Here is a 72,089-nt window from a genome sequence, read left to right on the forward strand (position 1 = left end):
ACCTACCTCCCTGGCCGCATTAATGGGGAAGTGACCCCTGAACAGTAGGGTAGAAACTTCTAGTCAAGGTCCCAAAAGGCATCTAAAAAAGGGGTATTTAAGGGGGAGGAAGGCTAAAGAAGGGGGGATCTCTCTTGCTCTCTCTCGCTTACTCTCTCTCTCTAAAGAAAAAGAAAAGAAATTAAGGATTGTAACCTGTAAGAAAGAAAGAGAAATAATACAGAATTGGTCCTCGACTTACATCCGAGGAGGCCTATTTGCAATTAACAATTGTTATTCACAAGTGTTTGTAACTCTCAGGCTGTTGTCAAGTTCTCAGTACCTTTAACCTAGATTTCAAGCCCACACTCTACAAATTTTATTGTTTAAGGCTCATTGGGCCTGAGCCCATAATCTTCTTTGGGTCCAGGTGCAATTGTGCACTTACAACTCCTATACCTTGTTACATATAAAAAATATCTATTCCCGTTAGTATTAGAAGATAGGGATGTCAAAAATATACATAGAAGGAGCATGAATTGCCCATTAGTATTAGAAGATAGTGGTGTCAAAAAATTTCAGCTTGACGACTTTATCTCATGTGGGTTTTTCTCACTCTGATAAGTTAATGGGATGGACAATTGAGTTTTACATTCACCGCCTTCCCTGTACCAAGAGTCTCTCCCTCTCTTTATATATATATATATATATATGGACAAAGTTTAGCTCTAAAATAATTTTAAGTTATCTTATCTTACCCACGACATGACGATTTATAAAATTATATATATTATTTAAAAAAGTAATGTTATTCATTAAAAAATTCATGCAATTAAAACTATACATAGATGATATTATTAATTACTTCATAGTGACTTGGAGTAAGATGGCTCCAAATCAATTTAGAAATAAGCTTTTTCCTTTAAACTACACACCAGGAGTGTGCATGGGTTGGGTTTAGGAAAATTTTCGACCTAACTCAACCTATCATAAGGGTTCAACCCAACTCAAACCAACCCACATGGATCGAGTTGGGTCGGTTGAACCTATGGATTGAACAATTATTTTATTATTACTATTATTAGGAAATTGAGAAAAATATATATCTCACTTGCTAACTGAGTTGATAAAAAAAATATACATAAACTAGTATTCCAACTCAATTATAAACAAAATATATCGAACTAAGTTAATAAATAAAATATACATGAACTAGTATCCCAACTTAGTTATAAACAAATAAGAGTGGAGTGAGAGAATGAGAGTAGAGAGAGAAATAAAATTGCAATGGGTTTTATATAGGAAAAGTAGAATAGGGAAAAAATAAATAAAAAATTATTAATTATATAATATAGTTTTAAATATATGTATATAATTTTAAAAATAAATATATAGGTGGGTTGGGTTGGGTTGGGTTAGGCGGGTTGTGATTGTTATGACTCAAACCCAACCCACTATTAAAAAATTTTCATAACCCAATACACACACATTTTATCTACAATTGTTTTTATATATATTATATTGTCTTCATCCAAAACACTTGCTTAATATTTTTTAGAACCCTAAAACAAACCTCCCACTTTCACTTTCATCTATGCTTAAATTATTGCCTCATCTCACTAATAGGGGTGGCAAAATTGTACACGACCCACGAACTCAATGTAACACGACACGAAATTAGCAGGTTAGGGTTAAGGCCTGTTGATGACAACTTTTTCACACCACGTGACTTTATTTCATTGGCAACCAGTACCACATCAACATTATCATGGATTTTGGGTAAATCTCTTTCAAAGCCCAAAAGAACCCATATTTACACAAAAAGGCGTCAACGCCCATGGTCCAAAACTCATGGCAATATTATCTCATCAAAGCCCATGGTTCAAGCTCGTGGCATAACATCTCATTTTCAGCTCATGATCCAAGCTCATGAGTCTCATCAGGGAAATTTTGGAAGTCGTGGTTTGGAGGGCCAAGAAGTATGTTCAGTAAAGCTCTAGTGGTTCAAAGTTGATAAAGGAAAACATGTTACTTGACATGTCTTCCCCAATTCCCCGAACTCTGATGGGTCGGTGTGCAATAGGTAACATTTGGTAAGCCTCTCATATCACATAACACTTAAAATGATAAAACTTCTCATACTCTTTACATAAAAATTAATGTTCATCATAAAATATAAGTTTAAAAATGTAATTATATTATTTCATATAAATTATATCATTATTTTCATTTAAATCAATTCCAAGCACATGGCTAAATATATATTAGGGATAATTATAGATTGCTTACCTGTGGTTTAGCCCGAATTTAACTTACCCACCTGTGGTTTTATTTTGGACACTTTACCTACCCGTGATTCATTCCGTCCATGCTTCGTAACCCACCTCTAATTTTTCCGTTACTCTAGTACGTTTCATCAAAAAATCAAATAAGAAATCAGATCAAACACTCCCCTCCCACACACTCTCTACGCTTGCTCACCCACTTGGGATCTTAGAGTAACAGAAATAGGGGTGGGTTACGGAGCATAGACAGAATGAACCATCGGTGGGTAAAGTGTCAAAAATAAAACCACGGGTGGCTAAGTTAAATTCGGGCTAAACCACATGTGGATAATCTATAATTATCCCTATATATTGATATCTCATATCTAGCATTAAATGCTCTCCTTACTCTCCAAGATTTGGTTAAAATATAAAGAGACCATAATTACATCTCTAAAATTTCATCAAATATCAACCAACTAGTTTATTATTTACCAAAATTATATATGGGCTAAACATATAATTTTTCAAAAGAGAGAAACTTAGCCAATAATACCAACAATAGTTCTAGCAGAAGCTGCAACAGCTCCAGCAGCAAGTGCAGTAGCTCCAGTAGTAACTACAGCAGCTCCAACAGTAGCTTAGGCAACTGATACATGTCTAAAAGTAATATCATCAACCCATTAATGCCCAATCCTAGCAGCTTGCTACCATACCCAAAGAAGCAAGGGTCCTATAAAAGAAATCATACCATTTTAAGTCAAGATCCTTAGTGTTCAGCTGCAATACCAAAAATAGAAGGATCTCATAAAGGTTATATTACCATTTTTAGCCAAACCATGAATTTAATGCTAAATATTTTCTTCCAGCAGAAGATGTCATTTAGATGACATCATCCAGCAGCTACTACTATAGAGCTGATAGCTCTAATAGCAGTTTCAACAGCATTAAAGACTCAAACTTTCTTCTTTTGGCTAAAAAATAAAAACCCACTAATGAAATCACTTACTTTGTCCAAAACTTTTCCTTATTTGCTAAATTTTCTTTCAACTAATTCTAATCTAGTAACATGCTTGATTCTATATAAAGAGGACAAAGCCACACATTAACATCATTATCCATCCCTTTCTTATCCTCAATATTCTGAAACTTCATTCATTTTACTGTCATATCTCTAAACATCTCCATATCTTTCTTCATCTCTCTTACAAAATCTCTCTTCTTAAATAACACCTATTACACACACTATCCATCCCTTTATCATCCTCAATATTCTGAAATTTCATTCATTTTGTTGTCATATCTCTAAATATCTCCATATCTTTCTTCATCTCTCTTACAAAATCTCTCTTCTTAGATAACACCTATTACACACACTATCCATCCCTCTCTCATCCTCAATATTCTGACACTTCAATCATTTTGCTGCTATATCTCTAAACATATCCATATATTTCTTTATTTCTCATACAAAATCTTCATTCTTAGAAAGCAACATAACCCATGACATAACACAAAAAACTATTATAGTAGCAGTTATAATCTCATGTATTTACTGTATTTAACCTTCATATTATCTATCTTATACTTCTATATATTTTACAAACACATTCCTCACAAAATATTCATACATACTTCTCATATATCTTTAAACTCCATGTCTCACAAAGTAATTATATACAAGATCCATATTCAACAAAGTATCTACATATACTTCCTATACATATTATAAACACTATATCTCACAAAACATATATATTTTTTCACCATCTTTATACATCTCAAAAGATATCAAACACTCTTCCAATAATATGTTACAAAAGCCCTTTTCATAGAAGGCATAAAATCATAATGCTAAAAGTCATTTATATGAAAGACACAAAGTTATAGTTCTAAAAGCCCTTTTCATGGAAGGTAACATCACTCATATTTGACTAAAAACTAAAAGAGTATTGCATGGGGAAAATCATTTAAGTGCATGATAAATGGGATAAACTTAACCAACCAATGTACACAGCTGAACATATTTTCTCTCCTTCTAGTTGCACCCATTTTTCCCCTTCAATCAAGAAGTCGCCACAAAAGGACTCATAATATCATATTGTATCACTAGACTCATTTTATCATACTGCTGAAATGTTCTAAGTCCACTAATGTTATACGGCTATACTCACAAACTACGAAGATAAGTCATTATATCTTTTGCACCAAATTTACATTATTTAGTATATTTTATATTATCATTATTGTACCGCTGTACTCATATTAATATGTCGCTGGAATGTTATCAGCTCACTAACGCTATACGGCCGAAGACACAAATCATATAAAGAATGAAGTGCTACTATACAGCTGGAGTCAGAAACATAAAACATAAGTCAATGTTTTCTCCATTTTTGAAATGATATTATTGAGTATATGTTAACTTATTATCATTGTACTGCTGGATGCAAGTGACTTTAATATCATCTCACTATCTGGTAAAACATAGTCTCACTAATACTTCATTAATGAACATACATATTAATAAATTGATCTACTACCGTTGATATATAATATTCAGACATAAACCACCGATGAACATATATTATTTGGACATAAAACATTGCTGAACATACCTTATTTGGACATAGACCATTGCTGGATATACCTTATTATATTGAACATGAACCATGAACCATGAACCGCAACTGGATATTGACTATTTTGGACTCATCCCATTACTGGACATATGATGCTTAATTAATTACATTCTAATGGACATCACTTAACACACATAATAATAATGTTCAACTCACCATTTAATTAAAGCTATTATGCTAAACATATTATTTATTTATTTTAATCATTATCATGATTCTAAGACTTTGGGCTTTATCTATTTTGTATGTTTAAAAATGCATCGGAAGCCATTGGTCTATGCAGCCCAATGTCGAGTTTCGGATTGGACTCTCCAAAACAAATCCGGGTCTAGCAAAGTCACACCTCCAGCGGAAGACATGTGGCTATGCGCAAAAACCGCCACCGACAAGGCTTAATGAGTTCATGTCACATTCTGGTTGACACAACAGACCCGTTTGATAAACAGATTAGGTTAGTGTTTAACCTGTGAAACCCATTTGACTCGTCTGATTCGTTTGATTAAATGAAATTTTACCAATATACCCTTCAAACCTTTGGTATATAAACTTATTAATTGTTGTGGTTTATTTTCTTTGACATATCGTGATTGATTATTTATGATATTGAGATATATTTTAGTTTTGAATGATTATTTGTGATGCAGTAACTCATTAATTCTGAATTTTATATTTAAAATATTTATTTGTTTGTTTTTTCATTATTATTATTTTTTTCATTTTGATAAAATCTGATAAAGAGATTGACATGACTGATTTGTTTAATAAATGGATTGTGTTGGAGTTAAGGAATTTTGACATGTTTAATAAATACGTCGAGTTAATGTTGACCCATATAGCCAGATATGCATGAGTTGAGACGACACGAACCCAATACGTGAACACGAGTTGCCACCTCTACTAACTAAACATGGAAAAATATCTCCAATCCACCTTGACATTGATTTATCCTACTCATTAAAACTTTCCCCAACTGATGATGGGCATGTGAGAATGGGGGGACCTTGAAGTTCATGAGTCCAAAATAGGTCGTCCTAAACATGTTGCAAGCAGATCAATTTAATTGAGTTACAGGTCGAATTATGAGCTGAGCCATATTTTTTCACATGAAGAATAAATAAATTGATGATGCCAAAATCATCAGTGGGTCACTCGTTCAATTTGGAGTGTAAGATGATCTTGTAGGACTTATAAAATAATGGAGAGACTAATTAAAGAGACCATCGAATTGTGCCCGGTGGGGGAGCCCTCGACATTTAAGTTAGTATCAACTCATATCTTTCGTATATAAATAGTGTTTTATAGTAGTTTTTGACGTACCTTAGCTAGTGAGACAGATTGTCCTTTTTATAGGTGACTTAGGTAGATGTTGTACATAAATTATGATGATTATTACCTTGATTGTAATGTTCTTTGTCTTTATGAGATTTTAAGATCTTTGATGGTCATTATTGAATGTGCTGAGCGGTTATCTTTGATGGCCTACGAATGATGCAAGGTCGTCCGTATTAATGGATGACCTAATGATTTTTTTGGACTCATTAGTTGCCCCCCATTTTCAAGTCTAATTTTGCTTTATGCTGGTTAGGCTTAGGGAATATTCTTGACTTGTTTTGATTTAGGCTTCTTTATCTTTAACTACTTTTTTCTTCAGGAATGTTAGTATTTCTATGAGGACCTCTTAGTATCTGTCTTTTGAAGGTCTTTTTGGACGTTCAAGGGATCATAGCTTGAAAGTGAGCTGATTTCTTTGGACGACATGTGTGAGGTTTTAGTGTCCTCTTTGGATCCCTTCATCATTCTTTTGTAGCTTGGCCATGCCATTTGTTGTTTTGACGATGCGGCTTTAGGGAAGACTTGACGTTGTTGTTTGTCAAGTGATTGCATTTTGTGGAAGGAGAAAGTTAAAGCTCTGACCAAGAAGTTACTGACAGTGTAGAAGGATGAGAGGCTCTAGTTGGCCAATCAGAAGATCAAGATTGTGGCTGCCAAGGCGTCCAAGTGTTCCAGCTCACTGAAGAATACAGTACTATTTTGTTTAACTAGTACTACCAAGGCTTTGAACTACTGACGAGGTAATTGGTGAAGTTTGGTCTGAGGGTTGATTTGGAGAACCTGGACTTTGAGTCCATAAAGAATTGGAGGCTGACGAAGTTGGTCAAGCTATGATGACTATCTTCCATTAATTTTTACATGAACTTTTTTGTTTTTTGTTTGACCTTTGCCATATGGTCTACCTCTCTTAGCCTTGTCGAAGTGATTCATATCCTTTTAGGGGTCATGCCACTTAGCTTGTCTTTCAGATGATTTACATCCATTTAAGGAATTTATTACCTAGCTATTTTTAAGTGATGTACATCCATTTAAGGAATTTTATCACTTAGTTTTGTTAGTGATTTACATCCATTTAAGGAATTTTTTCACTCGGCTTCGTCGATGATTTACATCCATTTAAGGAACTTTATTACTTGGCTTTGTTAGTGATTTACATCAATTTAAGGAATTTTATTACTTAGCCATTTTTAGGTAATTTACATCCATTTAAAGAATTTTATCTCGCAACCATTTTGAGGTGATTTACATCCATTTAAGGAATTTTATTACTTGGCTTCGTCAGTGATTTACATCCATTTAAAGAATTTTATCACTTAGCCATTTTTAGATAATTTACATCCATTTAAGAAATTTTATCACTTGGCTTCATCAGTGATTTACATCTATTAAAGGAATTTTATCATTTAGCCATTTTTAGGTGATTTACATTCATTTAAGGAATTTTATCATTTGGCTTCGTCAGTGATTTACATCCATTTAAATAATTTTATCACTGACCTTATCATGTGGTTTACATCCCTTAGATTAGGGAATCTTATCACTGGCCTTCGTCATGTGATTTACATCCCTTAAGTTCAAGAATCTTATCACTGGCCTCAATAATATTTGCTGCATTTTGTTAGAAATAATAATATCCAAATAGGTAAATTGCATATTGTACTATAATAGATATCTTTTGATGAAGTGCATTCTATATGAATCATAGAGAAGTATTCTATGATATATTAAAATTAAAGCTATTTGAATATATACTTATTTAAACTAATCTTTGTTAGGTGCTTGCACCGTATATAGTTTTTAGAGCAATTTAAAAAAAATTTAGTGAGTTAGCGGAGATAGTGGAAATTTATTGAGGCTTAAACTCAAGTCTATACTATGAACATGATCATCTAGCATTTTAAGTCTAGGAGACTTAATAGAACTTCTTAGCTTCATGATGATGAAACATATGCTACTAATAACATAGTCATATTGGTTGTGATATTTGTAACAATTTTATTGCAGTATTTTCAACATGTTCCATATATGCATACTTGTAATAATCATGCAAGCTTGATATGCACTTAATTCTAAATAAGATAATATTTGGCATGGCTAATTAAAAAAAAAGAAAAGAAATAAATGATTTACCTTGACAAGAGGCCTTAAATCACGATACAATTGTGTACGTACTTTGATCTTTTTATTGTTGTAGTCCTCTTGACAAGTTTTATGATCTCTTTTGTTAAGCTTAACATACTATTTCATGTTTGAGGCTTAGATCTTTTTTGCTTCATTCTTTTGTAGGTGACTAGACCACATTATTGCCCTCGTTCAAACATGAAAGTGCAATTCTCATTGTTGGATGATGACCAAAAGAATGGACTGTCATGGTTTGTACCTATATTTTTGTTCCTTTGGGCTTAATCTTAGTCCCAAATGAAACCTTTATAAAATTTCACGTCTAATTCATTAGAACAAAATTTAGAAACTTATAGACCAATGCCTATGAATATGTAAAAATAGAGATAAGGTAGTATGTTCACGATAGAACATTATGCATAAACTTATAGAGTGGTCCCAAAAAGGCACTGCTACTCTTCAAAATAATTGAATAGAATGAAAGAAATAATTAGCTGGATAAATTATTTCATAGTACAGGGTGATAGCCATTCAATTTTGGAGAAATAAATTTGAAAAATCGCATCATCTTATGTGTGATATTTTCAAGATATGAAATTCCATAATCAATTAGATGTTTCTAAATTTCTTTCAAAAGAAAATCTGCCGATAATAAATAGGTATAGATTGACACTCAAGCCGAGGTGGCTACTAGTAAATGACATATAGGCCATTTACGAGAAACTTGTGTCTTGTTTTATCTTCGTCAATTATATAGCATACCATATACTTACAAGGATGGCAAGCTTATGAAATGATGAGAAGGTCATGATATGGCTGCATATAATTCATGGAAGTACATCAAAGTAGGGGTGTGCAGAAAACCCACCGACCCGCCAAACCCGACCCAACCCGGCGGGTTGGGTCGATTTTTAGGGCTTGGTGGGTTGGGTTGGGTTATAATTTTTTTGTAGCGGGTCGGGTTGGGTTTGGGTCATAAAATTACAAACCCGCCAAACTCGACCCGACCCACCAATATTTTAATATATATTTAAAATATATTATATATTTAATAAATATTTTTTTTAAGTTAAAACCTAACTGTAGAGCACTTCATCAATTCCTACAAACATATATAATATAAAATCCTATTATTTTCTTTAATATATATTTAAATATATTATATAATTAATAAAAAAAATATATGGGTTCAATTTAATAATAATAATAATAAATGTCTAACCCATGGGTTCAACCTGACCTAACTCGACCCGCGTGGGTTGGGTTGGACATATGTGATGGGTTGGGTTGAATTTTTTTTGACCCACCATGGTGGGTTGGGTCAAAAAATTCCCTTAACTTGACTCAACCCGAGCCATGCACACCCCTACATCAAAGCACACAAATAAGGGAATAAATTTTGGTACTCCAGCTTGAATGACATACACATTGGTTGGCAAGTCCTTTTTGTAGGAATAGCCTACCGATTCAGTTTACATGGAAAAATATATCCACTTAACCATATATAAAAATCTATCATCTCATTTGCTTTCTTTTTATGAAAAATGTTTCCTTCATTGGTTGACTAGGAAATCTGTCAACAAATGTTTAACCACATAGCATAATTGTCCAACTCTTGGTCCTTAACATAGAAATTATTTAAACAATAGCAATTATGGTGGGGCAATAATAAGCGTTGCATAATTGACCCTTAAATATGGTGCTAAAAGGAGGGTGAGATATCTAATATCTTTCCCCCATAGTGTGGTTTGAAATAATTTTAGATTTTGCTTTTTTCTAAGCAAGTAACGTTATAATATAAGTGAGAGGAGTAATGACCTGACCTAGCAAGAAAACCTCTGTGACATTCTTAATGGTTGTGGTGCCTACGCCATGATCTTTTTTTTCTGCTGGATGATTGTTTTTATATCGAGCTTTTTGTTGATCCGTTTTGTTAAGCTTTATTGGGCTCATTTCGCTCCAAAAAATACTAAAAAATTAATAATTTTGATTCTTCTCAAATGATGAGCTTAATAAAGAGTACATGTCATTCAGGTCAAAATATACATTTGGCCGACTGCTTTAAGGAGCATTCACATGGTCCTTAACTAATTTCCGTCTAATGGAATCACGGGGAAATAATTTGATACTATTTAGTATTTAGAGACAGTAAGCTCTGCTCGTATATCATATATGTAAGTAAGAATTTACTCTGATTATGTCACTAGTGCGAGCATAAAATAAAAACAGTGTACTTGTATAGCTACTTCTATTGAATCATACATGTAAATTATGAAACAGTGAGAGTCCCACAATTTTCCCTTTGAATGCTCGAAGGCATGGTTGTGTATAGATCGAATCATTTAAATTCTCTATTTTCAAAGTCAAAGCAACATATATTTATACATGGAAAAGTTTGGATAGTAGATTTTGTTCGTTCTATCATGGAGCATTCGAAGGTAAAAAATTTCATAATATTTTGAAAATAATTTTTGCTTAACTATTGCATTTTTTCCATAAGGACTGAAGTTTGTAATTCTTTGGGTCTTTCAACCCTAGTCCCACCTTGCATTCACTTTGAAAATTATTCTGTATGCAAATCCAAATAGGCCATTCATGCATTTTATTTCTTAAGCTTTCTTTTAAATCTTTTTGGATTTTTTTTTTTTTAGCAATGTATCACTAGTCAGTTGATGAACTAATAACTCATTCATAACTGAAGAGCTTATACTTTTTCTATTTCTATACTTTCATCTTTTACTGTTGTTATCAATAAATACAAATATAAATTTGGGGGATGGCCCTATGATACAACTTTGCTACCCGTGAATATCAAGTTATCATACAAGGTATTATCCTTCTGTTGTGTATCATTTATATTCCTTCTTTAGTGTAGCATTAATTTGACACATAAAAGGACACAAACAGATTGTTGTAGTTATAGTAGAAAATGTAATAAAACCCTTTTAATGGCCATAATTAAGATATTAAGGTCATAATATATGGCTTATATTTGGCTTTAATGACAATGATTTCAAAGAGATTGGTGTGACTTCTTAGCCATTGATCTTCTTCGAATAGTGTAGGCTGTAGCAATTAAGGTATTATTTCCTTTTTTTTTAATGCCTATATTTAAGATCATAATTTTGGTAAGGTAATAATTAGTTTTGGCTTCATTTTTCTTAAATGCCTAAAGTTATGATATATTATCTTGCGCAATAATATTTGACTTCCTTATTTCCAATCTTATCAAGATGCATTAGGAAATAAAAGTAGCAATATAGAAAGCCATAATTAGGATATCAAGGTCATAAAATTTGCCAGTAACTTGATCCCTTTAATTTAGTCAAAACTAAGCTTTTTGGCAATTGATTTTATTCGTCATTGTTTCAAAAATATTAGCAGTGTTATGCATTCATAAAGAGAGTGTAATATATGGACATAACAGTGGCCCTACTATGTCGTATAACTAGTAGATATTGAAACATGACAAGAAAGTGTAATGGACATACCTGCTATGCTTTGCTTCTTCTTTCTTTGTTGAGTAATAATTTCTTTGTAGCCTACATATTTTCTACTAAGTGTAAATTACACAGCTTTATCAGTGGTTTGTTGTTGAACTAGTCTTTCTTGTGGAAATAAAAGTCTGCGAAGCATCAACCGTAGGAAGCAATACGTGTGTTTTGGACCTTTACAAGAACTTTTGTTGATTGACCTCAAATGAAGAATTTAATGTGAATACCGTCTAAGGAACATTAACGAGAGGATGTTATCAGTATATCAATTGAAAATACAAACAGTCTGTTATATTATGAAATGTAGTAAAGCCTTTCTAATGGCCATAAATTGGATTCAAGATCATAATATTTTGCTAATTTTTTGCCACAAATTTGTTATTCCTCTTTCTTTTACTATTTGTAGTCTCTTGTGATTTCTGTGACTATTTGAAACAAGTAATATGAGATTTACACTATTCTTGTAAAATTAATCACTATTTTTGGTGGCCAAAGTGACTTGTAGTTGAATTGACACCTCCCCATGCACAAAGTGCTTGAGGGTCTAGGAGGGAAAGGGTTTGAGCTGCAGAGTTAGCAGCATATTGTAATTATTTCTAAAAAAAAATCACAATTTTTGGTGGAGTGACGATTATGGTAAGTTTCTAAAAGAATTTATGCATGTATCTATTATCTCTATAGTTGACCTCTTTAATAGGTGCTTTAGCTTAATTGGAACCATTCCATTTGAAGTGAATTTTCTAGAATACTAGCTTAAAATTAAGTTATGCAATACCAAATTGTAAATACACGATCTGATAGCTATAACGTAATTGTTTCCAAAAATTGTTTATGCGTTATTTGGAGTCATCTAAGAGGTAAAACTTTAATATCTTAGGCAAAACGTAATTCTACCAAATAGAAATATTAGTATAGGGAGAATTAAGTGGTCAAACGTACCTGATTATACTCAATGGATGGATTAGTGGGTTAGCCCATGGAATGCATCCATTTAACACCCCCTTATGAGAAGTTAAAAAAAAAAAAATTACATGCATCCTTCACCAGCAGAACGACGAAGGTGTTCTAGTAATGTATTAGCGATACAGATGGGAGGATTCCTTGATTGGAGTAATATTTTGGGTTATTTGGTACTGTACTTTAGCGTACATTACTCCAAATTGAAAAGAGTAACCCTTTGTTGCAGGAAGAGCTTAATGGCTTATCTTTCCCACAGATAGCGCCAAATTGATGATGCCAAAATCGTCAGTTGGGTCACTCGTCTAATCCGAAGCGTTAGATGATCTTGTAGGTCCTATAAAATAAAGGAGATACTAATCAAATAGACCACTAGATTGTGCCCGGTGGGGGAGTCTCTGATGCTTAAGTTAGTATCAACCTATATCTTTCGTAAATAGATAGTGTTTTATAATAATTTTTGATGTAGTTTAGCTAGTGAGACAGATTGTCCTTTTTATGGGTGACTTTGGTAGCTGTTGTATATAAATTACGGTGATTATTACCTTAATTGTAACATTCTTTGTCTTAATGAGATTTTAAGATCTTTGATGGTCGTTATTGAATGTGTTGAGTGGTTATCTTCAATGGCCTACTAATGATGCAAGGTCGTCCATAATAATGGACGAACCTAATGATTTTTCTGGACTCATCATAAATAAGTAAACAAAAAAATACTAAATGTAAAAAAAATAACAAAAAAAATACTGCATAATTTTTTTTTTTACAAGATAGAATTTTTACTCTATCCTAATCTAAGTGTATATGTGTGTGAAACTCCCTCCTGGAGACTTGAACCACGGTCTTTGCCCTTCACAACCCACAAACAATTATACTTATGGAATGATTATCGCACTAAGAACGTACGGTAGTGTATACTGCATAAATTCTTAAGTTTGCGTAGATTATGTGACTGGGAGAAAGAAGTGAGAGAAAACAAATGTTGAATGAAGTGCAAACAGTGAAGTGTTGTGTCGTAGTGTGTGTGATTGAGTGCGGTAGTGTGAGAGTGAGATCAACTGAGATGAGAAGTGAGATATCGATATGCAACCGTTTGGCTTAGCTTATGCTAAATATTTTAACTTTTAACTTGAAAACAAATAATAATAATAATAATAATAATAATAATAATAGTGTGGCATGATACCCATAGTATTACTATTAGGCAATTTTAGGTGCGTACATTGTGTTGTCAAAACCATGTCTGAATTATATACGTATAAAATGGGTCAAGCCACGATTCATAAGGGTTAATCTCACTTGATACAAGAAGAAATGGGTCGGCTATAGGTCAACAAGTCTTTACTCCGATTAAAAATTATCTTGTTCAGATTGGATTAATGGCTTTGGGTTCAAATTTGTCAGGTCTAAGCATTCTGATTCAATTCCATTATACTCGTGTAGTTTTAAGATCATAAGATCATAACTTTTTTTACCCGCATTTCTAATGTGCGATTGTTTATCACTTTTATATAAACCTACTATTTTTTCACAATTTACAACAACATATAGTTGTGTCAAATTGGCTTGTGATCCTAAATTTTCTCTATCATGCCCAGTTGCCATCGATGGGATCCATATAATGATTTATCTCAGATTCAGTTCGGCCCTGGGAAATACTACTTTAAATATAAAACAAACAGGCGAGACAGGCAGACAGACAACATGGGTATGAAGACAAATATGAGAAAACCAAGAGGCACTTGGAAAAACCCCAGGAAATGAAGACCTTTCTCTTCAAAATATTTTATGGGGAAGATGTCATTCCGTACAGATAGAACCATGACCCTGTCACTGTGTTTCCCTGCACAACAGTCATGATTGCCTCCCTTCCCTGCCGTGACTTATGAGCTACGTCTCATGAGCCATCCCCAATCAAAATGAATTATTATCTCGTCCAGATAACTTGATAATAGTGTGAAAGTATTTTTGTACAGATTTTAACGGAGTATTGATAAAAATACGTATTTAAATGTTATAAAAATATATATAAGAGGCGCTATTATTGTTTAAACATGGAAAGGTCAACTATGAACAGCCCATGATTAGGTTCTCATATAGCTTCTTCTTTTTATTTTTATTTTTATTTATTTATTTATTTTTGTGGAGAACTGATTAGTTTAGTTTGACCGAACTGGCTTTCAAGGTTGCCCCTAGTTAGCTTTTGGCAGTGGAATGGATCACATTTTTCCACAATTGTTGAGGTGACTAATACAATGACAATATTGGCGTTGTTAAACGTGCACAGGTCAATTATTGATATTATTTTCATTAAAAAAATATAAAAAATTATCAAAACAATTAATTCAGATTTGTTCTCATAAAAATTTATAAAAATACTTTCTAGCACGTACCGTCATATTACACACAATTTAAATAGTTTTGAACTAAGTCATAGTTTCAATACATAATTTTAGTTCAAAAATGGAATTATGCATAGAAAAAAATGTGGAACAAAATATGTATAAAAGTTAAAAGATATAAGCTTCTTTTTACCTTAACAAGTGTATTGCTTAAGTCTTGACGAAATTGTTATCGCGAGGATAACATACAGAATAAAGTGCCACTCAACTCACATAAGGCATTCATGAATTATTAAGAGACAATATCATAATTAATTAAAATAAATAAATAATCTAGAAGTTTCTTCAGGTGAAAAAGTCATAAAGATAAACGTAGGAAGCAGTGGAGAGGGTTGGTGAAGAGTATTTTGATGGGTTTAAATTATGTTTATTTTGTTAAAATTGAAAAATTAATGCTAAAAATACTGTATATAAAAATAAAAATTGGTTAAAATAATACAACAAAACTTATAAATAGTGTCAAAAAATTAGTAAGTCGGTAAATAATAACAAAAATAATCTAAATAATAAAATAATTTTAATTTTTAATACGCACAGAAAAAAAAGAAGAAGAAAAAAGAAGTTGCAGTTGGATACGATTGATGAAGAACACGTACGCATGGTGGCAGGGTGAATTCGATTACTCTCTGCCTTTTGCTTTTGCTTTAACCGAGTGAAGTGAAGATGATGACCCAGCAACAGTTACCGGACCTGGGCAAGCAGGTCCGCAATTTGCTGATGCATGTTTTACGAATCTCATTCGTTGGTACTCCTTTTTTTTTTATTATAAATATATTTTGGGGACTTCGACCTTTCAATCTAGAACAGGAGTAGTAGCTAGGATGATCCTTTCTTTCCTTCTTTCTTTCTTTATTTTTTCTTTCTTTTTGGTTGTTTCGTGAGCATAGGATGATAGACAGGAATAATAAATAACATCCTACGGGCCCGTGAGAGAAAATGTAGCCCTCGGAGATCTTTAATAGATTTTTGTCTAGAGTGTCGAATTTTCGAAAGCATCTTTACTAGTTTTTTATTGCAAATAATATTTTTACGAGATATAATTCTATTATAACTTAAACTAAGTATATATATATATATATATATATATATATGTGTAAAACATTATTTTGAAAATTTAAATTTTGACCTTTATTCTTCACACTTCACAAATATTTATATTTGTGAAGTGCTTGTGGAGTGTGAAATGACCATCTTACCAAGAATATATGGTAATAATTGCAATTCTTGATAATTGCAAATGATTCTAGTAGGTAATAAGAATAGTAAGTAGTGTAACATGTTTTGTTTTTCATGATTTAAATATTTAACAAAGTTAGGTTTAACCTTTTTTACGAAACATATTTAATGTATGAGAAAATGTTAATGAATATTTTAAAAACATTAGTTTAGAAATATTTTTAAAATATTTTATAAAATAATGATAAAATTATTAATTTTGTTGATCATTTTTATATTTCTTATGAAAAGTGATTTTAAAACTTTCCCATTATAATTTATTAACAATTGTCCTAAAAGCTGTTAACATGACTCTAACCCTAACGTATAAAAGTAACTAATTTATTTTTATGTAAATATTATGCACATAATTTGGCAAAGTTTTTGTTTTTTTGAAAATAAGTTAAATTTCATCTTTTTGTCACACATGTTACTTTTAGGGTCTGTTTGGATATCGTTTATTGTTGAAAACGTTGTAGCAAAATAATTTTTAAATGTGTAAATAATACTATAGGACCCAATTTTAAAATTATTTTTTTAAAAAAAAATACTTGCAAGTCTTGTGAACAGTGCCGTAAGACCCACCAATTTTCAGCAAAACGTAGAAATGCACGTTCAACGTCCATTCCAAATGCACACTTAGAATAAAAAATTGCAAAAAATTATGACCCTGTTTGGTACATCATTTCAAAAAAAAAAAACATGTTTTTAAATAACATTACACGTATTTTTACACATTTTTTCATTCAACATATTTTCACACATATTTTTAAATAACAAAATATATTTTTTCAAACGCATGTACCAAAACACCCTTATATATTTAACAAATAAGTTATCCGAAAATTACGGATACCAAACAATGCACTGTGCTACTATCTTAAATCCTTAATGTCGACTAGACAACTAAGCTTGTACTTTTCAACTATTTTTTAAAATTTTTTCTATAAATGCTTGTCCTCTTCAATTGGTACTTCTTGTCATAGGTGATTAGTTTATATGACTTTATTTATTGCAATTTGCAACCCTTTCTTTAAAGAGATAATAAAAAACACCCACGTTATTTAATAAGGGCCATAAGGCAATGGAAGAAAGCTTTTTAAGTGTTTTGATGTTTTCATGAAAATAGACCTTATCTATAATTCAAATACCTTGCTATAATAGTTCATAAAAAAAAAAAAAACCCTTCTATAATAGGAAAAGATCTACTTATGTTGTAAATATTTGAAAAAGTTAGTAAAGCCCCTAAAATTGTCTAAATATCACTCGTGCCCTTCTCTGTCATCATTTCTATTTTCTATAACAATTCCTTCTTAACCTTTTACAGCAAGAAAGAGGTGAGTAAGAGCAAAGACATTGCTGCACCAGAAAAAGGTGCTTTCGTTTTCACAATTTTGAATACATTCTCTCTCTCTCTCCAACTCTCATTGGTGACTTTTCAGAGCTCAGTAGAAGTCTTCCAGACGGAATAACTGCACCATTACCGAAACCAACCCCAAAACAGGTAAGTCTAAGCAATAATTTCATCAAAACCAATCTCCTCTCTCCACCTCTTTCATGTTCCTGTAATTGGTGGAAATTTTTAGCGCTCTTCTTCTGGATCCGAAATGGGTTTCTCTCTCTTTTCATCAAACTAGGGTTAGCGCTCAGATTCTTGACTAAATTCGGCAACTTGCTGCCAGTTTAACTTTGCTTTTGCCTCACACAAGCGCTCCATATATAGCAACTACCTTGCCTTTTGTGGTGGGTTTTGTTGATTATATTCTGGTTTATTCCGTGTCTTTGAAAGTGTGAAACTAAAAAGAAGGAGATTCTTACACTAATAAGTCTTTTTTTTTTCTTGTTTCCTTTTTGGTATATATAGTAAAGCTTTCTTCTAGGTAAAAGTTGGAGGAGAAGAAGAAGAATGGCGAGAGAGAAGATTCAGATCAAGAAGATTGACAACGCCACAGCTAGGCAAGTCACTTTCTCGAAGAGGCGAAGAGGGCTTTTTAAGAAAGCTGAGGAGCTATCTGTGCTTTGTGATGCTGATGTTGCTCTCATTATCTTTTCTTCTACTGGAAAGCTCTTTGAGTACTCCAGCTCAAGGTCTCTCTCTCTCTCTCTGTACACATGATAAAATACAGAAACTTTGACACTTCGATGGCAATAGTTTTAGTCCTCTTTGGTTTAACAGTTTGTGTATTAATTGATTCATACCAAAATTCCTGGAAGAATGGGAGGTCAGAACTAAGAACCCCCACGTCAATGGAAGTAATAAAGCTGTACTTTTTATTTAGTTGTTAAGAAAGAGAGAAAGGTATTAAACTATTGGGGTAGTGAAGGGTCTGCAACTTAAATGCTTTTGTCTTGAACAAGGACGATACAGTAATCTCTGGTAGAATGAGTTAAAGAACTTGAGAAGACCACGTCAATGAGAATAATAAAACTGTAGTTTTTTATTTAAACAAAAAATGAATTATTAACAGGGACTGTAACTTGGATGTTGTTCTTGTTGGGACTCTAAACTGGGGTCTGATTGACTTGATAAGATAGTTGGTATTGAATATATAAGAGTGCAGTTGAATAGATTTGTCGATTGAAGTAATATTGCTAAAGAAAATGTTGGTTGTAGTAGGAGTTTTATGGTCAATATACTCAAGCGGCGTTCATTTTAGCTTTTGTAGAAGCTATGTAGGAATCTTTATTTAAATTCTTTAGTCTGAAAATGTTAAAAAAGGATTTGTGTTGCCATCTTTTTCCCTCTCCCGTTTCCTTTACACTTTGATTTGATGTGGTCCAAAAAGGACCAAAGTGTGGGCAAGAGGAAATTATAGAACTAATTGCAGTTAGTGCATTCCCTTGTGCCTCTCCATGTTTGAGCAGGTGGACCAGTGAGACTGGAATAATCGGTTACTACATAGTTTACTAGAAGAACAACGCTTTAATAAGAGAACTTGTTATCAATGACCATGTTGTTATGTCAGGACATTTGTATCTTGAAATGCTTGGTTTACCAGAATTAAACATTTGTTTGGATAGAGGGAATATAGGGGAGAGTAGATGAGAAGAGAAAGAGAAGATGACTAATGCGCTAAAGTTGAGTTATTCTAGCCATCTTGTACTCTACTATACTTTCGTCTCCCTTTATTTCAAACATACCCTAATGGTTTATTTGAACCTTTAACAAGCACAAAAAATATAGACTTGTAAAACCGCAATGTGATTTAGCTAGAATTATGCATGATATAAATCTTTCTTTGGGGCACCGGTACTTTGTGAAGGCCGCAAGTATCCCCTAATGGTGATGAGACCGTTCAAGGTTAATTCTTAAATGAGGGAAAGATTGTCTTTGTTTAGATAATGGTTTAGCATGAAGAGAAGTGTGGTATGTGATTAATTAGGTTTGCTATTTTTAGGTAAAATAACTGGTGATGCTTGCTATCTATTACATTGTGCAAATATAAGCAATGATGCTTGTATTAAACGTTTTACCTTGTTTATTGGTTTTCTCGTTCTCTGAGTATCAGAGTCTTCGGTGGTTTTTAGTTCCTTTCGATTGTGAAAACGGTCCCCTTTAATGATAATCATTAATTCCCATCATTAAAAATTAAATTTTTGACCAGATTGACATTTTTTTTATTTTAAATTTGTATTATTAGTTCGGCTGTTTCAATAAATTAAGCAAAACTCATATTGCTATTGATGCAAGAAAATATTTACTTCAATATAGCTTGATTTAATTTTGGAGGTAATTGTATTTTTATTATAGATCATAGTAGTACATTCGATTCATTATAATTCTAGAGTGAAGTCATTTAGTGGGTTTTAGTTAACTCAACTGGTAAAGTTTTTTATAAGAGAAATTATTAAGTTCACTGGAAGAATTGCTGATGTTGTCCCCCTAGTCCTTCCAACCAATAAAATATTGCTATTTATGCAAATATGACATCACTTGGTGATTTTTTTTATTTTTAATTCTTGTGCTACTTAGGAATCTGACTCACATTTGCATAAATAACATTATTTAATTGGTTGGGAGGACCACATTAGCAATTCTCCTAGTGGATTTAATAATTTCTTATCTAATGGTTGAATAAGAGATCTGGGTTTCAATCTTCACCTTCATAAAAAATTGATTGGTATCTTGATTTGATAATAAAGAACTCATTTTCTTAGTAGCAAAGTAATTTGCTATTTATTATTATTTTTTAAAGTAAGCACAATAAAGTACTCTTATGGAGAAATCATTTTGATGATGAATTTTGGTTTTGTCCTACATCAGTTGGTTTTTGTATCATGATTCGAGCTTCAAAGATACTTCTTGCTGGTTTGAACGAGTTTTAATTCAAATGACATTCTTAATGTAAAATTTTTCTTCCTTCTTGCTCATTAGCAACCTGGGTGGAGCAGTAAGGAATTTTTCCCAGATTCCAAACCTAAACTTTCAGCCAAGGCTATATTTTAATAAAGGCTTAAACATGCTTTTGGTCCTCAATTTTTGGGGTGGTATGAGAATGAAAATAAAACCACCCCTAATGGTCAAGTACCAAAAGCATTTTTAAATCTTTAATTAATTATTGTAATTTCTATTAACGCATTCAACACTCAACAAATGCAAAAGCATTTATACTTTTTTGTTTGGGACTCGACTGCATTCACACAAGTGACTTTGTATATTTTTGAAGCATGAAGGAAATACTAGAGAGACATAATTTGCACTCAAAGAACCTTGAGAAACTGGATCAACCATCTCTTGAGTTGCAGGTCAGTTGTTTTAGTGTTTATATATCTATCTTTATGGTATAGCATTTGAAGTACAGAATGTGTTATTAAATGACTTTGACCCTGATTATTAAAGCCTCTATTTATGGACTTTGTCGAAAAGATTGTGAATCAAGAAATTCATTTATTGTACATGTGCATAATATCTCTGGATGATACCTCTTTTTGAGTGAACAACCCTCCTCCTCAGTTCCTTTTAAAGCTACCCCACCCCTCTATTTCGGAGGATTGAATCAACTTCCATCTTATAATAGTTAAATGATTAAGTTTATTATTTTTAATCGCCTAAACTTTTGTTTTAGTTATGATATCAGAATAGGTGGTCATGAGTTTGAATTGTGCCTCTACTTCACCTCCCATTAAAAAGGATTTAGATCCTCTAGAGTTCTTAAGGTACTCTACCAGTAGAGTTCATTAAATCCTAACCACTCTTTAATGATTTAATGGTTTAGATTCTGCCATATCAGCATTTCATTAATAATATTCTTGAAATAATAAAATAATGTTGTAAACAAAACAATTAAGATGATTGTTAATGAAATGCTGACATGGCAAAATCTAGACCATTAAATCATTAAAGAGTGGTTAGGATTTAATGAACTCTACTTGGTAGAGTACCCTAGGAACTCTAGAGGATCTGAATCCCATTAAAAAACCTATGTGCTCTATGCGTGAGTTTAAGATTTTGGGATAAATGAAATTTTATCAAATATAATTCCCCAAGTACTGTCAGTTACTAATTGCTTTCATAATTATTTTATGGTCTTTAAATATTTAGAAGATGAATACTTATTTTGTTTTTGAAAGCTACAATACAACTCTATATACTTGAAAAAAACATTTAACTTACATTTCTGACCATTGTATCATTATTTTTCGCTTACGTACTAAATGTATAATCAAATGTTTACTGTAGCTAGTAGAGAACAGCAACTACTCCAGATTGAGCAAGGAAATTGCAGAGAAAAGCCATCAGCTGAGGTATAAGTCTTTAAAAACAAAATCTGGAAATAGTGATGTTATACATTCATATATATGGAGACGTTATATTCTGTATAAAAATAGGCAGATGAGAGGAGAGGAGCTTCAAGGATTAAATGTAGAAGAACTGCAACAGCTAGAGAGGTCACTGGAATTTGGATTGACCCGTGTGATAGAAAGAAAGGTCTATGCTTATTTTATTTAAAAGTCTTCTTGGTATAATCATGGGCTTGACTCTAGCTTGTCTCTTGGTATCTTATTGAACTCTATGCATTCCAGGGTGAGAAGATTATGAAAGAGATAAATGATCTTCAAAGAAAGGTTAGTAACTAAACTTTTTCAATATTGTTAGACAAGTGTAGGAGTTCTGGTTCACCATAAATAAAGGAAAATGAATTATCTTTCTTGTTGCACTGTAAAAACCCTTCAAAAGTTCTCCATTGTAAAAAGAAAACTAAGAAAGGAATAAAAAGAAGAAGAAAAGAAATGGAAAAACAGTTCATGCATGCAAAGTGGTGTACCATGCGTATTATGTATAACTCAACTACAAAGAAAGTGTTAATAAGATCTTCGTCCTTTGTTTAATTTGTAACTTTTCTATCACATTTTCTCTAGGTAGAGCAATTTAGGCATAAACATTAAATTAATGCACATCTCGTTTGTATGTTAAATAGTTTTCTACGTTTTGTTGAGCTGATTAGTTCCTGCAGCTGAATCTTTTTCTTACAGTGAACTATTCTAAAGACATCATAGCATCTGGGAGGTACTTTGAGCTTGAAATATAATTAAGTTCCAGATTCTTGTACTTATAGTTTGACATGGGCATGCACATAAACAAAGAGCAATTCTGATAGAACATACATGTAATTGTTAGGATATTCCATGATTATCTAGATTGCTAAATTTTGTACTTACATGCCTGATATCTTCTTGCCATATTTTTATTTGAATTCATGAATCATGCAGGGGATGCAATTGATGGAAGAGAATGAGCGATTAAGACGGCAAGTATGGAATCTCTCTCTCCCTCCTCCTTTTTCTACTTCTTTGATTGCTAATTGAAAGTGATATGTTTGACTAAGGTGGTAGATATATCTAATGGCCGAAGACACATTGGCACTGAGTCAGAGAATTTGATTGCTGAGGAAGGCCAGTCATCAGAGTCTGTCACTAATGTCTGCAACTCCACTGGTGCCCCTCATGACTATGACAGCTCAGATACATCCCTCAAGTTAGGGTGAGTTCAGCACACTTACTGGCAACCAATCAATTTTTGCACTAACAACCCAAATTAAATCAAGTTCAAGTCTGACTACACTTCCTAAATGGAAATTTTGATTAGTTTCCATTGTTTTTAATCCTAATAGGCCAAAACTTTCACCATACATTCTTATCTAGGTTAAGATATAGGCAAATGATAGAGCCACAATTTTGTTGTGTATTTGGCTACTCAATGAATGTACTTTTGAGTGAAAAAAACCTTATGCAGCAGTTATGTCTGCATGCATAAGCTTCAGGATTACAAAACTTATTATTTCTATTTTGTATTGTGCCTTGAGCTTTGTCATATGATGAGCAACTGGGCGTAAGTTTTAGGCAAGATTTACTTAGAGAAAAGGCAGTGTTCAATTTTCTTAGAGATGGTCAAGAAAATAATTGTACCAATATTTCCAAACATAGCTTGCCCGTTGAAGCTTATTTACTAAACTAGCCATTCTAGACTTTTTTTTTTTTTTTTTTTTTCCCTTGAAAATACTTCAGCATATGCCTTATATGTTATCTTCCTTCCCTACGTGTGTGCTACTTTAATGACTTTCTTGCATCTAATTGTTGCAGGCTACCCTACTCTGGGTGAACGCTTGGAGGAGCTTACGAAGCAAAACAAATATCTGATCAATACGAATGCAGGGTTTGTTTCACTTGTATCAAAGGAATTATGAATATCCAACCCGTGCTGTGTTAATGGTACTTGAATGATAAGTACCATTTTTGTTAAAGAACGATGAGAACCTAGATGTTCATTGTACAAATATTTTCATACTGAAGCTATGAATTAACTAAGAGGCTCTCCCCTCACTGCAGTACGGACTGCTTTGTTGCTACAAGCATGGTATAGTATCACAGCCTAGTCCTTAAAGTTTGGGATGGTAGAATAACTCCTAAACCTAAAAAATGACCAAAATATCTCCCAAAATCTAAAAATGACCGAAATAACCCCTAAATCTAAAAATTGATTGAAATACTCTTGAAACTTAAAAATTAATCAAAATACCCTTTAGACTTAAAAAATGGCCAAAATACTCCTGAGAAAACTACTAAAAATTACTAAAATACCCTCTTAAAACCTAAAAATGACTAAAATAACCCCTAAATTTAAAAATTGATTGAAATATTCCTAAAATCTAAAAAATGGCTAAAATACTCTTGAAATTTAAAAATGGACCAAAATATTTTCCAAACCTAAAAATTGATCAAAATACCCTTCGAAAAAATACCCCCTACACTTGTAAATTATTGAAATACCCTTGAAAAATTTGGGGCTAAAAATTATTGGTCATTTTTTAGGTTTAGGGAGAATTTTGGTAAATTTTTAGGTTTTAAGGTTATTTTGGTTATTTTTATTTTTCGCGGTATTTCGTTCATTTTTAGGTTTATGTGATATTTCGATTAATTTTTGGGTTTCGGTGGTATTTTGGTCATTTTTTTAAGTTTAAAGGTATTTTGGTAATTTTATGATTTTGAGGGTATTTTGGTTAATTTTTGGATTTCGGGGATAAGTCGGTCATTTTAAAGTTTAGGGGGGCTATTTTGGTCTTTTTTTAGATTTAGGGGATATTTTGGTCATTTTCTTAGTTTTTAATGGTATTTTTGGTAATTTTTAGGTTTTAGGGAGTATTTCTACCATATTTAGGATTATGGAGGGTATTTTGGTCAATTTTAAGGGTTAGAGGGTATTTTAGTTACCTTTTAGTTTTAGGGGATATTTTGGTAATTTTCAGTGATTTTTGGGTATTTTTAGAGTTGGGTGATTTGTAGAAATAATACTTGGATCATAATTGTGTATCCAGTTAAAGCCCAATACCCATTAACATTAATTGGGTTAATAACCATTTAAGTGGGTGTGTTTGGGTTGTCAAATTGGTTTGGGTTGATTTTGCCACCCAAAGAAAAAACCGACTCATATCTTCTGAATCACACTTCCTCAATATCTCCAATATGTCGGCATGAATTGGTCCATGTTTAAAATCATAAAATATAATATAATACACGAATTAGGTTCATAATGAGGTTGAGCTCAATTGAGTTGGGCTTGTAGAGAATGTATCATTAAAATGGGTATCAACACACACTTACCCCCTAAGTAAAGACATGATTTGATAAGAGGTTGTATTTTCTAATATTTCCAATTGAAACATCTCATGTTCAAATCTTCCAATTATGAAATTATAAAAAATAAAAATAAAAATAAAAAGATTTATTTAACAAATATAAGAAAATTTATAATACTTAAATTAAAAATTTTATCTTAAAAATTTGGATTTATATATTTCCTTTCTATGCATTACTCCCTTTTATTTTTAAAGGTGTTGCCTTGTTAAGGCTTATCTTTTTCCCCATTGCTATAAATTTCTATTATGTTGGAACAATATAACAAGGTGATTAAAAAAAGGATTTAAATCTTTGAAGCCCTATGAATTTTCATTTCAAGTGAATTTTACAAGGATGAAACAGGATCCCATTGTCAATCCTTAGGTAATACTGTGAGGAAATGAGGTTGGCGGTATAGTGTATTTTTTTTGTTTTTTGGGTACATTGATAAATGGCTGGAGTCGAGGGTTTTTTTTTTTGTTGTTTGTTGCTGTAGCGATATATAGAATTCTACTTTAACCCAATTAATCAATCAATCTATAATCATATACTATATAATAAAAATTGAGCCTAAAAGTTGTGGTTGTGCCTAGTGGCTTCATCAAATTGCAAAAGTTTTTAAATTTTTTTTAAAAATAGATATAATTTTTTTTAATCTTCTTCTCCTATAATTTCTAAGTTAATAAAAATCTTAATTTAATTATAATCTAAATTCTTATAATTGAGAAGTTAATAAAAAATCTTAATTGATAAAAAAAAATCTTAGTACTTATCAATATGCCATAGGTACTACTTTTTTGAGATAGAAGATAGGTATTGTATTGAGTAAAAGAGCCAGAAGTTCTAATGCCAAAAGGAAAAGAAAGACCACTAGTAGCAATGCGCTGCAAGCCTAGATATAATGCATTAACAGTTAAGTCTTCTTATCTTTTTTGATAAAAAATTTTCTTATCAATTAATTCACTTCTTTATCTATCCACTTATGTTTATTATATACACTGTAAGGACGCGATTTTCGCCTAAAACCCAAATGGAGGGTCAATGGTCTAAAGAGCCTAAAACAATGAATTTGTTAGAAAATGGGTTTAAAAATGAACTTTTAATGAGTTCAATAGACAGTCGTCACAGTAGGTTAGTTATTGCTAGGAAGAATAAAACAAACAGTTTTGATCAAGAAAATTTCTCCTCGGACTTGGCCGAGGATGGTTTGTTCTTATATATTTCTCTTAAACTTATACAAAATTATAGTTTTTAAGTCTACAGTGATTTTTCCTTAGATTTTCTAATCATCCCCCTGTAATGAAGGTTTTCCCCTTTATATTCCCCTTCCTCCTTTCATTTCAGCCCTCCACGTGTAGATTAGATTGCTGACTTTGATACTTGTTCCATCAGCACTTTCCTAAAGTCTTTGTGGGTATCTGTAAGACTGAATGTTACTGTTCAGGTATCACCTCCACAGTAATGCGGCTAGGGGGTTAGCTGCAGAGCATTCAATGCGGTGGTATCAGTTTTCTTCTTAGGTATTTCCCAACTCTCTTTTGCTTTATCCCTATCTGATGTTTATCCTTACTAGCATGGTTACCTGTTGCCTGGTTCTTGATGAGGGGTCGAACCTTTGACCCCTACTCTATTTGGCCGAGGAGGTAATTCTCCTCAGATAATGTTTCCAGCTTCTTACTACCAGATTTCTTCCATGGCCCATTAACTTGTATACCTTCGTTAGTAACTACCCGTCCTCGGGCTATCTGATGTCCTCAAGCACGGCCTACGGCCCAATACCTATATTTGGGCCCTCCATCCTTACAATAGCCCTTCGATTTTTTGGCAATCACCCTTCCCATTCTTATGTCACTTCTTTCTGTGCAGGTGTCTTTTCAACTACAAAGAGGCATGCTCCTGATGCTTTGGCATCTGGGACGCTTCAGCATTTATTTCATAAGGCACCCTGTCCCTTATGTTCTACGGTATGATGAAGATCCTACGGTGGAGAAATTTTATGGGAATTTGGGCGGGAACTCTCCTGCTTACTTTTCCCACTCCTACATGTATGGTTTGAAGACTTTAGCTGTTCCACTTCTTGCATCTTCAACTCTCAAGAACCAGTCCGAGGAGCCTTTCCATACTTTCGTAAGTTACCTTCAGTGTTTCTTCTTAATTTTAGGACATTTTCTTCCTCGGCCTTTCATTTTACACCTTACCTTTTCAATTTCCCCACACTTACACCTTTAATGGGTAGATTCGCTAAGTTAATAGACACCATAGTGGGCATAGAGAACTTTAAGACCTGTTACCACATTCTAGCTGATGTTTCGATCCGGTATTGTCGTCAAGGGGAATGACATGCTTTGAAATCAGAAAGGGAGGTAGTAATCCCTATGATTGCTTTTATAGAGGGAGGGATGAGAGTTCCCATGGGTAGAGTAACTAAGGATTACCTAATTGTCCACAAGCTCTGTACGAACCAATGCGCTCCTAATGTGTTTAGGATACTAGGTAGCGTAAACGCCCTTAACCAGAAGATGAGTGTGAACCTCACCCATCATGACGTTAACTGGGTTTACAACTGTAAGAAACTAAAAGGTCAGGGATACTACCTGAAACCTAGAGTACTTGAAGTTAGGCTAATATTGTGCCTCCCCGATACTAATAAAGGCATGGACAAAGACTTCTTAATTGTTTCGGGGGAATGGCATAATGGACTTCATTGCCCAACACGAGACGGGACACCAGGTGGGATGCTTAGGTTTAGGCAACTATTTTAACACTACCCATTTCCTCACTGACAATCTCCCTTATTCTTTCCTAATTTGTAACTTGTTTTTCTTTATTTAACAATGTCCCATTTTTAACCTTATCTTTGTTCATGGTGAATTTGCAGATAAATACTGTACACCTCTAAACTTCAATCTAAAACTTTTGTCCATACCGACGGACAACTACGAGTGACTCACTTCATCCTTGGCTACATCCCTATATCCACCATCTTCCAAGCCCCCAAGTATGTGATCAAGGCGAAGGATCCTCGACTGCACCAAATCAATATTGACGTGCCCGGTTTTCTATCTGGTCCTTCTCCTGAAGGTACTCATCTAGTAGAATTACCTTCCTAGCGCAGCGTTGAACAAGAGGCAACCTCCTCCTATCTGGTTCTTGAAGAAGAAGCCAGAGTAGTGGAGGTTTCAAATTTCGAGGAGGATTCCAAGTTTTTGACCAGCCCCACTCTCCAAAGCCTTCAAGCGCTACCTTCAACCAACTTCCCCCCGTGCAAGTTAGTAGAGTCCAGGAAACTCCTAACATATGCAATGGTGCTACAGAGGAAGTCAAAGCCAAATCTGCTCGCCCTCCTTGAAACTCATGTAGGAGGTTCGATCCCTAATGTGGCCATCCAAACTTGGCCCCTTACCCCTCTTCTTACCCATACTTCCCATCCTGAAAATGTAGACAAGAAAAGAAAATAGGATTGGAAAGGCAAGAACGTGGTGGAGGAAGAGAAGGTCATCCCTTCCAAGGAGCTTGAGCCCCAGAAATGGGCCAAAATAGCTAAGGGGGCACAGATGAGGTCCTCAAGTAAGGGAGCCTTATAGAGAGAGGACGTGACCATCGTCCCAAGGTCCAGACCTAAGATCCCCCCTTGGTATTGAATGAGGCCTCCCTTCCTTTAGACTCCTTCATAAGGGACTTCTAGAAGGGGAAGGCAGACTATATGGCCAATGCCTTGGAACAGCCACTACTGCTACCTCAGGACATGGCCAACCTGAGGACATTTAAGAAACATGAGCTGTTTCTAACCCTGAAAAGGCGTTTAGCCCTGGTAAGTTTTTCTTCATCTCTTTATCTCCCTTTTTTTACATAATACTTATACTGTTCCTTCCTTTGAAGACTTTAACTTACCTTCTTTATCTCTTTTTTCGAAGGCAATCTAGGTGGCGCATCTCGCCGAGGAGTGCGTAGATGATGCCCACAAGCAGATGAAGGAGGATGAGGCTCAACGCATAACTGTTGTTGATGCATTTAACCTGGAAGAGTAAAGAATTAAAGACCTCAACGTCAAGGTGACTGAGGCCAACCGTGATAGGAAGAGTGCTGAGGCGGCTCAGGAGGGGGCTAAGAGGCAAGCAGAGAGCCAGCGCCAACAGCTGTGCTAGACTGAGGATCAACTTGCCATAGCCAAAGAATAGGTAGGGGCTCTAAAGAAGAAGCTGGAGGAGGCTGAGGAAGCTGCTGCTAGGGCCTAGTAGGAAGGGTATGACATTGGGGTAATAGAAATTGAGGAGACCTTTAGGGCCCAGGTCACTAGGGTTTGTAGAGGTTACTACCTCCAAGCATGGAACGAAGCGCTAAACTAAGCTGGGATAGACACTTCTTCCCCACTAAGGAGGACAAAAAATGCCTACTACCCCCTAGCACTTCGTGTGGCAGGCCCTTCCAGTTCCCAAGCTAAAGCTGCTCCTCAAGCACTTGAACCTAGTCAAGTTGCCACTGCTGCTGCTCTTCTAGCCCCTCCTGTCCCTTCCAAGGAGGCCGACCAAGCCAAAGTTGTGGGCAAAGGCAAAGAAACAGCCACAGACAAAGCTCTTGACAAAGAGCTAGCTAAAGAACTAGCTAAGGACTCTTCCAAGGAAAATAGGGCATCCCAGGGCCAGGTACTGGTATCGGCCACGCTCCCTTTCACTACCAAGGAAAACCCTAAGAGCAATGGCGTCCGAGGCTACCTCCTAGACTGCGGCAAAGGCCAATCCTTCTCCAAAGTCCACTTAGGATCTTAGGCTATGTAATAAATTTTTTTAAGTGTTCTTTTTACATGTATTCATTATTTTCTGCTTTCAAGCATGTACTTTCTTCGCCCTTTCAAGGCTTTATCTAATGAAGGGTTATTTAGTTCCTTTATCCCTTGTCCTGTTTACATGAAACAAAACATTACTTTATCCCTGATCACTGCTTAATTTATGCAGGCATAACTTGTAACCTCTTTTGATTAAAATATAACTTGCCCTTAGTTGATGTAATTGGTAATGTAATGAATTAACCCTCTAGGCAATTAACACTTAACCCTTTGCAATTTAACTTAAAAACACGCCTTGTGTACCTGAGATGTATAGCTCAAAAGATTATGCGTGGTTCAAAACTCCATCAATGATTTCTAGTAGATGTGAAGCATTGATTTATCCAAGGCATCTGATCCAAGGAGTACGATCTCACGAAATCAAGTTTATTACCCAAGAACATCTCATGGATATACTTGCAAATGCTTTAAGTGATGCTCATGGGCATTTCTTCAGTTAAGTTATTATGACAAGAGTCTTGGTTATCCATTGCAAATAGATCAAGTACTAATTTACCCAAGATATGCGGTTTGAGAAATTAGGCATGATCGAGGTTCTATTTAGTACATAAAGGAATAAGAAGTATTAATTTACCCAAGGTATGTGGTTCGAGGAACCCGACATGACCAAGGTTTTGTTTAACACTTAGATGAATAAGAAGTATTAATTTACCCAAGGTATGTGATCCGAGGAACTAGGCATGACCAACGTTCTGTTTAACACTTAGATGAATAAGAAGTATTAATTTATACAAGGTATGTGGTCCAAGGAATCAGGCATGACTAGGGTTTTGTTTAACACTTAGATGAATAAGAAGTATTAATTTACCCAAGGTATGTGGTTCGAGAAACTAGACATGACCAAGATTCAGAAATGGGAGGAAAGGCTATGGAAGTGTTCTCAGACTCAAGGTTGGTAGTAGGCCAAGTGAAGGGAGAGTTGGAAGCTAGGGATTTGAGAATGCAAGGATATTTGAATAAAGCTAGGCGCTTGCAATTAAGTTTTGAGTTTTTCACTTTGCAACAAATCTCGAGGAGCAGAAACTCATGTTGGCTCTTTGGCTACTTTGGCAACCTCTTCTGGAGAAGGCTTACCTTGTGTTACACTTGTTGAAGATTTGCATAAGCCTACCAAGGAGAAGAAGGAGAAGGTCCAAGTTCACCAGATCATGGTTGGTCCTAGCTAGATGGATCATTTGGTCTTGTTTCTCAAGGAAGGTACTTTGCTTGATGATAAAGGAGAGGTAGGTAAGGTACGGAGGAAAGCTCCTCATTTCTGGTTGTTCGAGGAGCCAAAGTTGTACAGACGTTCCTTTTCTGGACCATACTTGCTTTGTGTCCATCCCGAAGCAGTGGAGCCATTGCTGGAGGAGTTGCATGAGGGGATCTGTGGAAGTCATACAGGGGGCAGGTCACTATCCCATAGGGCCCTCACCCAAGGGTATTGGTGGCCAAGTATGCAGAAAGAAGCACAGGAGTATGTAAAGAAGTGTGATCAGCTAGGGGGAGTCCTCAATCCTCTATCTAGTCCATGGTCGTTTGCTCAGTGGGGCTTGGATGTTGTAGGACCATTTCCTAAAGCTGTAGGAAATTGAAGATGGCTTCTGGTCGGAACTGATTATTTCGCAAAGTGGGTGGAGGCAAAACCATTGTCTGAACCATGGCCATTCCTACCAACAAAGTTTTATACTCGGCTTCGTTGTTCGTAGACGAGAAACCCAACCTTAAAGATTTCTTAATGGTGATCTTGTCTAGGGATACCACAACTAGCCCCAGCCCAGATCCTCTCTGATTAGCTATACCATCAACATACAATTTCCAAGATGAGGGTCCCTATAGAGAAATCACATCAACTGGTTTTCCTCCTAAGTTTTGCTCCTCGTCCTCCATTTCTACTAGAGATTTAGTAAATTTTGCCACCAAATTTGCAATAACTTGGCCCTTAATAGAGGTTCGAGGCATATACTTAATGTCAAAGGCCCCTAAAATTGTTCCCCACTTGCAATTCCCCCTGTATAATCAACCTTTCGTAGTAATGACTGAAGAGGAAGTTGGGTTAAAACCACAACTGTGTGAGCTTGGAAATAATGAAGGAGTTTCCGTGTACCATGTACTACAGCTAAAATAGCCTTCTCTAGAGGCAAATAATGGACCTTTACTTCATGCAGTGACTTGCTCACATAATAGACTGGTCGTTGTACTACATTGTCCACTCTTACCAGTACTAGACTAACTACATGGAAAGCCATAGCAATATAGGTGAAAAGAACCTCTTCCTCCTCAGGCTTGGACATAATGGGTGGCCGAGAAAGATAATTCGTCAACTGCTGAAAAGCTAAAGCACATTTTTCTGTCCACTCAACTCCTTTCCATTTGTGCAATAATTGGAAGAAAGGCCTACATCTGTTTGCGGATCGAGAGATGAATTGGTTCAGGGCTGCAGTCATTCCTGTCAACTTTTGGACTTCCTTGGGATTCTAAGGAGGCTGTAAATTATTAATTGTCTCAATTTGATCTAGATTAACTTCAATTCTGTGATGAGTGACCATATACCCCAAAAATTTGCCTGAACTGACGCCAAAAGAACACTTAGAAGCATTAAGGCGTAATTTGTGCTTTCTTAGCACTTCAAAAATACTTCCAAGGTCATTCATGTGCTCGGACTCTACCTTACTTTTCACCACTATATCATCTATGTAGACTTCAATATTCTTGCCAAGTTGAGGTTCAAAGATCCTAATCATCATCCTCTGATAAGTGGATCATGCATTTTTTAGTCCAAAAAGCATCACTTTGTAATGGTAATTCCCAGTGGACGTAACAAAATCAATATTCTCTTGATCACCCAGAGCCAATGGTATTTGATGGTACCCCTAAAAGGCATCCAAAAAGCTCATGTGAGGATGACCAACTGTTGCATCCACCAATTGGTTAATTTGAGGTATCGGGAAGGGATCTTTGGGGCAAGCTTTGTTTAGATCTATGAAGTCCACGTATACTCGCCATTTCCCATTCTTCTTCTTTACCACCACCATGTTGGCCAACCATTCAGGGTAAAACACCTCTTTTATTGCTTCTGTCCGCTTAAGTTTGATTACCTCCTTTTTAATAGCATTAGAATGCTCCTTGGAAGTGCGCCGAGGTGGTTGCTTCTTAGGAGTGATAGATGGATTAACGTTTAGATGATGACAGATGAAATTTGGATTCACCCCAGGAGCTTCATAAGCGCTCCACACGAACACATCAACGTTATTCTTGAGGAAAAAAACCAGCTCTTTCTTCTCCTAAGAGCCAACTGAACTCTCACTTGGAAAAAATTTTTCCTCATCATTATCAATGATGATTTTTTCTAATTTTTCACACTTGGCCCCTTCTACCAAAACATCCGAGGACAGGACTCTTTTCCTTGATTGCTATAAATCCCTCTCTGTAGAGGCCGAGGATTCTCCTCTAGACTGATGTTTAATTGCAGCCACCAAACATTGTCTGGCCATATATTGACTTCCTATAAACTCCTCAACTTGGTCCCTTGAAGGATACTTCACTTTTAAGTGCAAGGTGGAAGAAATTGCCACCATGGCATGAAGCCAAGGTCTTGCCATAATGGCAGTGTAGGGGGAATATGCCTCTACCATAATAAAGTCTACCTCCACAACCTTCGACTCTGCCTGAACAGGTAATCTGATCTGGCCCCTTAGGATGACCGTCTTCCTATCAAACACCAAAGGAGAATCATAGCAGGTTAGGTCCTCAGGCTTCAGCTTGAGCCCTTTGTATAGGCCAAGGTACATGATCTCCGCGTTGTTGCCTTGATCTACCAAAACCCTCTTCACATCTTACCCTCCAATCTTGAGGGTAACCATCAGGGCATCATAATGTGGCTATAGGGTTCCCACCTTATCCTCATCAAAAAAGCTTAGAGCTATTTGGACTTCCATTCTACCCCTTTTGGAATCAGGAGTCAAATCCTTATGTGGTCGGGCTATAGACATCACCTTGGATGGATAGGTACTTGGGGCAGCAAGAATAACACTGATCGTCCCCATGGGTGGTCTTGAAGAAGCATCCTTCTGATGTGCCAAACCTGCCTAGCTCCCATGTCCACTGGGCTGATATAAGAATTGCCTCAGTTTCCCAATTTGACCAGTTGCTTCAGGTGATCCCATAAAGTCCTACACTTTTTTGTAGTATGTCCTAGGTCCTGGTGGTATTGGCAATGAAGACTTTGATTGCGCTTCATAAGGTCTCCTCCCATCTTATTTGGCCTCTTGAAGTATGGCTCATTCTTTATTTTCTCCAAGATTTGGTGCACAAGCTCCCTAAAGACAGTATTAACTTCCTGGGCAGTAACAGGTCAGTATGCCTAGCAAAATCTCTCCTGGGCCAATTGTTGTTGTACCTCTCCTATTTGAAATCCCTTCGGTCTTGGGGAACTAATTTAGCCTTCCCCTTCCCTTGTTGTTGACCTCCTCGATTCGTTTATACTCATCAACTCGATCCATGAGCTGACGTACACTTCTGGCAAGCTTTCTTGTCAAAGACTTCTTTAAATCATGCTTGGCAAGCAAGCTGACCTTGAAAGTCCTTGTTGCTACGTCATCAAAATTTTCATTTATTTCATTAAACATCTTCCAGTACCTGTCTGAATACATCTTCAGGGTCTCTCCCTCTCACATGGCCATAGACAGTAGGGAATCCAAGGGACGAGGTACCCTACTACAAATAACAAAACAGGCTCTAAAAGCCCTGGTAAGTTCTCGAAAGGAATTGATTGATCCTTCCTCCAATCCATCAAACCATCTCATCGCTACTGGTCCCAAGCTAGATAGGAACACCTTGAACATTAAGGCTTCATTCTTTAAGTGAACAACCATTCTTTGATTGAAGTGGTTAACATGTTCCACATGATCCGTCCTACCATTATACATGGTGAATGTTAGCTAAGTAAACCGCTGAGGAAGTTTTCCTCCCTCAATCCTCCGTGTAAACGGTGATTTAGAAATTTGGTGCAAGGCTTTGCTCATAGAATCATTGCCCAGGCCTTTACGAGATGGGATTCTGCTTCTCCACCTATAATAGCTATCCTCATCACAAGAGAAAGATTCACTATGAGGAGTCCTTGATCTGGGCCTGTAACTATCATCATCACCATTAGAAGGAGACTCTGAGCTTGAAGGAGTACCTCTCCGTTACTTATGGCATAACTTCCTTTGTAAATGGTCTATCTCAAACTGCATGTTTCTGTTGCTCTCTCCATAGGACACATGATTCTCTAGAATAACTCCTACTTGTATAAGTGGTGTGTATGCTAACCTCACAGTCTCTCCTTCGTTTAAGATTAAGAAATTGATCTTAACGTTAGGATCCCATAGATTCTTCACGGTTTGGCCCTGAGCCCACTGGATGAACTCAAGAATGTTCAAATTCCCAACAGACGGCGCCAATTGAAGAACACGATTTGCTACTAAAGCCCAAATGGAGGGTCAATGGCCCAAAGAGCCCAAAACAATGAATTTGTTAGAGAGTGAGCTTAAAAATGAACTTTCAATGAGTTCAATAGACAGTCGTCACAGTAGGTTAGTTATTGCTATGAGAAATAAAACAAACAGTTTTGATCAAGAAAAGTTCTCCTCGGCCAAGTCTGAGGATGGTTTGTTCTTATATATTTATCTTAAACTTATACAAAATTACAGTTTTTGAGTCTACAATGATTTTTCCTTAGATTTTTTGATCATCCCCTTGTAATGGGGGTTTTCCCCTTTATATTCCCCTTCCTTCCTTTATATCAGCCCTCCACGTCTAGATCAGATTGCTGGCTTTGATAATTGTCACATCAACACATTCTTGAAGTCTTTGTGGGTATCTATAAGACTGAATGTTACAGTTCAGGTATCACCTCCACATTAATACGGCCAGGGGGTTAGCTGCAGAGCATTCAATGCAGTGGTAGCAGCTTTCTTCTCAGATATTTCCCAACTCTCTTTTGTCTTATCCCTATTTGATGTTTATCTTTACCAGCATGGTTGCTTGTTGCCTGGTTCTTGATGAAGGGTCGGACCTTTGACCCCTACTCTATTTGGCCGAGGAGGTAATTCTCCTTGGACAACGTTTCCAGCTCCTTACGACCAGAGTTTTTCCACGGCCCATTAACTTATATGCCTTCATTAGTATTTACCTTTCCTCGAGCTATTTGATATCCTTCGGCATGGCCCAATACCTATAAATGGGCCCTCTATCCCTACATACACTGTTTTTCATTTATTTATTACAAATAATTTTTTTTTTCTAATTAGTACATTGTACAAACCTATGTTTTTATAGTATTAGTATTTTACTAGCCTGAGGTTTCTCTTCACTTCCAAATTCTTTATTTACATACCTTCTTTTTATGTTATTATTTTTAACTTAATTAAAAATCTTAATCCTGTTATAATTTATAATTCTATATTAGTTAGACCTCTTTTAAGTTGATATATCATCTATTCTTTCAGGGATGAGAAACTCACACCAATATACAAATCCCTGAACCCTTGAGACATAGACGCTATGAATTTCTCTTCACTCAAGCTTCTTGCGATTTTTAATTATAAAATTCAAACCGATTGAAAACATGGTTGATTGAAGTTTTTTTTTTTTTTTTTTTGCTTACTATTATGTTTTGATTTGGATGTTTTTCACAATTACATCCTATTTTCGTGGTTTGTTTAAAAGCTTTTTGTTGCTTGCTTTTGTAAATATTGTATTCTAATCAAAGTTCGTGCTAAATATGCAGTTCCAAGTTGGATGAAATATTCATTCTCAAATAAAAAAAAGTTGGATGAAATATTATATTTTATTAATGCTACAGGTATGTCTTATCAATAGAAACAGATTAATTTATTGCAGTATATTCTTAACAATGAATTTCTTGATTGGTGATTATTCCTAAATACTTTGTTAAATGATTGTTACAACATCACACGATTATTTTGATACTTTGTTAAATGATTGTTGTTGTCGACCTCACATGAAAAACTATAGAATTATTTGGATTAAACTCTTCATGATTTACATATTTATTGCTAATATATCTGTACATCTTACTTTTAGTTAAAAATTATATGTTCCACCATTCTATTTCTATTGTATGAGAAAATTTTACTTTTTAAAATTTTCAGTATGCATCAAGTCATTAGGTCTTTTTTTGTGTATATTATTTTTTGTGTTTATAAGGACTGTCCCATTATATTTTGAGTCTTAAATTTTAATGTCTTGCAAATTTAGTATATGTTAGCTATGATATATGTTGATTCATATTGGTTGGTACGGATACCCTAATGTATGGTTTATACTCCATAGCTTTTTCTTTGCAGGTTGGAGACTCAACCACACACACACACACACACACACACACACACACACACACATATATATATATATATATATGGGCGTGCAGGACCTTGCCAAAAGGTATCACTTCTTAATTTTCTTCATATCTAAATGCTAAATAGTTATTTTCGATTTGGCATCTCCTTTTATATTAGTTACATAATTATCTATCATCTTCCCTTCAATTAATTTTGAACTTATATATTATCTTTTTAATAGAAAAACTTTACTTTAGTTTTATTAACTATTTTAATTTAATTTTTATTAAATAAATAAAATATTTTCTTTAGTATAAATATGATTCTTGATTAAATCATGCATCGAACGGGCATAATACTAGTATATTATAAAAGTTGGATCCCTAAAATTGGTTGATGCATAAAATGATGACACATGTTCTTTAAAAAATGCTTAAAACAATGACACATCATCTTTTGTAACTTTATTCATCTATATGGAAAAATTATTCCACATGTCAGATAATCATTTGTACATGTCCATCTTTTTGCTATGTGTCAATAATAGACAATTTTAAAAAATTAATTAAATGTGGAAATCTCATGTTGGAGAGCATGAAGTTGTGTGTAGCGCATTTCATGAAATTTTCTTTATTTAGGCTTTTATTTCAATAACGTTTGCATTTATATCAAAGTATTAGTTTATTGAATTAGCTGATAGAGTATATGGATGTATTAATTACCTATAATTGTGCATTAATTATTTATATTAAATAAATTTATTTGATTATTATTATAAACTCTATATAAGAAATAATTTTAAGTTAGAATAATAATAATAAATTTAGAATATGACATTCTTCCTCATGTTTATTTTCTTTGACAACAATTTATACAAAGCCATAAAAATTAAATATTTATAAATTCACTAAAATTAATCTTAATCTTTTAACTTTCCTAACCCCATTCAATTATTTATTCTATGTAATTAGAAAGATTACTAATAGATTAAATATGTTTATTTTGTTATATTAATTATTTTAAGCATAATGAAATTTTAATATTATTTTTCTAAGATTTATATGAGAAAAAAAATTCTTTCTTTTTAATGTGAGAAATAATTTATTTGAAATATAGTATTCTTACTCAAATTTAGTTGTTTTTACAACAATTGAAACAATGTCCAAAAAAAAGGAAAAATAAAAATAAATTTAGTAACACATAATCAAGAATGTATCAACAATAATAATAATTAAAGGATATTTACATGTTTTTTTATTAGGCATGAAACATGCCTATCACCCCCATATATAAATATATATATATATATATATATATATATATATATATATATATATATATATATATTGTATGATCAAAATACTACACTACTCTTAGTGTTTTTCTATTTTGTGTATAAAATAACCAAATAGTGTAATTTTTTCCTACGAAAATTATTGAAATGTTTTTTTTTTTTTTTACATTGATAGTTAGGGGTGGGGATTTAAACCTTGATGTCTCTGATGGAAATATAATGAGCTGATAACTAGTTAAGCTACAAGATTTTTGGCAAAAATTATTGAAATATTGAAGAAAACTAATAATATATTGTACCGCACAACGTGCAGGATTTTAGATGGTTAATCTAACTAAGTGTATATGTGTGTGAAACTCCTTTTTAGAGACTTGAACCCCGACTTTTGTCCCACACCTCACGAACACTTATACTTGTGAAATAACCATCACACAAAAGGTGAACAATTATGAGTTAAGGTAGAACTACAAGACTTTTAGCATGTTGAAAAGTTGAATCGTTAACACCAGTTATTGGTACCTAAGTTGTTATATTATCCTGGAGGCATATTATTGACATATTGTTGTGACCAAAATGAAGATAGTTTTTATTGCATCTGATTATGTTATTATTTCAACTCGTAAGAAATGAAGGAAAGTTTTGTAATACTTCAATGTTACATCCAAAAATAGCCATACAAAATCACCAAGACTCTTGCTTATAAACATGTTTAGCAATAACATGGTGAACACTATGTTATATAGGCTTATGGTTACTGGATTTGTTTCTAAAAAAGATTAGCCAAAGACAAATTTATGCTGAGATTTACATTACTCATGGAACCCAAGTTAGAAAATCATCAATCTGATAACTAGACTCTGAATCAACACAAGGCAATTTTCTTCTTGTCTTTAATTTGAGAACACTAAACCGAAAATTGTTCCAGCAAAAAACAGCATTTTTATAAATAGAATTCCATTTCACACCCACAAGGACATTAAAAGAATTTTATGCCATTCTACTCCTTCTTGGACTTTGAGAGAGCTTTCTTCCTCTGCCCAAGCATATACCCATACATGTGAGGACTGCCTGCAATATATAATGTCATTTCATCAGTTAAGAAGTCTGCAAACAAATGAAATTAGCCAACTAGATAATGAGTTATTATCTTCCAAAGAAGAATCTGAGTTCATGCCTGGGACATAGATTCCGAGTGCAAGAATTGCAGCATAGAAGAAATCAAAAGAGAAGTTCCATTTGTTTGGCATCCTGATACAATACTTTTCAGATTCCTGCAAGCACCTCAATTTGTTCAGTGAACACATTTTTAACAAATAGTTTCATTGAAATTGCAAGCTAATTGTTGAAATGGAAATGCCTTTCAAAGCATTGTAAGCAGAGAGCAAAAGATAATCATTAAAAAGTCACCAAACTTAGTTTTCCCAGCCCCACTCCAATCTTTTTTTCTCATGTTGACCATTCTTTGTGTGTCCTATTTTAAAAATGAATGACAGAAATTATGAAATCAGCACATTTAAAACCAGGTCAATGCTTGTCAAGAGATTGTCAAACAATCCATAAAATTGTGCTATATAATCCAAATGGGACTTGGAATGCATATCTAACAGGCTAGGAGATTGCTTCTTCTCTTTTTTTTTTTTTGGAGGGATCTGCATTTGATCGAAACTCTGATACTCTCATAAGTCATAAAATTCCTGAATATGGGGCCAGAAAGAGACCGTGAAATATGTAAGAAGTTCTACAGACACAATCAACCATTGCCGCATTTTCACCATTAAGAGATACTTTTTAACTTCACAAAATAGATGATGCAAGGAGCTAATTGATTTCACTGAAGTTGTTTCCCACACTCCAAAACCACTGTTACTGCACTTTGCAGCGTTTAATCAATACACAATTAAATAACACTTCACTAGGACAACTTCATTTTGATATATACATGAAGTAGTAATTTAAAGTTGTTGTAGATATCAGATAATTCAGTTTAATAGGTATATAGTTCTACCGAAACATATTAGCAAATGAAATCTTGCTTTTCTGCACCATTAAAATTGTTACCTTGATGAATGGCAGGGCAACATATATTAGACCGACTTCACTAGTGATACCTGTTGGATACAACAACAAAAAGGTGCTATACCTGCATGTCATATATAAAATTTTAATGAAATAAAGCAATCACTCCCTTTCCGTCCAATGGGCACAAATTACACAGTCTATACCTGAGCCACAAGAGCCATGAAGGTGCAAAACCAAGCGCCTCCTTCAGCCCAAAGAAAGAATACCGAATAATCTGCAGGAACCAAAGATAAAAAGGTTTCTAATATCATTTCTAATACCATATGCTCCAATAAAGAAAAAAGAACACCAGGCTTATACTATACATTCAATATCAGACTGCAGCATCAACCAACAAAAGTTGAGATTTGATTCAACATAAAAACCCTGTCATGCTAAAATTTTACAAAAGATTGGAATTTTCCTCATTCTAAATCACTGCAGTTTTTTCTCCTAATTTTAAAGTGCTAAACAAAACCCAGATATTCAAACTCAGCAATACATATTTATAGGACTCAATGCTCAGTAATTTTTTCATGTAGGTGGGGTTTTATTTGTACCACGCCACCACTAATGGTACAGTAATTTTTTCATAGAGGTGGTGTTTAGAAATTTGTACCACTTTACCACTAATCCTTTTATTGGTAACAGTTTGACACATGCGTAAAAACAGAACAAAACAGGAACCCAAGAATGCAGTTGGAATAAAACTGAAAATCATGTAACACTTGCCTCCGTGATGGACCAGCTGATGACTAGGGAGGTCACAAGTATGTGAGTCTGAGTCTGGCAAAATCATAAACTACACATCACATATAGTCTAAAATAATAAAAACGATATTTTGACAGTTGAGTATTACAAAAGAAATGCATTCATTGATTCAAACCTGAGGGAAACTCCACAAGATGAACCAAGTCAAATACAACCTTGAAGCTATTTGTGGCAATGTTGCTGATACTGGAGATCTCACCAGACCTGTTTTTTTAAAAATTTATTAACAACAAAAACAAAAAGTATTCGTTTAACATAAAAACATGATCTTTAGGGAACATTATTGATGAACAGAACAGAACAGAACAGAACAAAACAAAACAAAACTCACCTACTAGACTATGAAAAATCTGTTTCATCGGGGAATCCGAAACAACAACAACAACCACCCAAAGAAGTTAAGAAACTTAAACATGTGCAAACCAGAAGTGAGTTAATCTGAGACTATTTGAATTGGGAAAGTAATTATTAAAAAAAAGTAGAACAGAACCTCCAAGATGGCGGCGGTTTGAGCAAGCTGAAGGGGTCTTTCAACGGCAGAGTAGACGTGTTGATGCCCTGACTCTCTCACTGTCTTCACAGCAAGGTACAATACTTGAAACCTGCACAATTTCCAAATTTAGATATAAAAGAGAAACAGATAGAAGGAAATGGGTGTGAGAGATCTGGGGAAATTTTTGGGAAATACCATCCAACGAAGACGGTCCAATTGTAGACAGAGAGGTAAATGCGCCGGAGGAGAGACAAAAAACCCGCCATTAGAGAGATAGAGAGAAGAGAGAGATGGGTTGTTTGAAGTCTGAAAATTTAAGGAAATTGAAGAAGTGGTATTTATGATTGGTAGCGTTAGAAAGAGAGAGAAGAGAAGGGACAGGGAATTGAAGAAGTTTGTTTTTTTTTTAAAAAAAAACAAGAATTGAAGAGGTTTTTAAAAAATCTTAGAATTAAAGAGGTATGGGTGAGTAGCTCAACTACTTCGATTGAATCTCATCTATAAACTGAAAATTATATCTTCTTGGGTTGTTTTGTGTGTTTTTGAATTGCATTTGTGCTGTGTTGTTGCAAGTCGCAACTTCCAACTCCCAACAGTCCAACAGCCAACGGATTTAACAGGGTGAGGGCCCAGCTCGGACTCCACTCTTTCTCCGCCCCAATTTATTATCTTCTTCGCTTCTGTAATTATAAGGGGCAGACGTTTTATTATTAGGGTTGTGTTTATTTTTTTGTCAATTTATTTTATTATTTAATTTATTTTTGTTACTATTTATGAATTTTATTATATTTTTTGTTACTATTCATGAGTCTTAATGTACTATTTCAGCTAATTTTTACCTTTATTTACAATATTTTTCAGCAAAATAAGCAGATCACAAACAGACCTAAGGCTTATGTTTTGAAGTAAAATATATTTTTTAAATGATTTATTTCAAGTGTTCATTTACATGTAAAATGTAGTCAAATTTGTAAAATATTATTCGTTAATGGTAAAATCCTTTATAAAAGGTTGTAAAACATTTTATTTTTAAAATTTTGGGAAAACATTTTACAAAAACATCTATTGGAGGGGCTAGGCGATCTACAGAAGATGTGGGATGAAAAAGGCATTGGTAGGGGACCATTTTACCTAAAAGGGAAGCACCCACGAGAGCAGTAATGGATTTTTGAAGTCATGTGTGAATTGCAATTGTAGTACTAAACCAAATACGGCAAGTAGTGGGGTCCTGAGCTAAGCATGGGCTAAACCTTGGAAATCTTAATTCCATAATGCTTTTCAAATCCTCCTAGCCATTATCCTACTACAATAATTCTTGCTAAAAAGAATGCCCATGTTGTGGCAATTCCGCCTAAAACCCCATTTGGTAGTTAGGTCATTGAGGTAGCCGGTGCCATCGCTCCAACAATTGGTGCTAGAGGTCTAATAACCAAAGTTGTTGTTTTGGCCATCAGTACTGTAGTTTGGTCACTAGAGACACTACTTTTACCACTATTGCCAAAGACACTATTTTGGCTACCAGTTCTTGCTATTCCTGAAGGTTTGATAATCAAAGCTGCTGTTCTGGCCATTAGTGCACCGAAGACGGTTGCTAGAGCCATCGTTTTGGAGGCCAGTCACTAATGACCAATGTCAAAGGTCTAATAATCAAAACTACCATTCTAACCACCGGTATTAGTAGTCTGATCACTGAACTATCGCACCAGCGGCTCTGTAGCTAAACCACTGATTTTGGTTGATTACTTGGAATAATTTTTCTTGTTATACCAAATATTTGAAAATATTTTTCTTCAAAACAAATGGAGCGTGAGAGTTAAGATGATAATTTATTGCCGCCACAAGCATTGTATGTAAAGAACTTCTCTTTAATAACAATAGATGTGAGAGATAAGCTATCCATCTGTTGTGCTTTCATTTGATTATAATTTTGATGGAATTTGGCATATTGAATTCTGCAACCCTTTATATGATGTATTCAGACAATTATTTTTGCTTTAAGATGGAGCAGATTATTCCAATTAATTATGTAACGGTTTTTTTTTAAGTGCATGTGGCGGTTCATAAGACAATTTTTATGTATTAAATTGTTTGATTCATTGTATTATTTAAGCGAGGTTTACTTTATCTTGAGTAAGGAGATTTATGATTAAGAGTGTTAAATTCTAATTTTTAATTGGACAAAGTTTGGCTACACAATTGGTTCCTGCTAAAAAAATTAATGTCTATATATTTTTTGAAAATCTAATTGTTGGATTGCATGTTTTTTATCTTCTTAACGCATGTCAAATTTCATGTCAATTGGATATTTACCATTCGATTCATAAAATTATTTTTTATTCATAATTTTAGATCACAAAAACTTGAAAGTAAATTATTTGATTGATAACATAGTTATTATTTTTTTTATTTTCTAAAATTTTTGTGAGTATAGAAGATATAAAAAGAAAATGTGATCCAATAGTGGATTTTTTGAAAAATGTTAAGAACCTTGAGAATTTAACAAGGTTGATGAATTATGGTAGATCTCTTTGAGGGGATTTGGTCCTCCTTAAGAAGAAGATAGGGATAAGAACAGAGAATGAGAGAGGGAGAGAGTAATTCAATCTTAGTAAGCTTGTTCCTTTACAATTACAGCTTGCCCTCTTTATACAATCCAGATCAGTACACTAAGAGCAACCACATCAGTTTGACCAAATTTTTCCGTCTATTTTACATTAACAACCTACTTTTTCTATTTTACAAGACCATTTTTACAAAACACCCATATCAGAATATCTATTATACACTTTTAACTTATTTAAATAATATTTTTTAATATTATTTTATTAATAAATATCTCTTCATTAATATATATATTTTTTCACCCCACAAGTCCCAACCGTGGCTCTCTCTCCCAATTGTCCTCTACCTCTACTTCTTTAGTTCTCCCTAAACTCTCTTCCTTACTAAAATCTCAAACCCAGATCAGTGGCAGTCGGCAGCAACCTCGCAATGGCAGATCGGCAGCAACCTGGCAAAGGCAGATCGATAGCAACCTGGAGGAGTAGGTCGGCGGCAGATCGGGGCAGATCCAACAAGTTTTCCGATGAGTTTTTCATGTGGGTTTCTGTTGGATTTTTCATATGGGTTTTTTGTTGGGTTGGATTTAGTTTTAATTGATTTTGGTTTGGGTTTGGGATGAGTTTTTCTTCAGGTTTGGGTTGATTATGGTTGTCGGTGCTGGGTTGCAGTGGTGGTGTTTGGCGATGTTGAGTTTTGGTGATGTTGGTGGTGGGTCTGTGTGGTTGGCGCTGTGAGCTTGTCACTGTGTGGCTGGCGCTGGTGTTGAATTGTGGTGATTGAGTTGAAGGGAGAGAAAGTCAGGGGAAGAGAGAAATAGTATTAAAATAATATATAGAAGATCTACAGTAACCATGTATATATGCACGGTTACTGTAGCTCTTGTAAATTTATGCACAATTTAACACCCACTGATGTGGGTGTAAAAAGAGTTGCTTTTTGTATTTTGCAAGATTATCCATGGACTGAGATTGTTTGGTGTGTGGTTATGTGAGAGCTTAAATGACTAATGTTTATTGTCTACTACTTAGGAGATTGGTTTACAAAAATTTAAAGTTTTACATTGTTAGGGGAAATTGATCAATAATGTAAGTCCATGAATTTACAATTAATTAGATTTGGTTTCCTCCTTAGCGTTGGGAAAATATTAAATAGCCCACTTATTATCATAAAATTTTGGGGCAATTAGGGACTTTAGGCTAGGGCATAAATGGCCTAAGCCTAGGGCCGGCCTAAAGAACTATATTTGCATAGAGGCAAACATTGCAAATGATGAGGCACTATAGGTAAGAAATGTTAAAGATTAATTATTTTAACTACAAAATACTTAGAGCACTATCCAGGGATGCCAAAAAACAAAAAAAAAAAATTTTGCATCCTTAAATACTACTTTATTTATTTTACCAACTTATTTTACAACTTACCCTACACTCCATATTTTATTTTTACATACAACCCAATAAAATAATATAAACTACCTAATAAAATAATAAAAAGTATTATTCTCTCTCTTTTTCCTCCTACTCTCTTTTTCTCTTTATACACAATTACAAAAATAATGTCTTTTTCTTTACAACCTATGAACTACCTAATGGGTCATAGGTTTCAGTTTTTTCTTTTAAATCTACAAATCCAAATGGAGTGTGTTTTGGGTATCTTGGGTTGTAAAATAGCAACCAGGGGGTGTTTACACCCTCGACCCAGTTTTACTTTACCCATGGGCACAATGGGTTGGCATAGTGGGCTACTAACTAGTTAATGGGCCGAGTCGAGCTGGGCTAGAAGAGAAAACCCTGGCCATGAGCAATGCCCATTTTGTCTTTAGTAGGTTGGGCTACCGAGTTGGGCCTGATAGGCCACCCATGGGCTTGTGTTAGTATCTTATTTTAATATTTTTTATAAGGAAAGAATCAACTTTTTTATAAGGGAATAATTAATCTATTTTTTTAAAGGAAAGAATCAAAGAATTTAATGCTTAATTAATTTTTTTTTACAATCAAATCTATTTAATTTTTTTTGTTTTGTTGATGAAAATCTATTTAATTTTTTTATTAAGGCTTTAAAAGTTTTTTTTTTAATCTTTTAATAAAAAATTTTCAAATGGTTCAAAGTTGCTAGATTACTAGAAAAATATATATATTTAGGACAAGTTTGATAGACTGTAATAGAAACTGTAATATAATAGATATTTCTATGGCATAACTATTCAGTTGTTTGGTTATATTTTTATTACAATGAATAGTTATTCTTCAAAATGAGGAATAACTATTCCTTATCAAAAGTATTGAATATCTATTCCTTCACCTTATGTAATAATTTTTTAAAAAAATTTCCTAAAAAGCCATTAGTTGCCACATCTTCAAAATTAAAGAAAATAAATTTTCCTTCTTGTTAATTATTATCTCTATTTTGAACACCCTAAAATAAGTGTATTTTAGAAAATTTGACTTAAAAATAATTTAATTACAAATTCTTTTTATAATCTACTAAATTGTGGATGCATATTCAGGATTCTAATCCTAAATGGTCACCAAATTAATGAATAGTAATACTTATTACATTCCAACTTAATGTATTCCTTGTAATACTTATTCCTATTCCCATGTAATAATCATTACAGTATACCAAACGTGCCTTTAGTAAACTAAGTTACTAGAATTGTGAGTAATTGGGCTGGGCAACGGGCTGGGCAACGGGTTGGGGCAACGGGTTGGGCCAACAGGCTGGGTTACTGGGTTAGCCCATCAGGCGCCCATGGGCGTAAAAACTAGCCCACGACCTGACCCACTAGTGTTGGAAAATTTAGACCCTAGTTGATAGAATTAACAAGTTTTAAACTCAAGTTGTTAATTAGATTTATTATGAATAAACTTGTTAAAACAAACAAACATCAATATCATGTCAAAATCATATGCAGCGGAAAAGTAAATAAGATAAGATATGATGACCCAGGAAAACCAATGAAACCAACCAGTTTCACAGTAAAAACTTGATGGGAAACCTTCCCGAAAAGCAATTCACTATAGTAAAGAGAAGTTTCAGATCTAGTATAAACCTTTGTCTCTAGACTCTACAATCCCCATAGATAAACTTACAGCAGAAACCTTCTACCGCTTCAGAACCTCTGAACTCTTCAATATATAAACGTCACCCTTTTGATGCACGGATCCTAGTACGTGACTCACTCACCAACTTGAGGAAGAAGAATGTTGGCTGCAAAGTTCTTCACTTTACTAACAATGAAGATCAAAAAGTACTTAGTTACAAAACCCTAAGGTGCAAAAGAAGCAGTAACTTCTTTCAAAGAGAATAAGGTTTCGGTCACCTTTTGCATATGTTCTCCTTGTATTCTCTTATGTGACGGCCTCTAAAATAATCCTTGTATATATCTAGGGTTATGAGAAAAGAAACCATACACAAATACAAAAGCATGGGCTGAAAATTCTGATTTTCGTAACCTCGATAGATACCTCAATAGATAGTATTTGTCGAGCCTCATTAAACCTCAATAGATAACTATCTGTCGAGCAGTTGTTGAGAAGCTGTCCACAGGTGTCTGCAGGTGTCGAGCTATCTGTCCAGTTTTAGTGAACACCTTTTCTTCACTTGTTTCTTGGTCCAATTTTCATGGCTTTAATACTAGATTTGAATAATATGTTCTTTGAAATATTAAACACATCCTAGATCTACCCAAATACAAGTAAAGTGCATTTTGTCAAAGAATTAGCCAACTACATAAAATATGTCCTTAACAATCTCCCCCTTTGGCAATCCGTGAAAAAACCACAGCAAACAAATAAATATATGAGAGAAATCATAAAGCACTCAACTCATGCTCATTTGTTGAATACAATAAAATCTATCCTAACACAAACTCTTGAAAAATTTTGCAAGAAGAGAGTTTATGACAAGTAGACTTTGACAACCTGTATTTCTGAAACATTTTAAACAAACACATCAAGGCATCTTTGTGTGAAGCAGAAATAATAGATTACATACAAAAATAAGAAGCATGTGTATAAAGAAAGAAAAGAAACAACGCATATAGAGATAGGTGAATAACACATACCTCATCGCATATACCACTTGATAAGCATCATGTATGTAAAAATGGTCACAAGACCTAGGTACAAAAAGAAGAAGCTAAAAGTAGCTCCTACAATAACAAGGAGGTAATCACTTGCCCTAACAAGATGAAACACATCTCCCCCTTAGAAGGGCATGTATTTCTCTCCTTAACTTGTAGAATCTTAAAGAAAGAAATCACAAATTCTCAATTTCTCCCCCTTTTTGTCATGATTGACAAAGGGTACAAGAAACTTTAAAGCCTCACCCGAGAAACATAAAGATGATAAAAAATGATCAATGGGGCATAAAGAATCCATAAAAATGCATGAATGTAATGAAACAAGATGCTATGGATGACAATATAAAAGAAACAAGCAAAATATGTGAAAAACAATGTATGCAGAGGATCTCGATGGATTGAGGGGTGTCGAGAAGCTATCGAGCATATCTCGATGGATCGAACAGCTATTGAGAAGCTATCGAGGGGACAAGAACTTTCTTGATCGATCCACCTAGCTATCGAGAGGTGTCGAGATGACTTAAAACCAATTTTTTAAGAAGGGAAAAACACAAATATAAATGCAATCAAACATGCAACTCAACCAATGATCCAACCAACATTTTAACCTCTTAAAATCATCTCTCAAACAACAAAGAGTGATGCATTTAGCTCCCAAGAACACACACACACACACAACATGTCTAACCAATTTTATATTTCAAAAATAAGTTAAGATAGTTTAGTGAGTATACATCAACACATGCAAACCTTGTGATGGCCAAATCACATTGTACCTGCACATGTATCAAGAGTAGCAAAAAATATTGCGTGTTGTGTGTGAAAAACATTGCAAGATTACACAAGTGTCTCTATGTTATGATGATTTTGGATATGAGAAAACCACTTCAACTCACACACAATCATAACTATTTGATGGGGACTATCACCTTCGAGATACATCCTATAACTCCCACATCTCCTAGAAAACACGCTTGCAATCATATTTAAAGCATTTTATTCTTTTTGCTTTTATTTTCTTTACATATTTTCTTTTATTAAGCAAACCATGCATGGGTATACAAAGGAGAGAAAAGAAATACCCAATTAAGTTAAGCTTTTTGACATTGCATTTTTGCTATGCCGAAGTATACAGATGTCATATCATGATTGGCAGGTAACAGTGGTGAGATGGTTATTTATGCATTTTTCTTAGGATTTTCTAGTCCTTCTCGTCAAAAAGAGTGATACAAGTGTTAAGTATAAGAAATCACTTAATCTTACTCATCACAAACAAAGAGCCACAAAGCTCACTTACTTAGTTGTGCATAGAGATGCTCATCTAAGCTACAAACGATACAAAATTTAGAAAACTATGTTTCAATGGCCATTTTAAGGTTCACAAGAACCAATGTACACAAACACACACTGTTTTTGTATTTTTCAATTTTTCTCAATTTTTTATTTTGAAAATAAAACAAAATAAAAACTAAACAACCAAACAAAAACAGTCATGAAAGCATGAAAGAAAGATGCAAATGCATGAAGGCATGATAGAAAGGTGCAGATGCATGAAAGCTTGATTCCAAAAGCAGATAAGAAATCAAGCAAAAAGAGTCCTACTACAGATAGAAAGAATTAAAGCAGATGACAAACATAAAAGACAATTAAGTCTTAGGCTCATTTCTCACCCACACAAGCACGAATCTTTGGCAGTGAAGATGAAAAGACACGTGTCCTAGTATGTCTACCAAAGGACATAGAGGAATTAGAATTCCCCTAAATTTGAGTTAAAAAACTTAAAAATTTTAATAACTCACCAAAAGTTTCCATGACAATGGGGGTCAAGGATCACACTCGGAAAATTAATCCAATCAGAGTGTACCCGCTTTGATACCACTTGATAGAAAATTTAGATCCTGGTTGATAGAATTAACAAGTTTTAAACCCAAGTTGTTAATTAGATTTATTATGAATAAACTCGTTAAAACAAACAGACAATCAATATCATGTCAAAATCATATGCAACGAAAAAGTAAATAAGACAAGATATGATGACCTAGGAAAGCCAATGAAACCAACCAGTTTCACATTAAAAACCTGAGGGGAATTCTTCTCGAAAAACAATTCACTTTAGTAAAGAGAAGTTTCAGATCTAGTACAAAACATTTGTCCCTAGACTTTACAATCCCTGTAGATGACCTTATAGCAGAAACCTTCTACCGCTTTAGAACCTCTGAATTCATCAATATATGAACGCCACCCTTTTGATGCATGGATCCTAGTACGTGACTCACTCCTTTACACGAATCCTAGTACGTGACTCACTCACCAACTTGAGGAAGAAGAATGTTGGCTGCAAAGTTCTTCACTTCATCAATAATGAAGATCAAGAAGCACTTGGTTACAAAACCTTAAGGCGCAAAAGATGCAGTAGCTTCTTTCAGAGAGAATAAGGCTTCAGTCACCTTTTGTATATGTTCTCCTTGTATTCTCTTATGTGACAGCCTCTAAAATAAGCCTTACATATGTCTAGGGTTGTGAGAAAAGAAACCCTACACAAATACAAAAACATGGGTCGAAAATCAGATCTGAAAATTATGATTTCCGTAACCTCGATAGATACCTAGATAGATAGTATCTGTTGAGCCTCATTAAACCTCGATAGATAGCTATCTGTCGAGCAACTGTCCACAGGTGTCCGCAGATGTCAAGCTATCTGTTCAGCTTTAGTGAACACATTTTCTTCACTTATTTCTTGGTCCAATCTTCATGGCTTTAATACTAGACTTGAACAACATGTTCTTTGAAGTATTAAACACATCCTAAAGTGTGTTTTTTCAAAAGATTAGCCAATTACATAAAATATGTCCTTAACAAATAGAGTAGTGGACTACCCATGGGCCTTAATAACAACAGGCCGAGCCACCCATTAGCTCGGTGAGTAATCGGCCTATTGGGTCGGGCCGTAGGCCATGGACTCTTTGGTGACCCTTAACACCTCCAATGCTAGTGCTTACAAATTAACTTTAAACAATCTTTGTTCCATAATTCACTCAAGTGGAGTTTGGTATAACTTAATTTCTTTAGTTTATTTTGTTTTAAAAAGGAAGGAATAAGGATAAAAGTATAGTATAATTGTGAAAGTTTACTCTTCCTTTGCGGCCTGTTGTTCACTGTTCTTATATCCAACTTTTAGCCCAATGTGACCAAACATTATTCACAACTAGTAAGTTGCCCGTGCGATGCCATACGATGCACGGATAATGTTGCAATGTTTTATGTAATATTGTTTTGGGGAATGTTTTATGTAATGAGTTTATCATAACAAACAACAACTATAAATTGCACACACACATATTCATTATAATTATTTTGTTCCAGTAATGAGTAAAAGTGATTGTGGGAGGGAGGGAGTGATAAGTATCGGGGTGTGAGAGAGTGAGCAAATGTAAAATGTTTTACCAAAATTTTAAGCGTAAAATATTTTACATAAATTTGCTTAGGTTGATTTGGTTAACTGATAATATTTTACATCGAAATAAACGAAGTGTAAAAAACAACTTAAAAGGAATTCACTCCATGTGCACTTTTGTACTCCATCTAATTCCACACACTACCTTGATTTTATAAACAAACCCAAATAGATCTCAATCAGTGCCTTTCATAACAATAGTGAGTACCACCACGCACCCTTGGTGCGATGGTCACTTTATAAATATAAATGCTTGTAGAGTGTGGGAGGCAAGGCCGGGGTTCAAGTCTCCAGGAGGAAGCTTCATACACATATACACTTAGATTAGGCTAGAGTAGAAATTCTATCTTGTATCAAAAAAAAAAAAACAATAGTAAGTTGGTCGCGCAATGTACAGATAATTATATGTAAAATAGTTTTGTAAAATATTGGACATATATTATAAAGAAAAAGTAAACTAAAGTAGAGTAAAGAAAAATGTCCATTTTGAGATATTAAAAATTAGTTTAGGAGCTTCACTTCACATTTCTAGCATTCTCAAGATAAAATTAATTTATAATAAAAAAATCGCGAACCTAAAAATAAATGCAAAAGAGTAACAGAATCATGAAAATCAACTAATTTGTGTTGTGTACATAGGTTGCTACCATAAAATGAAAGTATACCCTACTCTCTCACAGTCTTTTACACATCAATAGTGCGACATTAAGACACAGTGTTGGCAAATGTGTATGCATGTATCTTTTAGATGATTTAAAGTCATGGTAAATATAATTTTACATTGCATACCAAATACTCTCTCTACTTAATTTTTCTTAAAAGAAAAAAAAAATTATCCATAGGGGTTTTGGTAGCTTGGTGGTGGTGGGACTTGGGAGGCCAGTATGACGAAGGCTCCTCAAATTCATTTTTCTCTTTTTACAAATACTTTATCAATCTCAAGTCTTTTATTTTGGTATTAGTGAAACAGTGTATTTCATTTAACAATCTACAATATTTTTGTATCTCTCTATCTCTCCCTAGGACCTTATCTAGTTAGTTATTACTATTAGTTGTTATTTATTTATTTATTTTTTGTTGCTTTCATTTTTAATACTAAAATTGTGGGTATGTTAAAAGACATGAAAAAGAGAGAAATGTGCGGTATAAGCTCAAACAATTAATTAGAGATTAATGAGATAACTATAAAAATAAATTAATGTAAACCTTTGAGTAACAATAAAGAAAACTTAATGAAAAGAGGTAAAAAAGGCTAAATGCAAAATTAGAACGCCACATGGTAGGACCTCATGCACTCTCGCATGAGATCCCTGCTTTTGTATATACTAGCATGTAACTCCATGCAAACGCATGGATGCATTTAAAATTAAACAAAATTTTTATTATAAAAATATAAATAATTAGTCAATTTTTTTTTAAAGCATGTAACACATGCATTCATGCATACATATAGATACATTTAAAATTAAACAAAATTTTTATTACAAAATATAGATGATTAGTTAAATTATTTTTTTAAAGTAAACGTAATTAGTTGCATATTAAAAATCCTACCTAAATTTAATACTACTTATGATTATTTTTTTCTAATTTTTAATAAGATAGAACGTGTGGTGATTTTTGTTATGTGGTGATTTTTATTTTATTTCTTTTTTGAGAAACATGTGGTAATTTTTATTGAGTATATTTGATTTTTTTTTTTAAAAAATAGTTCATTAATATTAGATTCTTAGTATCTTGCACTCATTTATTCACTTGACACAAAGTTTTAAAAACTTTAGTTCCTACATAAATTTAGACACATGACGCAAAATTGGATTATAATTTCAAATTATAATTTAGTTTTCCCTAAGCTTTATGCATTAATATATATATATATATATATGACTTATAAATTTGAATTTTTTTTTTAGTTATATGATTATGTTTTTTATGGTTTATTATATTGAACTCCTCATTTTCTACACTAAATTAACTAATTTGGCACAAAAAATTTAAAAATTTAGATTAGATGGGAAACGTGGCGCAAAATTAAACTCTAATTGAAATTAAATTTTTACATTAAATTAACTCACTTGGCACAAAATTCAAAAATTTAGATTAGACAAGACACATGGCGTATAATTTGACTGTAATTGAATTCCATTTGAAATTTAATTGGATTTTCTCTCTATTTTACCTATTATTATATATTAGTTTGTAACCCCTTGCACATGCATGGTGTAGGGATAATGGGCCCATAAGTGTATATTAGGTCGCGGACCTTGTCTAAGGACATCCATTAGTCCGAGGACCAGAAGATAACAAGGAAGAAGTGCAAATCAGAGTGCCATGGATAATCTTTTAATGGAAAGACTTGGGGAGGTGGTTCAAGGAGGAATGCCTCCTTGGCTTAAGCAAGGTAGAGGTCAGAGGGATTGATCTGCCATTTAGGGCAACACTCCGAAAGGTTCTCCTAGTAAGGATAAACTTTAGGGAAACGAAGGACAGAGTGAAGCTAAGAAATATCTAAGGGAAAGCTACTGCCACCGTATTGAATGTTCTGCAGCTAACCATCTGGCCACATTAATGTGGAGGTGATGCTTGAACAATGGTAAGCAGCCTTACATCTATTCCCAAAGACTTCAGGAAGGTGCTGATGGGACAAGAATCAAAACATCCAACTTGACCTACACGTGTATGGTGGAGATGAAAAAAAAAGAGATATATAAGGGAGAGGAAGTCCCCTTACAAAGGGGATATAGAAAAAGGGAGAGAGATTCACTGTAGCATCAGGAACTATACTTGTAACCAAATTCAAAAGAAACATATATAAAATCTAGTCTCCTCGGATTGTGCCGATAATGATTTACTTCGTGCAAAATAATTTTATTCTTGTTTTTTTTTCATATGGGCTCACTACAATTATTATCTGATTCATTAAAGCCTAATTTTCCAGCCCACTCTCTACAAATTTATTGTATTGGGCTCTTTGGGCCTAGATCCTTTTCCCTTTAGGCTTGGGCATCAAATCAGGTCCTTACACATGGATATACTTAAAAAATACAAATTAAGATGTATAGTATAATTCTTACATATATAATTTGAATATTATTGATAATCATTCTTATATTATTTTAACTCTTTAAAAAGTCTGGTAAGAATGTTCTTAGGTAGAAAATGTAAATTGTCCACTTTTAAAATCTTTTTATGTTCATTAATTCTAGACTCTTTGGTTTTTGTACATAATAACTCACTTGAATAAATATTTATGATATGATCCCACATTTGATTCCAAAATTAAAAAATAAAACTCCCTAAAAATAAATAATTTATGACACATGACGCAAAATTGGACTTCAAATGTAGAATCTAATTGGATTTTCTCTAAACTTTACCTCTATATATATATATATATAGATGACTTATAAATTCGAATTGTTTTTAGTTATACAAAAAAAAGAATCATGAATATAAAATTATGTTTTTTATGGTTTACTTATATAGGACTTCATGTTTTTACACTAAATTAACTCATTTGACACAAAAATTAAAAAAATTTGAATTGTTTTTAGTTATACAAAAAAAGCTCATAAATATAAAATCATTTAAAAATTATGTTTTTTTTATAGTTTACTTATATAGGAATTTTTACACTAAATTAACTCATTTGGCACAAAAATTAAAAAAAAAACTTAGATTAAATGGGACACATGTCGCAAAATTAAACTCTAATTGAAATCCAATTTTTACATTGAATTAACTCACTTGGCACAAAAATGTAAAAAACTTAGATTAGATAAGACACGAGGTGCAAAATTAGACTCTAATTGAATTTCAATTTAAAATCTTATTAGATTTTCTCTCAGTTTTACCTAGTATTATATATATAGATTATATAGACTAGCATTATGCCCGTGTGATGCACGGCTTAATCAAAATTCATATATAAATAATTTTTTTATAACTTTACTTAAAATAAATGAATATTTTACTTTTAAATTACATAATGAATACATGTTGCGTGAGACTAAGGTATCATAAAATGCATATATATATATATATATATATGTAATGATTTTCAATAATACGTTGAACTTTAAGGCTCAATTAATTGCATATATTTAATTGGAAAACCCTTAAATTTAATATTTAAAAACTATCCAAAACAATAATTGAAATCATGTTTAAGTGAAACCTCAATTCAATAATTAAGAACAATCTAAATTATTAAACATTTAAAAATTTGAAGTAGAGAGAGAGACTCACATTAGAATTTAATTTTTGTCTTTGAAAGCATGGAGGAAGGCACTAAAACTTGAGTGAGTTTCACTATACCAAGTTTAAGTCCTGTACGTTTCACGCTACATGTGTGTGTATATGCATGAAAAATGATTTGAATTTAACATTTATTGTAGAAAAGAGGTGGTGTAGTCTTACCCCTGTCTAGTTAATTCTTGTTATAATCCTTTTGTTTTGCGGGGAGAGAGAGAAACACTTCTTTAAAAAAAAGTCAGCGTATAATATATAGTAGTTAATATATTAATCTTTAGAAGTGGCATCTCATATGGATTACTATTTCAATTGTGGGTTTTGGCAGTTAGAAGTTAGCACATAGTAGTCAATAATTAGAAAATTACTTTGAAATTTTTTTAAAACCAATCCCTTAAAAAAGTTTTAGTAGAGTTTAAATCACATTAATAAATTATCTCTCTACTCAATTTTTTTTTTTAATCATGTTAATAAAAAGTTACTAATAAAACTATTATTAGTAAACATTTCTTAGGCTTATCTATTTAGCTTTGTTGCCAAATTTATATAAATTCTTTTATTTTATTTTGTTTCTTCTTTTCTGAAGAATATAACACAACCAAAACCTATAAACAACAATTTGCATTCAATATAAAGAATATAATCAAACTTATTCATGATTTAAAATTAAAAAAATTAACACAGATTATAAATTAAGATATAAATTTAGAAAAAAAAAAAACAAAGAAAAAACCTATTTGTTTTCTCTATCACTTTGAGAGATGAAAGTGTGAGTATGTAACTAAAACTTGAATAAATTATTGTAGAAGAAAATCAATTACTACTTTATGTTTATAACTACTACAATGTGTTTTAAGTATTTTAATTCCCTAAAAGTGCACTAAGCTCTAACTTATGCACTGTCTAAAGACAAGTTTGTGGTGGACGAAGTTATATACTTAGTCTAACTGTTTGTATTTTTATTTCCCTAAGGCACTGGCTTCTAAGCGTGTGCCATATTTGTGGACGATATTTTATATTTTGTATATGCAGTTTGGATCTCCGATGCATGTGATACATAAGTCTAACTCCCATAATTTCTTCCACAAGAGGGCTAAGGCCCAAGATGAGAAAAATCCCTGGACGCAAGGGTGTACCGTCTAAAAGCTTTCCTTGAAATGAGGATAAAACAAAGAAAAATAAGCTTAAGGCATACTTGTCTAATCAATGGACAAGAAAATGCATACTCGTCCAAAGGACAGGATAAAACCTTAAGCATAAACGTCCAAGGAATGGACGAGGAAATGCATGCGTATAAAATTATTTGAAATCCATGGATAAACACACCCAGCCAAGACAATCCAACATTTGGATGAGTTAAATGCTGGAGGCGTCTTATCTAAAGACGAAAGTAATTGTCCAGCCTATGGACAAGAAAAAAACTGGCTGTCAAATTTCTGAACAAACAAAGCTGGTAAAATCAATGCCATTCATAGGATGAGTTATACTTGTAAAATTTAATGAATGGCAAACATGTTGAACGTGAAGGAATGAAGAATATAGACAAGTAAAACACCATGAGTGGATGGACCACTGAAAAACCAGTATAACATGAATGGTGTAAACAAAAGATAAACTCGTCCAATCAATAACATGTTCAATAATAAGTAAAGCGATGAAAATAAACATTCATTCATGAAGTTTAAAAAAGGGTAGATGACCGTCGTCCAAAAACCCTTGTAAGTTAAAGCCTAGAAGGAAATTGTTTGAAAGCTCGTCTTAAAGACTATAGATGAGACAAATGTACTTAAGTAAATTTGAATGGTCCAAAACAACGAACCTTTTACTTAAAGAAGAAGAGAAAATAAAAAGTAAACTGATCAAATTTTTATGCTTTTCCTGAGGGATCCTCTCCACCATTGGGCTCGTCTTGGACTGGCTGTGTGGTGGTATCATTTTCAACGTTGACGCCTTCGGAACTTGTCTGGAGGAGGGAGCTGGCAGCGCCACCAAGCTGAAGTTTGATGGAGCTGAAGTCAACTTCAAGGAAGTGTTCAATAACGTCCATTCTAAAATCTTCAAAGCCAGCAGTATAATTTTTGTCCAGAAGGTCAGTAAACTGGCTGGAAGTTCTGAACTCCTCCACAGTAACTTTTTTGGCATCCTCGAGAAGAGTACATAGCTCGTCATTCCTTTTTTGAAAATTATCAAGACGAGTATCCTTCTCAAAGATGTCAGCCTTCAGCTCCTCGACGAGATTTTTTAGCCCCTTAACTTTGTCCTTAGCTTTGCCCACCGCTTTAGCCCAGACTCTACACTCGTCCTTAACTTGCTGGAGCCTCATCTCAAGCTTGGCCCTCTCCTTGTCTATCTTTGTGGCATGCTTGGACACTGCGATGAATTTTGACATTGCCTACGCAAAAGGTTAAAAGTCCTATTAAAAAATAAAATAGTAATAATAACAACAGTAGAATGGCAGGACGAGGTAAAGGTAAGGTTACACACCTTAAAGAGGTCATGAACAACAGTGTTCAAACTCTTTTAAGGACATGTCGTAGCACGCCGCCATGTCCTCTTCAGTCACAGACTTTTGGAACCTCTCCCAGGTCAAGTCCTCATTCTTAATATTGTTCATGGGAACTTTTGGAGGAGGTTGAGATGAGGTAGGAGTAGTAGGCTTGGACGGGGTAACACCAGCAGGATCAGGCGTGTCCACATCAAGAACTTGGATGGATGGCACTTGGGAGGTAGGAGGGATGGTGCCTAGCTTGATAACTTCAGGCCTGGACGAGCTATGCTTCGCTTTCTTATGTCCTCAACGAATGGGGAGGTTTCCCAAATCCAGCGTCTTGGACAAGTTCTTCATTTTGTCTCCAATAGAAGGACGAGGCTGAGACTGAGCCTCTGACCTGGTGGCCTCGTCCATTACCTCTTTTCCTTTGTTCTCCTTCATAGTAACCATCCCTGAAAAGAAATATGTTAGAATCATTTAAAAGACGATATCAAAACAAATTCATTTTAAGTAAAAACTCACGTCTACGGACTGCAAGCTTGTGAGCAATAGCTTCAGGAGAAGGCTCAGGGCCAAGTCCCTACGTTGCAAGACATCGAACGATGACCAAGGAACGTAAACTCCTATCGAGGTATAGACGAGCCTTGTGGACACGATCAAGATAAAACTTGCTTAAAGATGGTCGTCTGACAGCTACCAAGGAAAAAAGAAGAGAAATGTTAGACGATTATAGGCAAAAGACAACCTTAAAAAAAAACAAAACAAACAAACAAACACAAAAACAAACAAACGTGGACCTTTAGGACAAAGGTTGCCTAACTCTCCTGTGTTTAGGGCAAATGTATCCCTGCCAACCTCCACAGGGTGACCAAACCAGAAACTAGAGACGAAGAAAAACTCCGTCTTCCAGTTTCTATCAGACGTCATGAGTGACTTTATGAACCTATAGTCTTTGCCCCTAGCTGTAAATTGATAAAAGCCAAGGGACTGATTAATTTCCAAGGGCTTGTAATAGAAGAAGAACTCGTCCACTATGAAAGGAAGATCCCCTTCAAATGCTTCCTTCCACAAAACTTGTATAGCAACAATTAGTCTCCATGCATTGGGGTTGAACTGACACACACCTAAACCTAATCTAGTAAGCAATTCCCTGGCAAAAGTGTTAAGGGGTAGCCTAAGTCCCCCAAGAAGGTAAGCTTCATAGACGCCTATACCAAAATGAGGGTTGCAACACCACTCCCTACAGACGGCTAACCTAGGGTTTAGGTTGTTTGGAATATGGTACCAACTTCTAAGTGAAATAAGCCTCTTTTCATCTATTTTAGAAGAATGCCTACAGCACAACTATACACGGTTTCTACCTCGACTAAAGGAATAGACGGAGGAACACTCGTCGAGGTACCGGCTTGAGACTCAGAAGCTGCCCTAGTCCTAAGATGTTCCTGAAAAACCTCTAAAGGAACTCTAGGAACACCAAACGTGTATTTCTCGTCCGTGTTACCCCCACTACTACTGTTGCTATTACTGCTACCACTACTAGAACCACTGTAACTAGTGGAGTCATGATACTTGTCTATAGTCTTTTCAATACTATTGCTAACGAAGAAACAATTTCAGACATTTTGAAATCTAAGGGAAACCTAAAAACGAGGATAAAGAGAGCATCTGGCTTTAGATGGAGGAGAACTAAGGACGCGGAAATACTTTTAAGATGAGGCTCTGGACAAGGAATGTCAAAGAATAAAATTTTAGAAATGTGAAGGGTAGGGGGAGAATTCTACTATTTATAGGCGGTAAATTTTGGCATTTGAAACGACACAACCAACCAAAAAACGCCACATGGCATTTTCTTGAAAAAATAAATTGACGCAACAGGCCTCCAATGAAAACAGGACATGTGGCACAACCTGGACCACATAAGACTGACCACAAAAATGTTGACGTATGACACAACGTCTAGCTGCCAATATTAAGGCACGTGTCCAAGGAAATTGATGAATTCTGCAATGCATTGGATGACCTTTGGACAAGGGGCAACTGATGGTGAGTAAAAATAGTTAACTCCAATTCATCCATAAGAAGTCGTCCATAGCAGAATAACCATCCCAACATTAGGTGGTCATCCCCTCTTAGACAGTTGTCCATTGGAGGCAGGGGTCGTCCGTCCAAAGAGTCCTTGGATGACCCCCTGACCCTTGAGAAGGTTATGGATCTCTTCACCAAATCTTATAGATTGAATCACGTGGAACTATCTTGTAGCATTAGCAAGATCTTTGTTCATTTCTCTGACTTCCTACTTAACTTCCCGTGGTAGTTATAAATATCCTAACTCCTACGGTAGTTAACAAAAGTTAAACTTCCACAAATACTGGGGAAGTTACAAGACAAATAACCACCCCGAGACTTACTATATAAGGACCCATCCACATTGAATGAAGGTAAGTTCTTGATAACTCTTGAAAAGTTGGAATTCTAGAATTTAAGAAAGAAACTAACTTTGGCATTGGAGGGTTCTCGGCCGGTCCACCTCGGTCACCTTTGATCATGTGTTATTTTTTCAGGCATTCCAATTAACCGCTAGCCCTTTGAAGCCCAAAGCATCCGGCCTACTAATTTTCCTTGCATCATCACATAGTATATGATAACTTTTAAAAACATATATTACATTTTATACTTTACAGATCTATTGCTTGATAGAACTTATTAGGACTTTGGTTACTTATTGAGTTGTCAACTCACCCCATTTTCCCCCTCTAGTTTTAGATTGTGAAGAATAGCAAGCTTTGATGTTGTGTTGTGAGCAGGAAAAGAAGCTTAGTGATTTTTGGTATTGGATGGTCTTCTAATAGTTTTATATTTATTGGCCAATTGATATTATGTACATGAGGTTTGGATTTTGTTCCTATTAAATTATTGGAGATCTATTCATAAAGAAATTGTTGAGGTTTGTTGGATTTATTTGATTTAGTTTTTGAGGATAAATTTTAGTTGCTAAGAAGGCCTTGCACACTTGTAGGATGCTTACTTTATAAGTGTAATGTGGTTATCACATGCAATGTGGTTATCACGTGCCTATCTTTATAGTTGGGTTCGGGGAGTGACATAATGTAAGTATGAGAAGGAAAGAATACATCAAGAAACCGTACGGTAGGAAAAGGGAAAAATATAGCAAACTGTATATATATCCCCACTTTTATATTAGATAATTTTAAGTTGTGAAAAAGTTGATAACTTGATATGAATAGAAAGAAAAAGGAGTTTACGTAATTAAGAAGTTTGTGTTAATTACATATTAGTTTTTTTTTTTACTTTATCCCAAAAAAATAGTTAATGCTATTAGATTGTTATTAGAATTTTTTTTTTAGTTTACGTTAAAGTTGATACATATTAGCTATTTTTTATTATTTATTCCAAAAGAAAAAAAAATTGAGAAGAAAAAATAATACTTTTAAATTTGTTACTTTATTATTAGGAAATAAATGATGCAGGAAAAATGTTCAACCCCCCCCCCCCCCCCCAAAATACTAACATAAGCTAGTAAAATTGTTACTTTATAAAAATAATAAATAAAAAAATGAAAAAGAAGAAGAAGAAGTTCATTAGAACACTTATTATTACTTTATCCAAAGAAGTTGATAAAGATTAAATTTTTTTTGTTTTTATCTAAAAACTTAAGTGAATGAATTTATTTAAAAATCTAAAAATCTAAAAAAATTTCTGCAATTTGGTGAAGCCACTTGGCACAATCATTTTACTTTATCCCAAAAAAATAGTTAATGTTATTAGAATTTTTTTTTTTTTTTAGTTTACTTTGAAGTTAATACATATTAGCTATTTTTTGTTATTTATTCCAAAAGAGAAAAATTTCGAGAAGAAAAAATAATACTTTTAAATTTGTTACTTTATTATTAGGAAATAGATGATGCCGGATAAATGTTTATCCCAGGGGCGGAGCTAGGGAGGGGGGGGGGGGGGCACTGCCCCCCTGGCTCCACCCAAAAAATCTATTAATATTTCTTCTATCATATTATATAATACAATAAATGCATTTAAAATTATATAAATAAATAATTAATAAATAAGATGGTCTTTTAAACCAAAACCCTCATGATATAACATTTTTTAGAATTATAATTTCAAAATGATTTTTTTATGTAAATAAACCCCTAATAGATAAATAATATAATGAATATGTTATTTTATTTTTAATTTTCTTGCATTCAAACATTGCTTAATATATACATGAATGAATTGTTATTTTGCAAATTGATCTCAAACACTATATATGTTTGTGTGTGTGCGCATGTAATTCTTGCCCCCCCTTAAGTCAGATCATGGCTCCACAACTGTTTATCCCCCCCAAAAAAATATTAACATAAGTTAGTAAAATTGTTACTTTATAAAATTAAAAAAAAAAAAAAAAAGAAGAAGAAGGAGAAGTTCATTAGAACACTTATTGTTACTTTATCCAAAGAAGTTGATAAAGATAATTTTTTTTTGTTTTTATCTAAAAACTTCAGTGAATGAATTTATTGAAAAATCTAAAAGAATTTATGCAATTGATGAAGTTACTTAAGAAAATCACAACTTTTAAACTTAATTTTTATTATATAATATATGATATGATATTGATTTGCATTGTGGAGAGGCCCAGGGAGAATGATATCTCGATAGTCAATCCAATCCCATGTAACTAAAGGTTGCTGGAGTGTCGGTGGTTCAAGAAATATATAAAGGTGAATCCAATAAAGTTCACAGTTACACACACTTTCACCCACCCCAACGGTCCAATCTATCAACCTTTGTTTTTACTTTTTTTTACATTTGTTCCCAAAATGGTCTGTGACTCACAGAAAGCGGCACTGTCGGATTCCTTTTCTAACGTACAAATTATAAACAAAGGCAGGAAAAGAAAAACCTCATTCCCATTTTATCTTTTATCCATTGGGTCCCATTTACAAAAGACACAGTGTTACACTTTTTTTTTGTTTTTTTGCTGAATAGACACAGTGTTACACTTACACACCCCATATTCGTTTCCATGAAGTGTCCACGTGTCCCGGATTCTCAGAATGAAGCCCATTTACTCTCTGTATCAGACTGAGACAGACAAGTCACCGAAACTATTAATGGCTTTATAATTTATAGCTAAGCTTATTCACTTTAGATTAGATACAACCACATTTATAAGCTCTGTGGCTTTGTAGAGAGGGTAAAGGGTGCTTTTTTCCACAGCCAAGCAAAAACCCAGTTGGGATGATGAGGCTTTTGCTTCAGTGTCAGCCTCATAGAGGAAGAGGAGGAGCACTGGCTGGACTTTTTGTTCTGATTTTTCCAGTGTTCTTGACTAGTTTCTTCAGCCCATTGGGCCATGCCTCGCCTTCCATGTTCACGGTAAGTTCACACTCTTTGGATCATTCATCATCATGTTTTTCTTTATTTTAAGACCCTTTTTTCTTGTTCTTTAACAAAAACAAAAGCAAAGTACTATTTATTGGAATAATTTTTCTTTTGTAGTCTTAGCTTCTTAATGTGACAGTAAATGGGTCATTGGTAGTTTCTCGGGAAAGCTGTCTTTATTCTATAGTCCCAAAAAAATGTTTACTGGGAGTGAATATTCTGGATGTGTAATGTTTCAGAAAAGGGTATGGATTAAGTCTTTTGGATTAATAGGGAGGAAATTTAATTTATGCCAAAAAGTCAATAGAATGATTGGGTGGTTGTTATATTTTTAAGGGGATGAGGTTGAAATAAGTCATAAATAAGGAGAAGATAAGGTTAAATTTGACTAGGAAGTGTTTCAATTTGTTGACTTGAACCGGCTGACTCTACTCAGATTGCCAACCAACTGAGGATATATGATTTGTAAGGACTTCACATCTGACCTTAGGTAGTTTGAAGATTTTTTGTATTTAAATTAAATGATATGTTGTTATTATGAATATTCTCATAAAAAGGAAAGGATCGAAGCAAGAAGGGTCTGTGGTTTACATTCTTGGAAACCCTGAATGATGAGCTAATGAGTTTCACATCAATAATTGAAAATTTGGAAAGATTAGTACTGACCCTTTGCTGATTTCAGAGATTATTTCTTGGGTCAAATTTTTTAATAATTACAAGGTGCAAATTTCTGAATGGTTTTTGAAGTTAAAAGACACAACAGTCAATAACAATTGTGCTAAATAGTAATTTGAGTATTTGACTATTAATAACAATGATAATAGTTGTTAAGAAAATTCATCCATATATATATATATGGAAGTTATCTTCTCTCCACGCAAAACTCTCACTGATGTTGGCTTTTATGCATAAAACTCAATAATTTGAAGTCTTGGTTTATAAAATTCAAAGAAAGAAAATTCATTCAGGGTAATCACTAATCAATTTTATATTGATTTTGTTATACCATGAATTGATATCTCTCTTTTCTTGTAATTTGTTATGCCTCTTCTATGTACTATAAATATTTATGCGACTTTTGTGATTTACAAATCCAAGGATGGTGTAAACCCATACACAATCAGCCTGCTTTTAAGATGGCACCATGTCTATAAAATTGATCTTTTGGGGTCATAAATTTATCATTTTATGAAAGAATGGTGTTTACAGGAATGGAATGCTCCAAAACCAAGGCACTCACGCATTCTCAAGAGTGCATTGCAACGCGAAACTGTAAGAGTTCAGCTGCAAACATGCTGTTCAAGTACATTATAGTTCTCTTTGTAAAATCCTCTTCATGGTAAACATTTTATTCTTTTCATCAGACAAATGCTCAGCATTCAGATCTCTGGATTCCTTTGGGCAACCAAGGATGGAGACCTTGTGTTGAATCTCCAAAAACCCCTTGTAAGTGATCAGGAATAGAGCAACCATAAGAAGTTTACTTTGTGTTCAATCTGCTGTGTGCTGTATGAAGTATAGAGACAGTATATATGTGACCTCGTGTATTGGTTTTCATTAATCATTATCTAGTTTGTTTTTGTATTTTTGTTTTGTTTTGTTTTGTTTTGTTTTTTTTTTTTCACTATTGGCCCTTTCTTTCGTTTTCATGCAGCATTACGAGAGAAATCTGAAGGTTATATTCAGGTATTTCTTGATGGAGGCTTGAACCAGCAGAGAATGGGGGTATGTACCAAAAGATTTTCTTGAACATTTAATTAGCTGTTTAGAGGTGACTAGAGACCATGGATAACAATAAGTTTATCAGAATTTAAAGTAACTTGTCTGTTTCAAAAAGTAGTATCAGAAGCTTAAGTGTTATTTTGTTTCTTTCAAAGATATGTGATGCAGTTGCGGTTGCTAAAATACTGAATGCGACGCTTGTCATCCCACATCTTGAAGTGAATCCTGTTTGGCAAGATTCAAGGTACTAGCAGGAACCATTTTGTTTTGGTTTTGCTCATTTCTTTATCTCATGGATTTTGGGAGAGGCATATTCATGAAGTTGCATGATTTTTTTCTTTTGCAGCTCATTCATGGATATATTTGATGTGGATCACTTTATTAATGTATTGAAGGACGATATTTCTATAGTTAAAGAGCTGCCTTACGAATTCTCCTGGAGCACAAGGGAGTATTATGCAACAGCAATCCGAGCTAACAGGATTAAGACAGCACCAGTTCATGCATCAGCCAACTGGTATCTAGATAATGTATTGCCTGTATTACGGAGGTTGGTAGCTTCCTAATCCTCTTGTTAGATTTATTGCTGAATTGTTCTTTAAATCCTCTGATTGAAACATTTTTGTTGATTACATGGTTCAAATGTATAAAAGTATCACATACATGGCTAATATTATAGGCTCAAAGACTGTATCTTTTTCCATAAACCACATAATTTATTTGTGAACTGAGATGCATTATTTCAATGGAAGATCTAGAATCTAATGACTTAGCTATGTACTATTTAGATGTTAAATTCAGTGCAGCTAAGGTTTAAGCAGATATAGAGTATCTGATAGAAAAATATCACAATCAATGATTTTGGAGTATTTGATATAACTCTATTTCTTTAAATGATGGAAATATTTAAGTAGAATTGCTGGTCAAAGATTATAAAATGTTATGTCCAAGATTCTTCATGCTTATTGTTAGAACAGCTATATCTTCCATAGGCCAAATAGTAGTCCTCTTATTCCAGAGTAGACACACCACTTGATTTATATTACCTGAAATTTTATTTTGAATATGAGACAAAGGACAAAGCTGCCTGCTTTTAGTTCAGTATTTTAACATCTACGTATGTAACATTTACATAGAATGAATGGCCTTTGGACACTACCTATCATTTTTCTAGTGCAGAGGTCTCCCATACGCCAGAATGCCATTCCCATAGCAGCTCTGATGCAAACTTCATGAAGATCTTACTACAATCTTTATATTAATCTTATATGGCTGCCACTTGTTTGTTTATGCGTATGAAGTAACTTTCTACTTGACGAGAATGGAAGAAGGTTGTCTAGTTTATTGTCTGTGAATGCTCTGGTCTTGTTTTTATTTGTTTACAGATAAGTTATAAAAAAGAAACCAAGTGGATGCTACCCAAGTAGTTAGATTCAATTTTTACCTCTTCAATAATGCAATGACATTGCTTAGATATGGGCTTTTAATTGTTTTCTGTATTTGGCCTTATCTCAAAATCATATTGTGTTCTGAAATTTGAGACATGTTTGTACGTTTCAGTTATGGAATTGCTGCAATTGCCCCATTCTCTCATCGTTTGGCTTTTGACAACTTGCCTATGGACATCCAACAGCTACGTTGTAAAGTTAACTTCCAAGCATTAGCTTTTGTTCCTCATATTAGACAGCTTGGTGATGCTCTTGTTAGCCGTCTCCGCAACCCTTCGGGTAAAAATGGAGCACTTGGAACCAACTACATGCAGGAGAGCACGGTGGGGGCAGGGAAGTTTGTGGTGCTACACCTTCGATTTGACAAAGTATGCCACTTCTCTCTCTCTCTCTCTCTCTCTCTATATATATGTATATATATATACATACACATATGGTTGGGTAATGTAATATTAAGCAATGTTACGCCACTCAATTTTTTAACCATTGTAATATATTTGCTTCTTATAAACCCTATGTTTGCAAAATTTCAAAATGATCAAAGATTAATAACTATGTCATTTATCAAAATTTTAAGTACAAGTCTTTTCATTTCAAAGTAATGCATAAAAAATGAGTTTATGGATAGAATAGTAAATAACACTCACTTAACACAAAATTTGGCATGCATGTTAAGAACATAGAGAGCATGTAATCCACTTTCAAAATATTAATCTAGTAAAAAGTTATTAAATCATGTAATATTGCTTAAAGTTACCCCCAATGTAACTCTTCCTTAATATTATACCACCTAACAACTTTTTATTGAATAAATTTTTTGAAAATCTCACCAATGAATTACATAGTTCTCTATGTTCTTAAAATGCACATCTAATTTTGTTTACTTTGGAGGTGGGGGAGGGGGCATTTGAGGAAAAATTTAGGGGGAGAGCTGGAGAAGGGTCAGTTGGTGTGGCTTATAGGCGGTTTTCAAAACTTTTTGCCGATCACCACATGAGCCTTATCATTTTGGAAAATAAATGCCGCCAACCACCTGCAGAAGCTGCCGGCTTGGTCATTTTTTGTTGGTTTGGTTGGATTTGTGTACAGCCCCAATAGGCACTTCATAGTGCATTATGATTAAAGAATGATAATAACACTGTTCAATCCTTCAAACAAGCCAACATTTTATGCATTTTGTGACTGTTAAAATGTGATGGGTCAAATATCTGAGGTCATCCAATCTGTACATCATTGGGTTGAGCTACCTCAGTGATTGAGTCATTGTTGTCATTTGAGAAAATCCACACCATTGGTTTTATGATCCTCTGAATTGTCCAAAATTTTTGAGTTTAGGTTACAGGGGTTTAAACCTTGATTCCATGTTCTTGTTCATTAACCATGTCATCATGCAGGATATGGCGGCCCATTCAGCCTGTGACTTTGGTGGGGGCAAAGCTGAAAAATTGGCTCTAGCCAAGTATAGACAAGCAATTTGGCAGGGAAGGGTCCTTAACTCCCAGTTCACGAATGAAGAGTTGAGGAATCAGGGTCGTTGCCCCTTGACTCCAGAAGAGATTGGATTGCTTCTTGCGGCTTTGGGCTTTGACAACAACACTAGGCTCTATCTTGCCTCCCACAAGGTTTATCATGTCTCAACTATTTTCTTGTCTACGCCACTTTTTGAGAAGTGAAATATACCTTTTTACTCCCAGAGTTTTGATCTGTGAAATGGTTATGTTTCACAAGGTATTTGGTGGAGAAGCTAGGATTTCGACTTTGAAAAAATTGTTCCCACTGATGGAAGACAAAAAGAGTTTAACTTCCAAAGCGGAACGGGCCCAGATTAAAGGAAAGGCGTCCTTGTTAGCTGCAGTTGATTACTATGTTAGTATGCACAGCAACATCTTTATATCTGCTTCTCCAGGAAATATGCACAATGCATTGGTGAGTATTTCTACCTAGTGTCATCATAGATCTAAACATTCAGTTTTAATTTGTTGGGAAGTTATGCTGCTGTCTCTGCTCTTAATCAACTTAAAGTGGCCCATCCAGTTAGCATGTTGAAGATGCAATTCTATAATGTTCTGCTCCAATGGTTGGTCTTTGATGCACCACTTTGTGATATGAACGAGAAATTGGGATAGGGCAATTTTTCAGACATCAGATCAATTAGGAAACTTTATAATGATAAATTATCACTTGTCTCAAAAGTTTAAGCTGTTAGGAAGGTAAATTAAATCATTTAATTATTATTCTAATCTCCTCACATCTTAGGACAAGCTCTAATACCATAATAAATTACCATTTGTTTTAAAAGTTTTAGTTGTTAGGAAAGAATGAATTTAATCATGTAACCATTAAGAGTTAGGACGGAAATTTGCCCTGGTATCGACACTATTTTTTTTCTTGCTAGTTCTTCAAATTGCTTTCGCTAAACTTTGGTAGATTCATTTGTAAAAATACAGAATTTCATTGTGATTAACTGAATCCATATTGAATTGAGGTTGAAAAACATGCGCCAAAAGTTATTCAAGGTGTTCTTTCACAAAAATTTTCTGACTTAATCAAAAGGATAAGAGAATATTTTTACAAATTTTATGTGCCAGAAAATTCTTATTCAGTATTCTGCAGAATCCATAAGACAATGACAATTTATGGTGTTGACAGGTGGGACATCGAACTTATGAAAACCTGAAAACTATAAGGCCAAATATGGCATTGTTGGGCCAACTCTTCCTAAATAAAAGCATGACTTGGTCAGATTTCCAGCAGTCAGTGTTAGAAGGGCATGAAAACAGACAAGGGCAGATCAGATTAAGAAAACCAAAGCAGTCCATATATACATATCCTGCTCCTGATTGCATATGCCACAGTTGATTTATTTAATTAAGAATGTGAGCTGCCGTTTCTACTTTATAATTTATCACTTCAACTATTATTTGTGGCTCCTAGCATGTAATATAATGGCAAATAAGTCACAATCCCGTCTCCTATTCATAGGCCTGTTCATGTAATGATTGCAGTATATGTTTATGGTGGTTATTAAGGATGGGAGAGTGATGTTAAGGATGGGAGAGTGATGTTAAGGATGAGTTTGTAATCATTAATTTCTTCTGAATGATTCAAGTTACTGGACAACAATTTTCACGATAGAACAATTTTATGAGTAATCAGTTTACCATTCCAACTCATCTAGAAAGCAGCATGTAAGCTCAAGCTTTTTACTTGTCATATTTTCACTTAGTACCATTCACTGGTGGAGAGATTTGATTTTTCTCCTTTGCTTGACCGAGATAACTCAAAAACCTGCATGGAAGATTGATCTTGAAATTGCAATGATCTCCTAGAGCAGAGATCATATAGTGCAAGAAAAAATAAATCACGTTACCTTGTAAAAATGGCTCGCTAGTATCAAAGAAAAATTATATTTTCCCATATCAAAAGGAAGATTATGAATATGAAATATAATGGTAGTGATTGCGGGCTTGTAGCAGTAGAACAAGATATTCCTAGGTGATCGTATCACACTGCTGCTTTCTAGTTTTAAATTAAATTAAAACGAACACGTTGTATGAAAATGTTCAATTATAAGCTTTGCAGAACTTGATAAGTTCCAAATCCAATTTTCACAATAAAAGATATATCCTGGGCTGTGTATTATCGTATCTGCAATTCTATAAACAAAACAGGATTGGCCTCTCCATCAAAAAAGAAAAAAGAAAAAAAACAAGATTGGCCTTGCATGGTCTTTAGTCAAGTTGATCAGTTATCCAACACCATTCAACTCTGGCAGAAAGGTACATTTCCTTTTTATGTATAGCTAAATTTCCAATGATGAATGCTACAATGATCATGACAATATACGTTAAGTAAAAAATAAGGAGCATATACAGTGTACATTTCAGCTTAAAAAAACACAGCTTTCATGGTGTAGTTCTGGAGGAAAGTTAGCAAGAGTAGGAGCAAGACACAAGACATCTTAACCGAACTAGTTGATCTTACTGATTGCCAGATGTTGAACTAGGAGCAGTTGGAAACTGACCATCTTTCTTATCCTTATCAGGAGTAGGAGACCCATTTCCGTTCCGGCTTGCAGCCATTTCCTTTCCTTCTGCAGGACTGGGAGGGGAAACCATTCCCTCATCAATAGGAAGGGTTCTTTTTGAGCCCTCCAAAGCAACACCAAGTACTATATTATCTTCCAACACAGGCCTTGATGTTTGGGGAGATTGATTTGTTGGAATTCTGCTTGCTTTCTCAACACTACTTTCTGATGAGGAAACTGATGGATTGTTAGATTTCCCAGCACTCTTAGTTTGCTTAACATCAGGGACCTTTTGGGTTGAATTATCAGATACTGAACCCATCCCTTTGGGGTCAGAGAATGACA

General features: G+C 34.1%; 4 protein-coding genes across 8 annotated transcripts in view; 2 read left to right on the top strand and 2 right to left on the bottom strand.

Annotated features, from left to right (window-relative positions):
• The first annotated feature begins 17,749 nt into the window (after positions 1-17,749).
• LOC142624674 (MADS-box protein SVP) lies at positions 17,750-24,253 on the top strand. Of its 3 annotated transcripts, XM_075798353.1 has the most exons (10): positions 17,854-17,910; positions 18,044-18,149; positions 18,271-18,494; positions 21,074-21,152; positions 22,087-22,151; positions 22,236-22,335; positions 22,431-22,472; positions 23,118-23,159; positions 23,234-23,388; positions 23,988-24,253. In XM_075798353.1, the coding sequence occupies exons 3-10, from the start codon at positions 18,313-18,315 to the stop codon at positions 24,004-24,006; spliced, it is 684 nt and encodes a 227-aa protein (XP_075654468.1). In that variant the 5' UTR covers positions 17,854-17,910; positions 18,044-18,149; positions 18,271-18,312; the 3' UTR covers positions 24,007-24,253. The 3 variants fall into 3 exon arrangements, with proteins under 3 accessions (XP_075654469.1, XP_075654468.1, XP_075654467.1); XM_075798354.1 differs by lacking the exon at positions 18,044-18,149 and having other exon boundaries at positions 17,750-17,910; XM_075798352.1 differs by lacking the exon at positions 17,854-17,910 and having other exon boundaries at positions 17,932-18,149.
• Positions 24,254-39,758: 15,505 nt separating this feature from the next.
• Positions 39,759-42,984, bottom strand: LOC142623637 (very-long-chain (3R)-3-hydroxyacyl-CoA dehydratase PASTICCINO 2A). Its single transcript, XM_075797080.1, has 9 exons — positions 42,501-42,984; positions 42,303-42,414; positions 42,144-42,162; positions 41,928-42,016; positions 41,773-41,826; positions 41,205-41,275; positions 41,041-41,122; positions 40,157-40,253; positions 39,759-40,050 (listed from the first exon to the last, which is right to left on the bottom strand). Exons 1-9 carry the CDS (start codon positions 42,569-42,571, stop codon positions 39,980-39,982), a joined length of 666 nt encoding a protein of 221 aa, XP_075653195.1. The 5' UTR covers positions 42,572-42,984; the 3' UTR covers positions 39,759-39,979.
• A 21,211-nt stretch (positions 42,985-64,195) lies between these two features.
• LOC142624676 (O-fucosyltransferase 31) lies at positions 64,196-70,890 on the top strand. The gene is made up of 10 exons (XM_075798358.1): positions 64,196-64,541; positions 65,757-65,819; positions 65,912-65,993; positions 66,202-66,272; positions 66,425-66,513; positions 66,616-66,819; positions 67,830-68,085; positions 69,112-69,339; positions 69,446-69,643; positions 70,367-70,890. The coding sequence occupies exons 1-10, from the start codon at positions 64,404-64,406 to the stop codon at positions 70,574-70,576; spliced, it is 1,539 nt and encodes a 512-aa protein (XP_075654473.1). The 5' UTR covers positions 64,196-64,403; the 3' UTR covers positions 70,577-70,890.
• A 557-nt stretch (positions 70,891-71,447) lies between these two features.
• LOC142624675 (mechanosensitive ion channel protein 2, chloroplastic-like) overlaps positions 71,448-72,089 on the bottom strand; it is a 10,443-nt gene continuing 9,801 nt past the window's right edge. For all 3 annotated transcript variants that reach the window (XM_075798355.1, XM_075798357.1, XM_075798356.1), the window contains exon 14: positions 71,448-72,089. This exon is cut by the window's right edge and continues 505 nt beyond it. In XM_075798355.1, coding sequence (XP_075654470.1) covers positions 71,698-72,089 — 392 coding nt within the window. In that variant the 3' untranslated portion in view covers positions 71,448-71,697.

This window comes from Castanea sativa, chromosome 2 (genome assembly GCF_040712315.1).
Source record: "Castanea sativa cultivar Marrone di Chiusa Pesio chromosome 2, ASM4071231v1".
Classification (NCBI taxonomy): Eukaryota; Viridiplantae; Streptophyta; class Magnoliopsida; order Fagales; family Fagaceae; genus Castanea; species Castanea sativa.

Coding starts and splice junctions, on each gene's coding strand:
- LOC142624676 (XM_075798358.1), top strand. CDS start 64,404: ATGATGAGGCTTTTGCTTCAGTGTCAGCCTCATAGAGGAAGAGGAGGA. Junction 66,514..66,615: donor CCTGTTTGGCAAGATTCAAG/GTACTAGCAGGA, acceptor TTTCTTTTGCAG/CTCATTCATGGATATATTTG. Junction 69,644..70,366: donor GAAATATGCACAATGCATTG/GTGAGTATTTCT, acceptor TGGTGTTGACAG/GTGGGACATCGAACTTATGA.
- LOC142623637 (XM_075797080.1), bottom strand. CDS start 42,571: ATGGCGGGTTTTTTGTCTCTCCTCCGGCGCATTTACCTCTCTGTCTAC. Junction 41,276..41,772: donor TCAGCTGGTCCATCACGGAG/GCAAGTGTTACA, acceptor TGGTTCCTGCAG/ATTATTCGGTATTCTTTCTT. Junction 40,254..41,040: donor TTGCCCTGCCATTCATCAAG/GTAACAATTTTA, acceptor AGGTGCTTGCAG/GAATCTGAAAAGTATTGTAT.
- LOC142624674 (XM_075798354.1), top strand. CDS start 18,313: ATGGCGAGAGAGAAGATTCAGATCAAGAAGATTGACAACGCCACAGCT. Junction 18,495..21,073: donor TTTGAGTACTCCAGCTCAAG/GTCTCTCTCTCT, acceptor ATATTTTTGAAG/CATGAAGGAAATACTAGAGA. Junction 23,160..23,233: donor ATGAGCGATTAAGACGGCAA/GTATGGAATCTC, acceptor TGTTTGACTAAG/GTGGTAGATATATCTAATGG.